Source organism: Lactuca saligna, chromosome 5 (assembly GCF_052625555.1).
Source record: "Lactuca saligna cultivar CGN05327 chromosome 5, ASM5262555v1, whole genome shotgun sequence".
Classification (NCBI taxonomy): domain Eukaryota; kingdom Viridiplantae; phylum Streptophyta; class Magnoliopsida; order Asterales; family Asteraceae; genus Lactuca; species Lactuca saligna.
The window spans coordinates 25267763-25339851 of NC_136421.1; the positions used below are offsets into that span (position 1 = coordinate 25267763).

General features: G+C 37.7%; 1 protein-coding gene and 1 long non-coding RNA gene across 2 annotated transcripts; one reads left to right on the plus strand and one right to left on the minus strand.

Annotated features, from left to right (window-relative positions):
• The first annotated feature begins 35729 nt into the window (after positions 1 to 35729).
• Positions 35730 to 41019, plus strand: LOC144996978 (pantothenate kinase 2-like). Its single transcript, XM_078956791.1, has 22 exons — positions 35730 to 35901; positions 36002 to 36172; positions 36269 to 36291; positions 36402 to 36518; positions 36604 to 36723; positions 36860 to 36954; positions 37034 to 37127; positions 37236 to 37367; positions 37453 to 37565; positions 37655 to 37847; positions 38386 to 38594; positions 38735 to 38779; positions 38861 to 38909; positions 39023 to 39105; positions 39242 to 39358; positions 39477 to 39540; positions 39663 to 39809; positions 39914 to 40054; positions 40159 to 40242; positions 40374 to 40568; positions 40662 to 40733; positions 40846 to 41019. The coding sequence occupies exons 1-22, from the start codon at positions 35742 to 35744 to the stop codon at positions 40933 to 40935; spliced, it is 2514 nt and encodes an 837-aa protein (XP_078812917.1). The 5' UTR covers positions 35730 to 35741; the 3' UTR covers positions 40936 to 41019.
• Positions 41020 to 50537: 9518 nt separating this feature from the next.
• On the minus strand, positions 50538 to 52126 carry LOC145046151 (uncharacterized). The gene is made up of 3 exons (XR_013681972.1): positions 51926 to 52126; positions 51049 to 51242; positions 50538 to 50684 (listed from the first exon to the last, which is right to left on the minus strand). It is a non-coding gene; the product is annotated as an uncharacterized LOC145046151 (long non-coding RNA).
• Positions 52127 to 72089: the final 19963 nt, after the last annotated feature.

The window sequence follows — 72089 nt, forward strand, 5'->3', positions numbered from 1 at the left end:
TTCAAAAATTTCAAGAATCAAGAGCTTTTCAAGGAGGTTTTTCCCACAAACACATCATCTAAGGTAAGTTGATGACTAATCCATGATCTAGCTACTTCATTTCATCAAAAATCTCTTCTAAATCTATTCCAACTTGTGATCATGCACCTTAGAAGTCACTAAACTCGAGATCTACCAAGGAGACTTGCTAGGATCGAAATTTTCTTCTTTTCTCTCTTCAAAACCGAAACTACAACTCAATGTGAGCTTCATACTCCCTATTTTTCGGTTTTACAAGTTTTATGGGGGGGGGGGGGATACAAGCAAATGTGTAGATCTATGTGTATATGTATGCTTTGTGTGATTTCTATGTTTATATTTGTGTTTTTATGTAATTGTGATGTTGGATCTAGTCAAAAAGCCCTTAAAACCGAGAATTGCATCAAGTTATATGATATTAGTATAAATTGTATTAATACATACAAATCATTTCTAGAAAAATAACCAAGTTGGTTAATATGAACTTCTTTGGGCTAAAAAACCCATTTTTGGACTCAAAATGTCAAAAATATAAAACATAAGGGCCCAAAATGGCAAAATAGCAATTCTGATAGTTGAAGTGAGTCAAAACGGTTTCAATAATGTATTTTCTGGAAATACACTCTTTTGAAGGACTAAAATGTAAAATTTTAAGTATAATGGGCCAAAAATGAATTTTTCGGCCCAATAAGGCCCAATATGCGAGACTTTCAAATTTAAAGGGCTGAAAATGTATTTTTCTATAAAACAGGGGACTACTAGTGCTCCAAGTCCATTTCAAGGGTTAAAAACACTTTTCATATTTAAAAAGGACCAAAGATGCAAAAAAAATTCTATTTTGGGCCAAAAGAGTAAAAGTTGCGAAAAATGAGGATTTAACCGAGAAAACTTCATTTTGAGGGACTAAAACTGTTTTCAAATAAATATGAGCTGAAAAATACCATTTTCAACAAGTTTTGATATTAAAATGTCAAGAAAAATGGTCTAAGGACTAAATTGGAAATTCTTTTATTCGAAGGGTTAAAAGTGTAAACTCATAAAAGAAAGGGGCTGCAAACAGAAAAACTACAAAGTTTAAACAATAAATCCGTTGAGATAAAATACTAGCACTGCGACTACCGACAAAACCTAATACAACATCAATACCAAAAATCGTTACTAAACGAATTGATTCGGTCTCGAATCAATAACGAATCCGAAACTACTAACACGACGATATTCAATACACACGTGGAAATTTCGGGAAGTCAATACATACGTGGGATTACCCAGACGTCGATACACCATCTTTGGGCCCAAAAGTGTCAAATCTTGCTTGTTGAGCCTAGCTAGCCCAATGACCTGATCTTTAGGCCCGAATACAACTTACTTACATGATTGGTGGGTCTTAAATAACCTAACTCCGTGTAAAAGGACTTTCAATGGCTTTTTAGGCTATTGGGCCCCAAGGGTCCTTTGGTACGGCTAGTAAAGTCGAGAATTCACAAAAATGCGGGTCGGGCCAAGGGCCCTTCGCATTCACTATAGCCTTGAACGACTTATGGAATTATTGAGATCTTCGTGCCCTCTCTTCTCATCGGTTGTGGGGCTACAAGAAGTCAGGGTGGTTGGATTAAGTGAATAGTACGGACGACGTCTAATGGATCGTTAGTATGGTTGTAAACTAGTCGTTTCTATTAACGTGTGTTTATAACAATTCACAATACACATTTAATTCAATGTCACTAGAATCATTAACTTCACATGTCGCAACGATACAACACCACACAAAAAGCATAATTCAAAGAATTAGGAAAACATCGGGTTTTCCTAGGGTTTTTCAGTTCATACAACTACGAGATGCATACCAAGTACAACAAATTCTTTTTACATTTATAGAAACAAACAAGCATACTTACGGATCTTCACACTTTTTATACGATACTCTTTTCAGAAAATATCGGATTTTCTGGTGGTTTTCAAAACAATACAAAACATTTTATTTCAAACATTACTTATGAACTCACCAACATTTCGTATGTTGACGTTTTTCAAAATACTTGTATTCTCAGGTAACAGGTAAACCGAGGGAAAAATATACTCAGTGATGACTTGCCGTTTGTTTAACTATTATCGAACAATTTACTTTTGGGGATGTAATGTTTGAAACAATGTACTAAGTGTAAACTCTATCAGTTGTACTATCTCAATGTATGGTGATGAATGATGTTATGTTTCATGTATATTCAATGTAATGGTATTCAATTGAGTCACAACAACCCTCGGACGTTTCCGCCGTCTGGTTCGGAGGTGTGACATATTCTTATCTAAACTACTTAGTTGTTTCATAAGTATTTAGATGACTTATTTCACTATACTATATTTGGCGATATATGTCATTTGTATGTTAGAATGTGAGGATTGTTGGAATAGAGTTAAATGAATAGACTAATTCACTAGAATATTATCTAAACAACTAAGTAAGTTACATAAGAGTAAGTGTAACATACTCGGTTTAATGAGGTCCAAATAGTAGTGAGCAGAATCAAGAATATTCAGGTGAATTAGTCTATTCATTAACTAGATTACAGAACGAGAAGTTGAATCACGATGGACCAAAATCTCGAAAGGGAGAGAGAGTTGGAAGACTGACTTTTCTTTTGTGCATACAATGTTACACGTGTGGGAGTCATATGCATTTAATAAAATGTGTCGCGATACATAGAGGTGTGATATGGCTCCCACTTCATAATATTATCATTTCATTTATTTTTTAACGTACTAGATTGATGGTAACCAGCCATTTTGTTGATATTGCAACAAAACTATAAATATAATGATATAATTGAGAAAAAAAAAACACAGTATTAAAATCGCAATTTTAATAAACATAATGACTTTATTGCAATTCAAAAAAAAAATAGTTATCAGGAGAATAGTTAGAACTAATAATTTGATTGATATTGCAACAAAATTGTAAATATAATGATATAGTTGTGAAAAAAAATAATGCGGTATTAAATTTAAAATTTATGATAATATAGTGATTTTTTTTGCAATTTGTCATATAAAATATTAGAAATAACATATTGTTTTCCCGTAGATATTAAATTTTGATAAGATTTTAAACGTTATGTTAGTGAGCTTTTTGTTTTGACAAATGATTTGAACTAATTAACAAATATTAATGTTAATATAAAACTATTTATGTAAATTAAATTAGTAATATTGAAATGTTTTCTAGTGGGCTTTATGTCCACCCCGCCATGGACTTTTCCCTCACCACAGAGTAATATTCAAATGTTTTCGAGTGAGCTTTAGAGAGATAGCTTGCTTTTATTTGGGCTGATATTTTTTTGTTAAGGACCTCCGATTTACTCAACCCATTTTCGTAGAGAGTATGATTAACTAAAACAGAAATTTAATTAAAAAAAAATTAAGCCCACTAATTGGTAAATTGTTCAGTTTTAAAATTAAGCCCACTAATTGGTAAACTGTTCAAGCTTTTGGGTTGGGGGCAAAGACACTGTCACAAGCAATATTTTAAAATCGGTTTGAACCTGCCGGTCGAATCGTTTGGACTGAAAACTGGAGAAGGAAATAGTTCAATTAGTATCGGTTTTATATCTATTTTCAAACAAAAATGAACCAGAAGATTTTTACAAAAATTCAGTTGAACCGGTTAACTTAAATCGGTTGAACCGGTTAAATTAAATAAAAACACACGGAAATAAATCATTTTCGTAACAAATTTTAGTATTTTTTTTTTTCACATTTGTTTAGTTTTCTTTGAATAAAAACACATGGTAATGTTATAAAGTTTTTTAAAATTTTGTATTCATGTAAACTATATTTTGTTTCTATATTATATTTTATTTTATTTTTAATGTTAATGGATTAATGTAAAACTTACGATTATGTATTTTTAATGTATTTAGATTGATTTTCAATATGTATTTATGTATATTTTTAATGTTTAAATTACATGTAATTCACATATGAATTATATGTGATTCACATGTAAATCATATGTAATTCACATATCAATTACATGTGATTCACATGTAAATCATATATGTAAAAATATGAAATATGCATATATGCATATATGCACTTGTAAAAATATGAAATATGCATATATACATAAATCAAATATGAAATATGCATATATACACTTGTAAAAATATGCATAAATGTACCAAAAATATGCATATATGCACCTAAAAAATGCAGTTTTTTTTAAATAGTGTCTATTTTGAAAATTTTGTACTTTTTTTGAAAAAAGTGTGGTTTTTAAAAAAAATTGCAGTTTTTTAAAAAAATGCATTTTTTTAAAAACAAATAAAGGTTTTTTAAAAAAATTGTAGCTTTTTTTTTTTTGAAAAGTTGTAGATTTTTTAAAAAAATAAATGCTATTTTTTTAAAAAGAAAAGTTGTTTTATTTTTTATTTTCGAAAAAATTGCAGTTTTTTTTGAAGAAAAATGCATTGTTTTTTTAAATTGCATTTTTTTTTGAAAAAAGAAGCTTTTGTTGTTTGAAAAAATTACAATTTTCTTTAATATTTTTTATATATTTTTTTAAATTTATGTTATTTTTTAAAACTTTTTATTAATGTTTCCAATAACACACAAAATTAAACATCAAATGAGATTGGTATGATTACGATCATGCCCTTATTGAATTAGTTTTGATCTAACGATCCACTTTTAGTTCTCGGGTTCTTGGGAAACTATGAGTTCTCAACCGATCTCATCCCTATATATATATATATATATATATATATATATATATATATATATATATATATATATATATATATATATATATATATATATAGGCTTAGGTTATATTGTTTTTACTAACTATTGTGTGCCAGAATGCACAGATCTGGACCACCGAACGGAATATAATCAAAAGTCATGATCTGAGGGTCTATGATATTAGAATATAATAGCATATATCATATAATCGCACAAAATGCAGCATAAGGGTATTTTAGTCAATTAACCTATATTAAAAATGAAAATTTTGGATTTTTAGGGATAATTAATTCATTTGTTTTTAAAAATCTGAATATTTTAATTTAATTCAACTTTAAAAATCCGGTTTTATTCTGTCAGAATGATAGAATATTAACCATAAACGAGTACATATATTTTTCTATTTTATTCTGCTAGAATGACAAAATGTCAACCATAAACTAGTAAATATATTTTCAATTTTATTCTGTCAGAATTACAGAATGTCAATCATAAACTATTAAATATATTCTTTAAGAATACACAAAATTGATTCTTGAATTAATAATATACCGTATAATTACATTGTATAATTGTGATTCATTGAATACTAACAACATTCTGAAAGAATAACAAGTGTAATTCTTAAAAAATAACAATATTTTTAAACAATGAGTGTGATCATTCTTTAATTCATTCTTCAAGCCTTTCCCATCAAGTCTTCAAGTCATTTCTATCACAAATTTATTGCCAAATATTTTGTAGTGATACACTTGTAACAACTGCACATTAAACATATAAATAATTAACTACAATTCTATCAAAATAAAACAATAATATTCTTACATAATAAACTATTCTAGCAGAATGGTTTTAAATATTCTTAAAGAATTTGTATTATCAAGAATATACAAAGCGAACAAAAACTTTGAAATATAAATGCATGAAAAGATCATGTGTAAGGTCGAACCTTATAATATGATGATGTTTGAAACTAATTCATCAGCATCAGCGTCAACATCAGTATCAGCGTCAGCATACAAGATGTTCTGTATATAGTCTTACGTAACAGATTTAGTATTTATCTTGTTTCCATAATTGTCTTGTATTAGTTAGTTGTAACATCCCTGATTTGTAGGGATTGTCTATAATAGTTCTATATAATCTTTTGTACGGGTTTGTGAAGGGGTTGTCTTTCAAAAACCCTAATAGCCGCTTTGTGCAAACAATAATCTCTTTGTGAGATTATCATTCTTAGTGAAAGCTCTTTGTGATATTTCGTTGTTCTGTTCTTATTATTAGTCATTGTTTGATAAATCGATTGATCTAAGGTCCTTTCAATTGGTATCAGAGCAGGTTTCTTTTATCAAACAAATGGCTTCTTCCTCTTCTTCTTCAAACTCATCAAATCATCCTTCTGCTAAAATTCCTCCGTTTGATGAAACAAATTTTGCTATGTGGAAAATAAAGGCTCTCTATGCATTAGAGTCGGTAGATGAAGACATGTTGGACATCATCGAAAAGGGTCCATATGTTCCGATGTATCAGCCCCTGAAAAACAACGTTCCTGATGGTGCCATGAAGAAAACACCTAGAGAAAACTGGACGGCAGATGACAAAAGAAAGAATGGTCTAGATGTTCGTGCTCGGGCTGCAATCAGCTATGCTTTGCCATACAATATCTTTGGGCTGGTTCAGAATTGCATCTCAGTAAAAGAGATGATGGATACGCTGACTGTATCTTTTGAAGGCACTGAAGAAGTCAAGGCTACTCAAATAAATGATCTAAACAGAAGGTATGAACACTTTTTTGCAAAGAAAGATGAAACCCTGACTCAAACCTTTAACAGGTTTAATACTCTTGTTAATGATCTGCGGAGACTAGATCAGTTGAAGCATCGAACTGTTCTAGTGCAGAAGTTTTTGGATTCTCTGGGTGCAGGTTGGGAGAATCATGTTGATGTGCTGAAAAATAGTGAGAAGATCAACACTATGGACTTACAAAGTCTCTATGGAAACCTACGATACTATGAGGAATCCAAGCTTCAGAGAAAGGAGCTGATGAAGAATTCTCAGCGTGAGTCATCAGTAGCTTTATTCTCAAACAAAAAGCAAATGTCAGAGTCAGACACTGAAAACCATTCAGACACTGATTCTTCTAAAGTGACACTGATGATCTCGAAAAGGTTGTGGCTAGTGCGGCTTTGATTGTGAAGACTTTTGAGAAATCAGGCCGAAATTTCTCAAAGTTTCAGAAGAAGATGAGTGGGAAATCTTCAAAAAGATCAGACGCTGATAAAAAGCATGGTACTGAAAGGAAAGGGAAAGCTCAGTGCTTTAACTGTGGGAGCACTGATCATTTTGTAAAAGAATGCAAACAAAGAACCCAAAGCTCGGATGAATACTGGAAGCAGAAGTACAACAAGCTGGTTAAGAAACTGAAAGTAGAGAACTTGGAACATAAAGTTCTTGTCGCTGAAGAAGAAAAATGGAAGACTGATGAGGAGTCATCAGATGATGAAGTTAAGTGTATGATGGTCAAGATAGAAGACACTGATGAATGTAAAATCAGCAACAGTTCATTTGATGTTGATATGTCTGATGCAGTGGAAAACTCCAGGAAGCACAACACTGATTCTCCTTCATTGTATCAGGTTCAAAACTTTGTTTCATATTCAATGAATGAAAAAATCAAAATGTTTGAGTATTTGGGTGTTCTTAATTCTAAGAAGAATCAAACCATTAGAGATATGCAAAATCAAATCGATCTTCTTAAAACTGAACTATCCTTAAAAATTAACATTATTGACACTACTCAGGAAAATCTAGTTTATCAAATTCCTCACTATCTACTGAAATTGATAAAGTTAAAGACCTCTTGAACAAAGAACAAACTGTTTTAAAACTTTGGGCTAAATCTCACAAGAATGCTAATTATGTTATTTCTGCTCAAATACCTCATTCATGTGAGAAAATCCTTGGGGGAAATTTCGCTGAAGCTGAAAACGTTTTCAAATCTCAAGACAAAGAATCTGAATTTTATTCCATGAATGAATTAAAAGATAGTTTCAAAAACACATTTGTCAGCAACACCTTTATTAATCAGTGTCTCATTGATGAACACTGTGTTACTGACTCTAATGGTGTTACTGAGTGTAATATTGAAACTACTGGAATTGATCCTACTTCATATCTTGCACATCTTGTGAGACCAACTTCTCTCACTGAAAATATTATTGCATTTCCAATCTCAAATGGAGTGTTTCATGCTGTTCATGAACAACTTAAACAATATCCTGATTGCAGTGTTTCAGTACATAAGTCTAAATATGATACTGATGTCAGCTCCTCACCCATCACTGATTATGGTTCTTCTGACACTAAATTCTTTAGTAATTCAATGTTAAATAAAAGGACTCAATGTTCTCTCGGTGAATCCTTCAAATATAAATGTATCAAATCTAGAAATGTGTTTACCAAGAAAAATTTTGGTACTAGAATTTGCTACAGGTGTGGTGACTCGACTCACAAAATCAGTGAATGCAAGTTTGATAAAACATCATTAAGAGTTGATAACATCAAAGTTAGAAATGAAAAATGGACTCTTAAATTAAATTCTTTAAACTGTCTTCCTAAAGAATGTTATAATATATTATCAAATAACTTTTTGAATGACCCATCTTCCAATGGGTCAGTGTGTTCTAACTAGTTTCTCAGCACTGCAGGGTCAGGAGCATCTTTGGTACTTAGATAGTGGTTGCTCAAGGCATATGACAGGATCCAAGTCTCTCCCGGAAGACTATGTCAAGAAAATTGGTCCTGCAGTAACATACGGAGACAATGGAAAGGGGTTCACTAAAGGATATGGAAATATCAAGTGCAATAACGTGGTATTTCAGAACGTTTCATATGTAAAGGGTCTCAAACACAATCTTATCTCAATCAGCCAATTGTGTGATGCTGATTATGAAGTTCACTTTACAAAGAAGGAAGGAAGAGTTGTTAACACTGACAAGAACATCGTACTTTCAGCAAGTAGAAAAGATGATATATATGTTCTTGACATGTTCTCAAGTGACAAGGCGCTAATGCAATGTTTCTTTACAAAGTCTCAAACCAATCTCAGCTGGATTTGGAACAAAAGGTTCTCTCATTTGAACTTTAAGAATCTATCCAAAATATCCAATCAAGATCTAGTTAGAGGTCTCCCAAAACTCAGCTTTGTCAAAGACAAGATGTGCTCAGCGTGTGAACAAGGAAAACAAAACAAGTCGTCATTCAAACCCAAGTCATGTTCCAGCATATCAGCTCCTCTTCATTTATTACACATGGACTTGTTTGGACCTATTACTGTTCGTTCCCAAGGAGGGAACAAGTATACTCTAGTGGTTGTGGATGAGTTTACTCGATTTACATGGGTGGTTTTCTTGAAGAAGAAAAGTCATGCTGCACAGGAAATCATCTCGCTGATTCGTAAAAATGAGACACTGACTTCTCTCAAAGTTAAGCAGCTGAGGAGTGATCATGGCACTGAGTTCCGGAATTCAACTCTTGAGGAATCTTGTGATTATACAGGCATTGGGCAGAACTTTTCAGCTCCTCGCACACCTCAGCAAAATGGAGTTGCTGAACAAAGAAATCGAACACTGATTGAGGCAGGAAGAACCTTAATGATTCATGTTGGTCTTCCTATGTCGTTTTGGGCTGAAGGTGTTAATACAGCATGCTATACTCAAAATCGATCTCTAATTTACATGATTCACAAGAAGACACCATATGAGATGCTGAAAGGTCGAAAGTCGGATGTATCCTTCTTTCACGTGTTTGGATGCATCTGTTATATTCTTAATCAGCGTGATCCAAGATCAAAATTTGAGCCTAAGGCTGACAAAGGTATTTTTGTTGGGTACTCATCTATTTTAAAAGCTTTTTGTGTTTTTCATGTAAACAGACAGTGCATTGAAGAATCCATTCATGTGAAGTTTGATGAGGAATCATACACTGATGAAAAAATAGCTCATTCTTCCTCTATTTTTCAAGAGCTTCTCTCTTGCCCATATGATGAAGTTTCTCACACTGAAGAAGAAGCTACTATTCCTGATCCTATCGTTCCATATCCAAATTCCTTGAATCAAGATACTGTAGTCAGCTCGACAACTCATTTGTCTGATACTGAAGAAGAAGACTCTCCTGCAACTGATGTTCCCTTCAGCAATAACATTTCAGCATCAAATCCAGTGGAATCAGCTTCTGGACATCGAGATCACCCTGTTGATCAAATTATTGGGAATCTTCATGATGGTGTCAGAACCAGATCTCGTGTATCTAATAATTTTTGCATGTATGTTAATTTCGTTTCAATGATTTACCTTCTTCTCACTCAGTGTCTAATGATTCAGTAAGAAATACCACTCACTGATAAAGACTCGATAGTCTGTGCCGATGGTTAGATAATTAAACTAGTATCTATCACACGCACCAATCACCTTGCTAAACCAACACAAGCAAGTTGTACCTTGAATTGATGACAAACTATCTTTCAGCATGTACCTCTCAGTGATAACAATCTCAGCGCTTCCGCAGTCACTGATTGTAGTTTCCTCTTCGGTACAACAGCTATATTTACCCAACGGCTATTTTTTGATTTGACAGTCTGTCAAGATACGCAGTTATTTTCGATGAAGATAATCATTACCTTTTTTTACCGTTGCATTCCTTATTTAAACCTTTTCACCTTTTCTCCAAACCTTTTTACCTTCCTCCAATCTTCTCTCACTCTTAAAACAAAACAAAAAAAAACCCTAGAATCCTAAACCTCTTCAATGGCGGCATCACTGTTCACCTTCTCCTCCACCTCAAGAAGAGTTGTCCCAGCTCCAAACTCGCCTCCTCTTCCCATATACATCAAATCCACCAACGTAGATTTCAACCCTGATATTCCAGAAGTTCATCGAGGTCTTGGACTTGATGATTTTGTTAATTTCTTAGCTTCCTGCCGACTCCGATACGCAATCAGTGATGTTCCATCAGAGTTCTTTCCTGAACAAGTCTGTGAATTCTACTACCCTGCAACAATTAATGATGAAAACAACGCCATCTCCAGGACTATTAGCCGTGGAAGACACTCAGTCTTCATTACCGCTGACCTCCTCAGTGCTGCGCTCAGGTTACCAATCTTTGAACCATTCTCAGAGCTTCCATCTATTGAACACTGTAGACATCTCTTTGATCAACTGGGATACGATCATTCTAAGGCTGGTACTCGATCAGCTCTCATTCTGCGTCAGTGCATGACTCCAGGATGGAAGTTCTTCACCGATGCTCTGTGTAAGTGTGTGGGTCACAAATCTCGCAGTGGTGATCAACCGAGCACGTATGAACAACAAGTCGTCTGTTCCCTTCTTCTCAACAAACGCCTTGATTATGGGGCTTTCTTCTTTGATCATCTTTTCCAACTTCTTCGTGCAAATGTACGCACTGATCATGTCCCCTTTCCACGCTGTATTGATCTTGTGCTAGATAAATTTTTCGCTGAAGCTTACTATTCACATTATGGGAACCCCATCCAATGCCCTCACATGTCAGTGTGAATGTATCAGGATGATCCATTGGACACCGATATCGGCATCTCTGATCGGATGAGAGAATGGATCGCAAATCCATATATTGTTCCTTCACTCACCGCTGATACTGATGAAGGAGCTGATGATAACAACGAAGATCATGCTGATCAAGAAGCTGAATCACAGAATGGTGGCCATCTATCCCCTCAACTCTCTCAAGGGGAGCCATTATTTCAGGAGGAGCAACCATTCCAGGGGGAGCCACCATCTTAGGGGGAGCAACCATCCCAAGGGGAGCACCCTTCTCCGGGGGAGCAACCTCGCTCACCACACGTTCCAGGTACTTCATTTCTTCGCATATCGGCCTCAGCATTTAATGAGCTTCTGATACTGACTCGGGATATGAGTCAGCGTCTTCTACGAATTGAGGCCGATGTCCAGCAGTTGAAAGGTATTCTCTTGCCAACTCCTTCCCCTGGCCCACAACATGATGATGATAAAAAAGGGGGAGAAACTGATGATGATCAAAACGAGGGAGACACTGAATCTGTTGATCTTGAATCTGCGGACAACACTTTAGTCCAGACTGAGCCACCATAGCCGATGCACGAGTCTGATAGACCACCTGCTGACGAGTCAGACAGACCTGTAGATACTGAACAGATTGCTGAAGATAGTGAGCATGATGATGAGTGTCAGATGCTGGACATGAACTTCATTAATCCCACTATTCCAGCTCAAGGAGAAGCCTCAGAGGATAATGAAGATGAACATGATGATGAATGTCAAATGCTAGATATGAAATTCATTGATCCTATTATGCCAGTCCAAGGAGAAGATTCAGATGTAGCTAGTGAGGATACTCAACCTCTATCTCGCAAGCGCAAGGCAGCAGATACTGAATTGGCTTCTTCACACACTGATACTTCTCTGCCTAGCAAGAAACCTAAGTCCATCATCAGCATATCCAACTTGGCAGCTGAATGGAATATGTCTCCTGATCAAGTTAAGCAAATTCTTGATGAAGCCAATCAAGCTCAGCTTCTAAAGAATATTGCTCAAGCTGATGAATCTCTCATTCAGCATCAACTTCAGGCCAAAGGATCCTTTGAAGCTCAGTTGCAGAAGTTCTTGGAATATCAGTCCAAATCCAAATCTTCCTAGCCTCCTCCCAGTAGCAGCAAGTCAAGGACTGAAAATGTTCTAGACAGGATTGACCGAAAGAGGTTTCAAGATGTTCTTAAACGACGAGGGAGCAGTGATAAGATCATCAAAGTTAAAGCTTCTAAACCTCGTAACGAGAAAATTCGTACATTGCTGATCACTCGTCAAGGTCCTCAACATCCATACACTGAAGTTATCAAGAGGGATGAGCTGATCAGATACGGATATTCTGAATGGATCGAATTGCTCGAATTAGCATCCAAGAAAACTTCAGCTCTTTCTTCAGAACTGACATGTGCTCTCCATCTACTGATCAAGAAAGTTCAGCATCTGGATCTTGTTCCCGTGAAACACTCTCAGCAGCAAGGCCAAAGTTCCTCAGTTCCTAGAATCAGAAGGACCAGGTTTCAAGTTGATAGTGAAGATGTGTTGGTTCTAAATTTTGGTGCTGAAGGAATAAACAACTCTCTTCCTATCGGTGTTGAGCCGTTCAACATAAGTTCATCTCTGTTCCTGAACATGGAATGTTTTATCTCGATAAAAACAGAAGAATGTGCTTTCAACGCACCACAGAAATTCCAAAAGCTCCAACAGCACATCTTGATGCCCTAAGACAAATATGCATGAGTCATCAAGATCTATCTGGAGAGTTTCACATACTGATTGCTATGGAGCTACTAAATAGAAGACAGGAGCTGCTGGATAGTCCTTACTGGCCTGTAAAAATAGAAGCTGAAGCTGAGTATGAAGAATTTTTGTCCAGAGGTGTTCTTGAATAATCGTTGTTTTGAACATCATCATATTGGGGGAGATTGTAAGGTCAAACCTTATAATATGATGATGTTTGAAACTAATTCATCAGCATCAGCGTCAGCATCAGTATCAGCGTCAGCATACAAGATGTTCTGTATATAGTCTTACGTAACAGATTTAGTATTTATCTTGTTTCTATAATTATCCTGTATTAGTTAGTTGTAACATCCCTGATTTGTAGGGATTGTCTATAATAGTTCTATATAATCTTTTGTACGGGTTTGTGAAGGGGTTGTCTTTCAAAAACCCTAATAGTCACTTTGTGCAAACAATAATCTCTTTGTGAGATTATCATTCTTTGTCACACCCCAAAACCAGGAACGGCGGAAATGTTCTGGGGCAGAGGACGTCATGTATAATATCAAAAACAATGTAAAGTAGTAAACAAGCAACAACATCATCCATTGCATTAATAATATAATTATTATACAAATATGTTCTGTCAAATTTTGATAAACACTAAAGCATAAATCAAAATGAAAGATAAGTCTTGAACAAGCTCCATCTTCCTTTCTCCTTGTATCGGTACCTGTCTATGATGAACTGAGGATACAAGTAATTTTGAAAGCGAGTATCAGCTTTGAAGCTGGTGAGATCATAAGTATTTAGTGTCTTAATTTGTATGTAAGAATTTGTAAGTCTATGTATTGTAAGAATTTGTAAGTCTGTGTATTGTAAGAATTTGTAATTGTATATGGATTGTAAGTGTTTGAAAAACCCTAGAATCCCGATGATTCCTTCTAGTATATGAAGGTGTCTTCTACCAAGACCTAACTGTTCTCTGTGTGTGTGTGTCTCTTGTAAGAGGATGTATTTTCCAAAGTATAACTATCATTATCCAAAAATATAGTTTGTACATTAATGTTTAAGTGAGGTTATCACTAAAAATATGTAATGGAAAAATCTATGTAGTACTATGGTGTAGTGCCGAACTACAACCGTACCTATTACCTTAAATCTAGGGTAATACTTCCAAGTACTGTAGTATTTAATATAAATAACTACATCGGTACTCAACTGCCTTATTTGAGGGATAAGGTATAATGTGATGTCTAGATCCCAGACTATACGCTCCCCTATCAAAGGGATTTTGGGACCTACCCACAACCCCTGCCTGATTGCAAGACGTGAGCATCCACATTACCGAATGATCATGTATACTTGATATAACTATCACAATTGCGGTGTGATTCATCAGTATAGTTAGATCCTGAACTGGTTCCGTGCTATAGCACCTAGTGACGTCTATTCTATGTATATGTAAGTGTACTCATGTAAGTGTGATCATGTAATTGTACTCAAGTAGGAGCGATCATGTAATAGTATAGTAGTGTACTGTAATATTCTACGTGTGCTAGCTGAAATGTGTGTTCTCTCTATCTAGCAAGTATAGTAATGTAATCATTCTAGTATAGTTGTATATGTTCTCGTCCTAGTATAGTTGTATATGTAATGTAATGAAAAGTTCTAGAAAGTATTGACTCATGAATGATCTGACTCATTGTATGATATCACGTTCTAGTAATGGTTCTAGTATCTTCCTGAACTACCCATATGGTAGCTTTCTAGTAATCTAAGTGGTACGTGTAGACATGGATGTATACCCTTGCTACCCAAGGGCATAGGATGAACTTGAAGGACCTTTTATGACTATATATGTACACATGATATATAACTAATATTTAAACGACTTTCGGACGAATACCCAATGTCCCACCAGACCACATCTCAAGGCGCGAAAAGGAAATAGGGTGGACAGCCTTCCTAAGTCTTTTAAACATTTCTTATATAACTATACATATAGAGGCATGCAATTTATAATATAAAAGCATAAATAAGTTTTGTAAGACATTTGAAATATAAGTATTATTTTAAGAAAAGATCGACTTGATGTCAATCTATAAAACAATTTGAAGGCATAAGTTTAATAAAACAGTTTAAGTATAAGGAAACATTTGTTTGAAACACAGTTGTAAATAAGTTTGAAAGGAAATGTACGGAGTAAGCTGTACAGTGTAAAAAGGAGTTTAAAACATATAAAATGTTTATAAAAAGTCATTTGAAGGAAACTGTTTGGCAAAACGGCTAATGAGTAGCCAAATCATTTGAATGTTGTATATTAATCACATGTGATTGACGTAATAAGTAATATAATCCTACTTACTAATCACATGTGATTGACATAATAAGTAGCATGATTCTACTTGTATCCCCCCATAAAACATTTAAAAAGAGTTTAAAACATTAGTTAAGGGGTATGAACTCACCTGCAGTAAGTGACTGGAATTGAACGGACTGTTATCGTACAGAAGGATCGGAAAAGTGTTTGGTGTCAAGTGGAGACTTAGACACACACAATGATCCTAATTACATATGAAAACATATGTATATAAATAATTAGTGATTATAACACTAATTATATAAGTAATAACATTTAAGCGCGAGGATAACACTTTTGGTCAAGTGCTAGGAGGCTAAAGGGTTGCAACAAAGGAGTGCAATGCCCCTAATGTGAGTTTAAGGTCAAAAGACCATATTTATTGGAGTTTACGGCCCAAGAGAGTATGCTCTTGGCTGTAAACTCCCAACCAAGGCTTAGGATGGTACTTTCAATTACTACAACCTTAGTGGGAATTGTTTCAAGGCTTATACAAGTGTTTGGGCACCATATTGACTCCTTTGGGGAGTTTACGGCCCAAAGACCCTTTTCCTTTGGAGTTTACGGCCGTAAACTCCCTTGGGAGGGTGATTATGGTGCTTTCAAGTCTCAAACATTTCTAGGAACAAGTCTAGGCTTTAGTACTTGGCTTTAGGAGGGTTTATGGCACCATTTGGTACCATTTCTTGGAGTTTACGGCCACAGAACATCTTGGGCCATAAACTCCCTCACACATGGGGTTATAAATGTTTTAGCTAGTCCATAACTCATCTAGGTACTTGTCCAAATTGTCCCTTGGCCTAAGGAAGTGTTTAGGGTGTCATTTGACCCCTTTAAAGGAGTTTACGGCCCAAGAATTCCTCTTGGCCGTAAACTCTTCAACACTTGTGCTTTCCTTATGTTTTCTAGGTCCTAAATACTTTAGGGTATTTGTCTAACATAAAGTCCAAGCTTTAGGTGCCTTAAAAACACCATTTGAGCATGTTTTAAGGGAGTTTACGGCCATAGAACATTTTGGGCCGTAAACTCCTAACTTTGGGTGTTTCATGGCTGATTTCTTGTACCTAAGACACTCCTATACATGTCCAAGGTAGTTACTAAGCACGGGGGACAATCTAGGCTCGGTTTCGGGAGTTTACCGCTCAAGAACACCTTGGGAAGTAAACTCCTAAATCGGATGATTTAGCTATGTAATCTATGTTATGAACACATTTAAAGCTTTCTAACACTACTAGAAAGAGTTACTCACAATTTGGGATAAAAACCCGAAGATCCGTCAGAGAGAAAATGGCTTTTCTCTAGTTGGAAATGTGAATAATGAATAAATTTGGTTCAGAAAACTATTTATAGTCCTGAAATATTTTGGCAGAAAATATTTCTATTCTCGGAATGGATTCTAATGATTTAGGGTAATGGAATTTAAAGTTTTGCACAAAATCCAAGTGCAACCACTCTCCGAATACCCCTTTTTGGTGTAAAACCCTGAAACTGCCAAACTTATATTCTAAGTCTGAATTCTTACTGTAACTGCTCTACTTCTATTGGATTGAAATGGTTTGATTAGAATGGAAAATTTCAGGTTGTCACATTCTTAGTGAAAGCTCTTTGTGATATTTCGTTGTTCTGTTCTTATTATTAGTCATTGTTTGATAAATCGATTGATCTAAGGTCCTTTCATCATGTAAACACAAAAGGGGACTAAGAAAAAAAACAAATAGAATATATAAACCATCTTCGTAAGGGAACAATCATGTAACGACCCAAAATTTAAGACCAAAAATTTCTTTAATAAATCATTACTTAAAGTAAATTCATCATTCCAAAACATAATATGAGTATAAGTTTTCAAAACACATGTTCGTTATCAAAGAACATTCCCAGGCTGTCTAATCTATGGTGTGTGCCATGCGATCACCCCGAGCTCTCCCCTCCGCTACCGGAAGTACCTAAAACCAAAATGTAACACCCAAAGTTTCAAAGGCCAAGAAAGGAAAGGAAAGCCCTAATTTAAGGGCCGACTCGGCGAGTCCAAGGAGGGACTCGGCGAGTCCGAGCGGGATCCGGGTCGAGGTGTAAGCGACCGACTCGGCGAGTCGGTCAAGGTGACTCGGCGAGTCTGGTCTGTGTGTGGAAAACCCTAAATTCGGGACTTGGAGCCTATATAAATGTCTTAATCTTCTTCCTAGGGTTCCTTACTGCCTCTTTAGCCCTGGGTATCAAACCCTAGCCGTCACATCTCCTAGTTGAGCCTTGGAAGGTGCATTAAAGCTTGGAAAGGGAAGAAGGAACTTGGAGGAGCAAGAAGGAGCTATGGATCTGGGATTGTGAGTTCATTCTAAGCACTTGGAGGTAATAAACTAGTTCCTGGACCCTTTTTGCACCTAGATCTATGTGTGGTTGTTGGGGCTCTTTTGCCATAATGTTATTATTTTGGGTTAGAAGCCAGATCTGGAGTTGCTACTTCAGATCCAAGTGTGTTAAGGCCTGGAGAAGCATAAAGTATCAGCCATTAAGTCGATTTTGAAGCCCCTTGGCCTTACACCCTAGTTTATGGAATATTTTGCCTAGATCTTCTTCTCTACACGTAAAGTTTGCAACTTTATGTGTGGAATAGGCTTGGGAAGGGTGGATCTATAGTTTGGAGTCCATGCATGACTCTAAAATCCTCTGCATGTAAGGAGATCTGAAGGGACTCGGCGAGTCCTTTGAGTGGACTCGGCGAGTAGCATGAAGTTGTGGAGAAACTCGACGAGTGGGATGAACAACTCGTCAAGTCGTATGAAGATTGCCTTGTACTCGGCGAGTCTGTTCTTGGACTCGGCAAGTCAGGTCGCGAAACCCCAAACCCTTCGAGTTGTGACTCGAATCAGTGAGTCGGGTGGAGACTCAGTGAGTTGGACAGGTCTGGACTCAGAAATCGGTAAACTCAGCGAGTCATGGACTGACTCGGCGAGTCGAGTTATGAATGGAAGGAATCTGAAGATTATGAACTCGGCGAGTCAGTATGGTGACTCGGCTAGTAGGGTTGACCTGGAAGGTTGATTTTGACCAGGACTTTGACTTTGGACCAGGGTGGACTTGGCTGTCTTTCGGGGGTCATTTGGACTCAGTGTTGCATTGATATTGGTAGTTCGGGGAGCAAGAGGAGCAGGAGTTCCGTGAGTTGTCAGGCAGCAACTAGTGAGAGCATCAGCAAGTTCAGCCAGTGCAGGTGAGTTTCCCTTTGTGTGAATGGGTCTAAGGCCACAATGTCGGCCCATGTAGTTATGAGTAGAAGACCCGGGGGTTAGCCCTAGGCGCAGTATGCTAGTATTGGTTGCAGGACGAGGTCCAGTAATAGCGGGCGGGTGCCCAAGGAATTGTTTATATATGATAGTTTATACTTGTTGTCTGTGTGATACATGTATGTGCCTGGTAGGGAGGTGAGTGTGGGCGAGGTCCCGTATCTCACCAATAGCAGAGTGTTGATGGGGTTCCATATCTCACTAGTAGCAGATTAGGGGCGAGGCCCGAACTAGAACAGGAGTGAGAGTGGGCTAGGCCCGTACCTCACTACCATTAGGAGCATGGACAGGGTTCCATGACTCATCAGTAGCAGGACATGGGCGAGGCCCAGGATAGGCGAGGCCTTAGGACAGAACTAGTTGCATGTGTTAGTTATGTGTTGTGAAATGTGTATGTGTTATTATTTATTGACGGGCGAGGCCCTGTGACAGGCGAGGCCTAAGTAAAACAGATCTGTATCCGAGTGGGGCTCGAAGCTAGACGGGGCCTGGAGCGGCGGGGCCGTTGTAGTGGGCGAGGCCCGAGGTAGGGGGCGAGGCCCAAGGTAGGGGTCGTGGCCCAGTATGTGCAGTATGTGGTTATGCATGGTATGTGGTAGGGTGGGGAACTCACTAAGCTTCGTGCTTACGGTTTTCAGTTTTGGTTTCAGGTACTTCCGGTAGCGGAGGAAAGAGCTCGAGGTGATCGCATGGCACACACCATAGATTAGACAGCCTGGGAATGTTTACTCTGATAACGAACATGTGTTTTGAAAACTTATACTCATATTATGTTTTGGAATGATGACTTTACTTTAAGTAATGATTTATTAAAGAAATTTTTGGTCTTAAATTTTGGGTCGTTACAAGTTGGTATCAGAGCCTTGGTTTGAGGGATTCGGACATGCTCTCAGGGTGTGTCTGAACTCAAACTGAGGAATTGGTAAGGAAGTTTTCAAAATGAAAAGACAGTTTTGCAAAAAGAGTTTTAAGAAACGAAAAGGTTTTAGAAAAGTAAAAAGAATTCAGAAAGAAAAGAACTTTGAAAAGAGAAAAGAGGTGTGGTGCATGCAATCAACCGAGCTCGAGTAAGTACCCCAAAATACCCATACAAGTTTATGTTTTGATTATCAGTTAATAGAACAGCATGCTAGATTAGGACTAAGGATCTAGGGAGGATGCCTTATGTGCCTGTTATATGTGCTTTTGATCTGCATGATAGTGCTGAATAGTCAGTAGTAGGATAGCCTGATTAGGTTATGCCTGAGTTTATGAGTTGCGTTGTATGATAGTTCAGATTCTTGCTATGTGGATATGATTTCTTGAGTATGTTATGGTTAGATTTTCCCCTTGTCTGAATGTTGCTTGCTTTGTGCATTGTGGGATTCTAAGTGATGAGAGTTAGCCATTAGGTGGATACGTCACGTCACATGTGATCAGGGTTGAATAATCCCAGAGTGTTGGATTTGATCCTATTGTGCAGCTCTTGTTTAAGTCCAACCGTTCTAGGAACAAGTCTTTTACTTGAAGGATTATCTAAGCCTCGTCCCATGTGATGGTATCTAGGTGATGGCTAATTGGCATTGCGAGGAGGCCTTCAGCAGCTGAGGACTGGTTTGAGTTGAGTCAAAGGTTTCCCTAGGGTAAGCCTAGGATGAGGTAGTGCTGGGAGCAATAGAAGTAGAAAAGGGACCTGGTGGAGTCAAAGTAGTTCCTGAGGAAAGTACGGATAGATGTGGAAGGTAGTATGGGCCCATACTACTGAAAGCATAGGATCCGTACTCGATTCGGGAAAGGCTGAGACAAGACCGGGAACCTGGTATTGAGTATGTTTAGTCTCACAGCAGTGAGGAGTATTCTAATAATGGTTATGTTGTATGTTTCAGTATGGTGACATTGCAAGAGGGACCAGCGGGCGGATCAGGCGCCGGAGAGGGATTGGGCTCGGGTTTAGGGGCCGAGTAGCTCGAGGAGCGGATGAGAGAGTTGATATCAGCGAAGGTTACGCGCAGTATTCTAGCTCAGACTCCTGTGATCTTTGGCACGATCAAGGAGGGTATATTGGAGATTTTGGATGAGAGGCTGGGAGCCTTCCGTACTGAGATGATGGCTTTGTTGGGAGCGCGTACCTTGACATTTTGGGAGTTCAGGGCTTGCGGGGCACCAGATTATCATGGGGCTAGGGACCCCATCGCTAGCAGCAGATGGTTGGCTGATGTTGCCAACGCATTCCGTACGAGCCGGTGTCCTGAGGAGGACAAGGTCAGACTCGCTTCCTGTCTTCTGAAGGACAGAGCGAGGGATTGGTGGGAGGAGATGTCACGCTTTGGGTGATGATGCCGCGTTGGACGCGATGACTTGGAGTGATTTCTCAGAGAGGTTTAGAGCGGAGTTTTCGCCGATTATTGAGGTGCAGCAGTTGGCCCGGGAGTTTCAGGATTTGACGCAGACTACTGAGACTGTGGCGGAGATCACCGCCAAGTTTAGAGAGAGAGCCCTTCTTGTTCCGCAGTATGTTGCGGATAAGGAGATGAAGAAGGCACGATATCACGAGATGCTGAGGGATGACATCAGGGAGTTCGTGAGTAGGTCCGGATGTAAGACTCTGGAGGATATGATTTCTTGGGTCAGGGAGAGGGAAATTGATTTGGAACAAATCCGGAAGAGGAAGCCGGATGAGGTTTAGGTAGCCGCGAGTTCGGGCAAAAGGCCCAAGGGAACGGATTCGAGGTCGAGGGATTATCAGGACCGCAGTCGATGCGGAAGGTGTGGCAGGACGCACGGGGGCGCGTGCAGGAGTGGTAGTGGTGGTGAGTTTGGCTATTTCAGGTGCGGTCGGACTGGTCATTTTAGCAGAGATTGTACTGCTACCATCACTCAGGGATCAGACTTGATATGTTTTCACTGCAATCAGCTAGGCCACAAGAAGGCCCAGTGCCCTAGTTTGTTTTCTGCAGGACGGGTGATGACACCCGACCCTGCAACTTTGAGGATTGCAGACGGCCGTCTGGGCCGTGCGGAGGCGCCTACGGTAGGAGGCAGGGCTTTTCAGATGGCTACTTTGGAGATGCGAGCAACACCGGTCATTGCAGGTATGCGACTTCCGTTTTCAGTTCTTTTATTTTGTACATGATTATATTGTTATGGTTCTGCATCATTAGTGGTTGAGCATTTTATTTTCGAGCGGGTTCATTGTGATCGAGTTATATGCCATTTGCATACCTTGGTTATTGGTTAGTAATTAAGGGATGAGTTGTATCGAAGAAGGTTACTTTGAGTGCAGTACCCGTAGCATGCCTTGGTGAGACTCGGTATGTCTTGCTAGTTCGAAGCCGTATAAGTTTTAGAATGGACAGGTTAGATCCTTAACTATGGTAAGCTTGGGATTCCTCAGTGGAGTGACTATGGTAGCAAGGATTGGGATTTCTTCTCATCGATCATTGAGGTGTAAACAGGATCCAGGTGGGGGAGAATCCTCCGAGTGTATAAGGGTAAGGGCACGCGAACCCAGACCGGGTATATGATTTCCGAGAAGGAAAGGGGATAGTTCAGCATTTAGAAGTTCAGGGTTGGGAGTTTGAGAACTTCCCATCAGTGCGTGCGTGTGAAGGGTAATGGTGGGTATGTGGTTCGGATTCAGGTTAAAGGGTCACATGTAGAACTCGTGTGAGTCGGAATGGAGATCTTGTGGTCAAATAGAAGGAGATGTTTTCGTGTTAGCAGTCAGTAGTGGAAAGTGATGTAAGACTATGGGGCGGCTGTAGCATTCACTAGCAGTCAGTGGTGGAAGTGTTGTCAGACTATGGGGCAGCCGTAGCATTTCGTAGTAGCTTCGTTGGCGGAGTCGGGGCGAGGCCCTTATCTCCTAGCATTCAGACAGGAATCGGGAATGGGGAATGGATGATAATGGTATGGAGTTGCCTGTATAGCCTTTGAGAGATGAGACCTCGGAAGAGACCGTGCTAGGTTATAGTCGAGTGAGACCCGTGGGCGAGGCCCGTATGAGGACAGCAGTATAGGTGAGACCTGGGAGTAGGGTTGCTCAGCAGTATGGTTGGGTGAGACCCGTGGGCGAGGCCCGTGAGTTTTAGTAGCACAGGTGGGACCTGGTAAGGATCTAGGTGTCTAGATAAGGAGATCGGGGATCCCAGGGAATTTGTAGTGCCAGCATGGTAGAATAGATTGAGCAGTATAGGTGGCGGAAGTATCTTCGAATGTCGCTGGGAGCGACTAGTGGTTGTGCTGGGACAATAATCGGTGAGGGTCGGTAATCCAGTTGTTGATAGGTTGGTAGGGACCAGGATGATCTCAGTTCATTCGGAAGCCAGATAAGAATAGCAGGATTTCTAGTCAGTAGCAGTGCGGGGATGCAGAGTATGGTGGAATTCAGTTAGTCGATCGTGGGGTGCTCGACACCAAATGATAGCATGATGAATGCCCAGAGGGTACTGGCAATGATGACCCATACTGGGAGTGAAGGGAGTAATAGATTGGGTGAGGAAAGGGTCTTCACAGTGGCAGAAGGGATAGATGGTTATGGAGCGTTGCCTTGGGAAGGTAGGGAAACCACGCAAGGTAAGAAGGGGTGAACCCCTATATTGCGGTACTCGGAGATTACCAGAAAGATTGTCGGTTGAGTAAGTTGTGTTTCCAGAATGTTCAGGGTCAGGATGCGTCCGAAGTTATTGTCTGTAAGGTTTGGCGTGCGTCTGAATCGTTAAACGGAAGGCCAGCAAAGTTAGGCAGCTGGTGCTAGAATGGATGGTGGGGCTTTGGCGGCTGATCGCCGGCAGTAGAGTATAGTAAACTTCGAGGACGAAGTTTAGTTTAAGTGGGGGAGAGTTGTAACACCCAAAGTTTCTAAGGCCAAGAAAGGAAAGGAAAGCCCTAATTTAAGGGCCGACTCGGCGAGTCCAAGGAGGGACTCGGCGAGTCCGAGCGGGATCCGGGTCGAGGTGTAAGCGACCGACTCGGCGAGTCGGTCAAGGTGACTCGGCGAGTCTGGTCTGTGCGTGGAAAACCCTAAATTCGGGACTTGGAGCCTATATAAATGTCTTAATCTGCTTCCTAGGGTTCCTTACTGCCTCTTTAGCCCTGGGTATCAAACCCTAGCCGTCACATCTCCTAGTTGAGCCTTGGAAGGTGCATTAAAGCTTGGAAAAAGGAAGAAGGAACTTGGAGGAGCAAGAAGGAGCTATAGATCTGGGATTGTGAGTTCATTCTGAGCACTTGGAGGTAATAAACTAGTTCCTGGACCCTTTTTGCACCTAGATCTATGTGTGGTTGTTGGGGCTCTTTTGCCATAATGTTATTATTTTGGGTTAGAAGTCGGATCTGGAGTTGCTACTTCAGATCCAAGTGTGTTAAGGCCTGGAGAAGCATAAAGTATCAGCCATTAAGTCGATTTTGAAGCCCCTTGGCCTTACACCCTAGTTTATGGCATATTTTGCCTAGATCTCCTTCTCTACACGTAAAGTTTGCAACTTTACTTGTGGAATAGGCTTGGGAAGGGTGGATCTATAGTTTGGAGTCCATGCATGACTCTAAAATCCTCTGCATGTAAGGAGATCTGAAGGGACTCGGCGCGTCCTTTGAGTGGACTCGGCGAATAGCATGAAGTTGTGGAGAAACTCGACGAGTGGGATGAACAACTCATCGAGTCGTATGAAGATTGCCTTGTACTCGGCGAGTCTGTTCTTGGACTCGGTGAGTCAGGTCGCGAAACCCCAAACCCTTCGAGTTGTGACTCGAATCAGTGAGTCGGGTGGAGACTCAATGAGTTGGACAGGTCTGGACTCAGAAATCGGTAGACTCGGCGAGTCGAGTTATGAATGGAAGGAATCTGAAGATTATGAACTCGGCGAGTCAGTATGGTGACTCGGCGAGTAGGGTTGACCTGGAAGGTTGATTTTGACCAGGACTTTGACTTTGGACCAGGGTGGACTTGGCTGTCTTTCGGGGGTCATTTGGACTCAGTGTTGCATTGATATTGGTAGTTCGGGGAGCAAGAGGAGCAGGAGTTCCGTGAGTTGTCAGGCAGCAACTAGTGAGAGCATCAGCAAGTTCAGCCAGTGCAGGTGAGTTTCCCTTTGTGTGAATGGGTCTAAGGCCACAATGTCGGCCCATGTAGTTATGAGTAGAAGACCCGGGGGTTAGCCCTAGGCGCAGTATGCTAGTATTGGTTGCAGGACGAGGTCCAGTAATAGCGGGCGGGTGCCCAAGGAATTGTTTATATATGATAGTTTATACTTGTTGTCTGTGTGATACATGTATGTGCCTGGTAGGGAGGTGAGTGTGGGCGAGGTCCCGTATCTCACCAATAGCAGAGTGTTGATGGGGTTCCATATCTCACTAGTTTCAGATTAGGGGCGAGGCCCGAACTAGAACAGGAGTGAGAGTGGGCTAGGCTCGTACCTCACTACCATTAGGAGCATGGACAGGGTTCCATGACTCATCAGTAGCAGGACATGGGCGAGGCCCAGGATAGGCGAGGCCTTAGGACAGAACTAGTTGCATGTGTCAGTTATGTGTTGTGAAATGTGTATGTGTTATTATTTGTTGACGGGCGAGGCCCTGTGATAGGCGAGGCCTAAGTAAAACAGATCTGTATCCGAGTGGGGCTCGAAGCCAAACGGGGCCTGGAGCGGCGGGGCCGTTGTAGCGGGCGAGGCCCGAGGTAGGGGGCGAGGCCCAAGGTAGGGGTCGTGGCCCAGTATGTGCAGTATGTGGTTATGCATGGTATGTGGTAGGGTGGGGAACTCACTAAGCTTCGTGCTTACGGTTTTCAGTTTTGGTTTCAGGTACTTCCGGTAGCGGAGGAAAGAGCTCGAGGTGATCGCATGGCACACACCATAGATTAGACAGCCTGGGAATGTTTACTCTGATAACGAACATGTGTTTTGAAAACTTATACTCATATTATGTTTTGGAATGATGACTTTACTTTAAGTAATGATTTATTAAAGAAATTTTTGGTCTTAAATTATGGGTCGTTACAAGTTGGTATCAGAGCCTTGGTTTGAGGGATTCGGACATGCTCTCAGGGTGTGTCTGAACTCAAACTGAGGAATTGGTAAGGAAGTTTTCAAAATGAAAAGACAGTTTTGCAAAAAGAGTTTTAAGAAACGAAAAGGTTTTAGAAAAGTAAAAAGAATTCAGAAAGAAAAGAACTTTGAAAAGAGAAAAGAGGTGTGGTGCATGCAATCAACCGAGCTCGAGTAAGTACCCCAAAATACCCATACAAGTTTATGTTTTGATTATCAGTTAATAGAACAGCATGCTAGATTAGGACTAAGGATCTAGGGAGGATGCCTTATGTGCCTGTTATATGTGCTTTTGATCTGCATGATAGTGCTGAATAGTCAGTAGTAGGATAGCCTGATTAGGTTATGCCTGAGTTTATGAGTTGCGTTGTATGATAGTTCAGATTCTTGCTATGTGGATATGATTTCTTGAGTATGTTATGGTTAGATTTTCCCCTTGTCTGAATGTTGCTTGCTTTGTGCATTGTGGGATTCTAAGTGATGAGAGTTAGCCATTAGGTGGATACGTCACGTCACATGTGATCAGGGTTGAATAATCCCAGAGTGTTGGATTTGATCCTATTGTGCAGCTCTTGTTTGAGTCCAACCGTTCTAGGAACAAGTCTTTTACTTGAAGGATTATCTAAGCCTCGTCCCATGTGATGGTATCTAGGTGATGGCTAATTGGCATTGCGAGGAGGCCTTCAGCAGCTGAGGACTGGTTTGAGTTGAGTCAAAGGTTTCCCTAGGGTAAGCCTAGGATGAGGTAGTGCTGGGAGCAATAGAAGTAGAAAAGGGACCTGGTGGAGTCAAAGTAGTTCCTGAGGAAAGTACGGATAGATGTGGAAGGTAGTATGGGCCCATACTACTGAAAGCATAGGATCCGTACTCGATTCGGGAAAGGCTGAGACAAGACCGGGAACCTGGTATTGAGTATGTTTAGTCTCACAGCAGTGAGGAGTATTCTAATAATGGTTATGTTGTATGTTTCAGTATGGTGACATTGCAAGAGGGACCAGCGGGCGGATCAGGCGCCGGAGAGGGATTGGGCTCGGGTTTAGGGGCCGAGTAGCTCGAGGAGCGGATGAGAGAGTTGATATCAGCGAAGGTTACGCGTAGTATTCTAGCTCAGACTCCTGTGATCTTTGGCACGATCAAGGAGGGTATATTGGAGATTTTGGATGAGAGGCTGGGAGCCTTCCGTACTGAGATGATGGCTTTGTTGGGAGCGCGTACCTTGACATTTTGGGAGTTCAGGGCTTGCGGGGCACCAGATTATCATGGGGCTAGGGACCCCATCGCTAGCAGCAGATGGTTGGCTGATGTTGCCAACGCATTCCGTACGAGCCGGTGTCCTGAGGAGGACAAGGTCAGACTCGCTTCCTGTCTTCTGAAGGACAGAGCGAGGGATTGGTGGGAGGAGATGTCACGCTTTGGGTGATGATGCCGCGTTGGACGCGATGACTTGGAGTGATTTCTCAGAGAGGTTTAGAGCGGAGTTTTCGCCGATTATTGAGGTGCAGCAGTTGGCCCGGGAGTTTCAGGATTTGACGCAGACTACTGAGACTGTGGCGGAGATCACCGCCAAGTTTAGAGAGAGAGCCCTTCTTGTTCCGCAGTATGTTGCGGATAAGGAGATGAAGAAGGCACGATATCACGAGATGCTGAGGGATGACATCAGGGAGTTCGTGAGTAGGTCCGGATGTAAGACTCTGGAGGATATGATTTCTTGGGTCAGGGAGAGGGAAATTGATTTGGAACAAATCCGGAAGAGGAAGCCGGATGAGGTTTAGGTAGCCGCGAGTTCGGGCAAAAGGCCCAAGGGAACGGATTCGAGGTCGAGGGATTATCAGGACCGCAGTCGATGCGGAAGGTGTGGCAGGACGCACGGGGGCGCGTGCAGGAGTGGTAGTGGTGGTGAGTTTGGCTATTTCAGGTGCGGTCGGACTGGTCATTTTAGCAGAGATTGTACTGCTACCATCACTCAGGGATCAGACTTGATATGTTTTCACTGCAATCAGCTAGGCCACAAGAAGGCCCAGTGCCCTAGTTTGTTTTCTGCAGGACGGGTGATGACACCCGACCCTGCAACTTTGAGGATTGCAGACGGCCGTCTGGGCCGTGCGGAGGCGCCTACGGTAGGAGGCAGGGCTTTTCAGATGGCTACTTTGGAGATGCGAGCAACACCGGACATTGCAGGTATGCGACTTCCATTTTCAGTTCTTTTATTTTGTACATGATTATATTGTTATGGTTCTGCATCATTAGTGGTTGAGCATTTTATTTTCGAGCGGGTTCATTGTGATCGAGTTATATGCCATTTGCATACCTTGGTTATTGGTTAGTAATTAAGGGATGAGTTGTATCGAAGAAGGTTACTTTGAGTGCAGTACCCGTAGCATGACTTGGTGAGACTCGGTATGTCTTGCTAGTTCGAAGCCGTATAAGTTTTAGAATGGACAGGTTAGATCCTTAACTATGGTAAGCTTGGGATTCCTCAGTGGAGTGACTATGGTAGCAAGGATTGGGATTTCTTCTCATCGATCATTGAGGTGTAAACAGGATCCAGGTGGGGGAGAATCCTCCGAGTGTATAAGGGTAAGGGCACGCGAACCCAGACCGGGTATATGATTTCCGAGAAGGAAAGGGGATAGTTCAACGTTTAGAAGTTCAGGGTTGGGAGTTTGAGAACTTCCCATCAGTGCGTGCGTGTGAAGGGTAATGGTGGGTATGTGGTTCGGATTCAGGTTAAAGGGTCACATGTAGAACTCGTGTGAGTCGGAATGGAGATCTTGTGGTCAAATAGAAGGAGATGTTTTCGTGTTAGCAGTCAGTAGTGGAAAGTGATGTAAGACTATGGGGCGGCTGTAGCATTCACTAGCAGTCAGTGGTGGAAGTGTTGTCAGACTATGGGGAAGCCGTAGCATTTCGTAGTAGCTTCGTTGGCGGAGTCGGGGCGAGGCCCTTATCTCCTAGCATTCAGACAGGAATCGGGAATGGGGAATGGATGATAATGGTATGGAGTTGCCTGTATAGCCTTTGAGAGATGAGACCTCGGAAGAGACCGTGCTAGGTTATAGTCGAGTGAGACCCGTGGGCGAGGCCCGTATGAGGACAGCAGTATAGGTGAGACCTGGGAGTAGGGTTGCTCAGCAGTATGGTTGGGTGAGACCCGTGGGCGAGGCCCGTGAGTTTTAGTAGCACAGGTGGGACCTGGTAAGGATCTAGGTGTCTAGATAAGGAGATCGGGGATCCCAGGGAATTTGTAGTGCCAGCATGGTAGAATAGATTGAGCAGTATAGGTGGCGGAAGTATCTTCGAATGTCGCTGGGAGCGACTAGTGGTTGTGCTGGGACAATAATCGGTGAGGGTCGGTAATCCAGTTGTTGATAGGTTGGTAGGGACCAGGATGATCTCAGTTCATTCGGAAGCCAGATAAGAATAGCAGGATTTCTAGTCAGTAGCAGTGCGGGGATGCAGAGTATGGTGGAATTCAGTTAGTCGATCGTGGGGTGCTCGACACCAAATGATAGCATGATGAATTCCCAGAGGGTACTGGCAATGATGACCCATACTGGGAGTGAAGGGAGTAATAGATTGGGTGAGGAAAGGGTCTTCACAGTGGCAGAAGGGATAGATGGTTATGGAGCGTTGCCTTGGGAAGGCAGGGAAACCACGCAAGGTAAGAAGGGGTGAACCCCTATGTTGCGGTACTCGGAGATTACCAGAAAGATTGTCGGTTGAGTAAGTTGTGTTTCCAGAATGTTCAGGGTCAGGATGCATCCGAAGTTATTGTCTGTAAGGTTTGGCGTGCGTCTGAATCGTTAAACGGAAGGCCAGCAAAGTTAGGCAGCTGGTGCTAGAATGGATGGTGGGGCTTTGGCGGCTGATCGCCGGCAGTAGAGTATAGTAAACTTCGAGGACGAAGTTTAGTTTAAGTGGGGGAGAGTTGTAACACCCAAAGTTTCTAAGGCCAAGAAAGGAAAGGAAAGCCCTAATTTAAGGGCCGACTCGGCGAGTCCAAGGAGGGACTCGGCGAGTCCGAGCGGGATCCGGGTCGAGGTGTAAGCGACCGACTCGGCGAGTCGGTCAAGGTGACTCGGCGAGTCTGGTCTGTGCGTGGAAAACCCTAAATTCGGGACTTGGAGCCTATATAAATGTCTTAATCTGCTTCCTAGGGTTCCTTACTGCCTCTTTAGCCCTGGGTATCAAACCCTAGCCGTCACATCTCCTAGTTGAGCCTTGGAAGGTGCATTAAAGCTTGGAAAAGGAAGAAGGAACTTGGAGGAGCAAGAAGGAGCTATAGATCTGGGATTGTGAGTTCATTCTGAGCACTTGGAGGTAATAAACTAGTTCCTGGACCCTTTTTGCACCTAGATCTATGTGTGGTTGTTGGGGCTCTTTTGCCATAATGTTATTATTTTGGGTTAGAAGTCGGATCTGGAGTTGCTACTTCAGATCCAAGTGTGTTAAGGCCTGGAGAAGCATAAAGTATCAGCCATTAAGTCGATTTTGAAGCCCCTTGGCCTTACACCCTAGTTTATGGCATATTTTGCCTAGATCTCCTTCTCTACACGTAAAGTTTGCAACTTTACTTGTGGAATAGGCTTGGGAAGGGTGGATCTATAGTTTGGAGTCCATGCATGACTCTAAAATCCTCTGCATGTAAGGAGATCTGAAGGGACTCGGCGCGTCCTTTGAGTGGACTCGGCGAATAGCATGAAGTTGTGGAGAAACTCGACGAGTGGGATGAACAACTCATCGAGTCGTATGAAGATTGCCTTGTACTCGGCGAGTCTGTTCTTGGACTCGGTGAGTCAGGTCGCGAAACCCCAAACCCTTTGAGTTGTGACTCGAATCAGTGAGTCGGGTGGAGACTCAATGAGTTGGACAGGTCTGGACTCAGAAATCGGTAGACTCGGCGAGTCGAGTTATGAATGGAAGGAATCTGAAGATTATGAACTCGGCGAGTCAGTATGGTGACTCGGCGAGTAGGGTTGACCTGGAAGGTTGATTTTGACCAGGACTTTGACTTTGGACCAGGGTGGACTTGGCTGTCTTTCGGGGGTCATTTGGACTCAGTGTTGCATTGATATTGGTAGTTCGGGGAGCAAGAGGAGCAGGAGTTCCGTGAGTTGTCAGGCAGCAACTAGTGAGAGCATCAGCAAGTTCAGCCAGTGCAGGTGAGTTTCCCTTTGTGTGAATGGGTCTAAGGCCACAATGCCGGCCCATGTAGTTATGAGTAGAAGACCCGGGGGTTAGCCCTAGGCGCAGTATGCTAGTATTGGTTGCAGGACGAGGTCCAGTAATAGCGGGCGGGTGCCCAAGGAATTGTTTATATATGATAGTTTATACTTGTTGTCTGTGTGATACATGTATGTGCCTGGTAGGGAGGTGAGTGTGGGTGAGGTCCCGTATCTCACCAATAGCAGAGTGTTGATGGGGTTCCATATCTCACTAGTAGCAGATTAGGGGCGAGGCCCGAACTAGAACAGGAGTGAGAGTGGGCTAGGCCCGTACCTCACTACCATTAGGAGCATGGACAGGGTTCCATGACTCATCAGTAGCAGGACATGGGCGAGGCCCAGGATAGGCGAGGCCTTAGGACAGAACTAGTTGCATGTGTTAGTTATGTGTTGTGAAATGTGTATGTGTTATTATTTGTTGACGGGCGAGGCCCTGTGACAGGCGAGGCCTAAGTAAAACAGATCTGTATCCGAGTGGGGCTCGAAGCTAGACGAGGCCTGGAGCGGCGGGGCCGTTGTAGCGGGCGAGGCTCGAGGTAGGGGGCGAGGCCCAAGGTAGGGGTCGTGGCCCAGTATGTGCAGTATGTGGTTATGCATGGTATGTGGTAGGGTGGGGAACTCACTAAGCTTCGTGCTTACAGTTTTCAGTTTTGGTTTCAGGTACTTCTGGTAGCGGAGGAAAGAGCTCGGGGTGATCGCATGGCACACACCATAGATTAGACAACCTGGGAATGTTTACTCTGATAACGAACATGTGTTTTGAAAACTTATACTCATATTATGTTTTGGAATGATGACTTTACTTTAAGTAATGATTTATTAAAGAAATTTTTGGTCTTAAATTTTGGGTCGTTACACAAAACTGAAAACCGTAAGCACGAAGCTTAGTGTGTTCCCCACCCTACCACATACCATGCCATAATTACATACTGCACATACTGGGCCATGCCCGCTATCTTGGGCCTTGCCCCCTACCTCGGTCCTCGCCCGCTACAACGGCCCCGCCTAGCTTCGAGCCCCCCTCGGATGCAGATCTGTTTTACTTAGGCCTCGCCTATCACAGGGCCTCGCCCACCAAATAATAACGCATAAACATTTCACAACACATAACTAAACGCATGCAACTGGTTTTGTCCTACGGCCTCGCATATCTTGGGCCTCGCCCATGACCTGCTACTGATGAGTCATGGAACCCCGTCCACACTCCGCTATTGGTGAGATACGGGACCTCGACCACACTCACCTCCCTACCAGGCACATACATGTATCACACAGACAACAAGTATAAACTATCATATAAACAATCCTTCGGCACCGCCCGCTATTACTGGACCTCGTCCTGAACATCATACTAGCATACTGTGCCTAGGGCTAACCCCCGGGTCTTCTACTTGTAACTACATGGGTCGGCATTGTGGCCTTAGACCCATTCACACAAAAGGGAGACTCACCTGTACCGGTTGAACTTGTTGATGATCTCAATGGCTGCTACCCGACAACTCACTGAACTCCTGCTCCCTTTGCTCCCCGAACTACCAATATCAAAGCAACACTGAGTTTAACTGACCCCCGAAAGACAACCAAGTCAACCCTGGTCAAAGTCAACCTTCCAGGTCAACCTTACTCGCCGAGTTCAAAATGTTCAGATTCCTTCCATTCGCGTCTCGACTCGTCGAGTCAGTCCATGACTCGCCGAGTCTACCGATTTCTGAGTCCTAACCTGTCCAACTCACTGAGTCTCCACCCGACTCACTGATTTGAGTCTCAACTCGAAGGGTTTGGGGGTTTTGCGACCTGACTCGCCGAGTCCAAGAACAGACTCGCCGAGTACAAGGCAATCTTCATATGACTCGACGAGTTGTTCATCCCACTCGTCGATTTTCTCCACAACTTCATGCTACTCGCCGAGTCCACTCAAAGGAATCGCTGAGTCCCTTCAGTTCTCCTTACATGCAGAGGACTTTTGAGTCATGCATGGACTCCAAACTGTAGATCTACCCTTCCCAAGCCTATTCCTCACGTAAAGTTGCAAACTTTACGTGTAGAGAAGGAGATCTAGGCAAAATATGCCATAAACTAGGCTTTAAGGCCAAGGGGCTTCAAAATCGACTCAAGGGCTGATACTTTTTGCTTCTCCAGGCCCTAACACACTTGGATTTGAAGTAGCAACTCCAGATCCGGCTTCTAACCCATAAGGGTCTAATCATGGCTTAAAAAGCCCAAAACTCACAACCAAAAATAGATCCGAGGGAGGAAATGACTTAATACCTTCAATACCTTAGAAAGACTCCACAAACTCCAGATTTGAAGCCAATTCTTGAAGCTTCACTGATTCCCTTTCCTCTTCTTCCTTCAAATCACCCAAAAATGGCTTGGAAGCTTGGATGCACAACAATGGAGGCTTAGGCTTCATTTTCTGAACGAGGGATGCTATAAGGAACCCTAATGGAGAGAATAAGAAGCTTAAATAGTGCCCAAAGTCCTGAATTTAGCATTTTCCTCGCACAGACTAGACTCGCCGAGTCCACTTGGCCGACTCGCCGAGTTGGCCACTTACACCTTGACCCGGATCCCGCTCGGACTCGCCGAGTCCCTCCTTGAACTCGCCGAGTCGACCCTTAAAATTAGGGCTTTCTTTCCTTTCTTGGCCTTTAAAACTTTGGGTGTTACAAATCAGTAGGAAGAAGACCCTCCAAGGGTAAAAAGGTCCAAATAGATAGTATCTATCCCACCTAGTGTAAAAAACCACCTTCGTTTGCATCTTTGTTTACATCTAACTTTATATTTTAACATACAAATAGCATCAAAGTTCAGATTTCGTCATCTAATATCATATTTCAGTAAAGTAATATCATTAAAAAAAAACTGATTTTTGCATCTAGTTTCATGTTTCAGCAAACACAACGTTTTAGCAAACAAAGAATATATAATTTTATATTCCAGAAAACACAACATATGATTTCATATGTTACCTCATATCAGAAAGAAGAAAGAAAAAGAAAACAACAGATTAATGAAAAGAAAAAGGGAAGAAGAATAAGCTTACCAGTTTGATTTTGACATCAGAGTTGTGGTGGTATTACGGCAACAAGACCAATTTTCTTACCAAATTCCAGCAGATAACATAAGATATCGACAGACAAGTACAAATTCCGCCATATCTTCAGCAATTTTAGCAAGGGATTGAAACAATTGGACATCAATACCGAATGTCATAGGGGGAAGAGAACAAAAAAGAAAAACAGAAAAGAAGAAGCTACCTGGTCGTGGTCGTCATCACCGGGAACTAAACTATCGACGTTGCTGGTAAGGAGCTACTCGTCATCGATGTCGTGGACGTCGACGTTAACTGATGGTAGTCCGAAAAGAAGGTTGTGGTCGCGAGATGATGGTTTGGTTTGGGTATCGGCAATGGAGGGGAAGGAAGGAAGACGAAATTGTGTGATGCTACAAGTAGTGGGGCTATGGAAGATGATGGGTAGTTGAAGAATAAGGTGGAGGAACGACTTTGATGGTTCGATTTCTCCAGCGAGACAACAGAGAATGAAGAAAATTGACGACGACAATTGTTGGGTTTTTTCTATAGGTTTTGACTTTGATATCCCATATTTAAAGGGATAATAAACATATTAATTATCTACCATAATTAAATATGTAAAGATTACTATAATATCGTTAAATGATTTATTAAATAATTTATTATTTCCTCAATTCTCATTGGTGCATACATGCAAACAACAGTTGCTAGAAACATTTGAACCTATATATATATATATATATATATATATATATATATATATATATATATATATATGGGCTTAGGGAATATGTGGCTGTAATGTACCTAAGCTTATATATAGAACCCTCCAAACAATGTAGTTTTGATCCATTTATATCCAAACTAATCATGATATCTCTTTTAATATTCTTCATTAATCATGTGACTTACTAAATCGATCAAATTTATATTCTTTTTCTTCATTGTGTTTAAGAACTTAAAGCATTAAAAGTCGTGACCATTTCATCAACCCTACTAAATTCTAAATGAAAACTAATAGAATAAAAGATAAAAGAAGAACATGTCATAACTCAATCAAGCTTTTCACAAAATCATTGGATATATTTTTTTTCAATTGAAATACAAAACACTTGAGTTACATTCATTAAAAACTATTGGTTTTTTATTTTCTTTATAAACTCAATAATCATTTGCAATAAAATATATATAATTGATCTTTTTCATACCATAATTGAACTTAATTCAATGGTATTCTATTAAAACAAAACTAAGATAAAATGAAATTGGATTTGTTTTATTTAAAACTACGTTGTTTAAAAGGTTCTATACCTAAGTTTAGGTACATAACAACCACATATTCACTTTTCCATATATATATATATATATATATATATATATATATATATATATATATATATATATATATATATATATATATTCAATCAAATTTGGCTTCATACACTTAATAGGCACGATGGAATTCTGCACCTTTCTTCCCGCATACTATGTTAGAAAGTATATATATTAGTGATTGTGTGATTGTTGTTCTCGTTTTAAAGATAATCAATTATATATTTTTTCTTCTGTTTATTAAGTCAACAAATGCGCAACCCAATTTAGACTTTGACCGGAGCAGATCATTGAATTCAGTGATGGGTGTTGTTAGAAGGGACGAAAAAGATATTGGGGATGCTGAAAATTATAGCGAAGAAACAAAAAAAAGGATCAAAAAGGTGTCTTAGAGAGTGAAGAACAGATGATGTCGCCGGTTGGAACTTCAATTCAGCGATCAAGTAGTCGCCCTCTGCTTGATCTTAGTGGTGCAGCCATTCATGGGAATTTTGAAGAAAAAGATCCCACGATTCTGTTACCTAATCAATCTGATGATATTTCATATTTGTCACTGGATATTGGAGGTGAATTTGTTACTCTAAATGGGAATCTCTATCGCAATTTGGTCATAATTTGAAAAAAAAATGATGATAATGTTGTTCGTTTTTTCATAATTTGCACCAGGCTCTCTCATTAAGCTAATTTATTTTTCAAGACACGAGGAGTTTTTAGTCAATAACAAGAGAAACAAGTCTTCCCCAATTCTTGGAGGGAGGCTCCATTTCATAAAGTTTGAAACAAACAAAATCAACGAGTGTTTAGAATTCATCCGATCCAAGCAGCTTCACATAGGAGGTGCAATACAACTCTTTTTTGTATCATCCTAAAGTTTCTGATAAATTTTCATATAAACTTTTATTTATACGAACTTGTTTCTATCATGTATGACAGATGGCGATAATGCAGTAATCAAGGTATTCAATACACCTCATTATTCATTGATATTCAAAAAAATGTTAATTTTTTTTTTTAAAAAAAAAGGATGGTTTTTGTATCTCTATTGATTTGTTAAAATGGTTGAAAGGTTACTGGTGGTGGGGCCTACAAGTTTGCGGATTTATTTAAAGAAAAACTTGGGGTTAGCATTGAAAAAGAAGACGAGATAGATTGCCTTGTAACTGGTGCAAATTTTTCGCTAAAGGTGCTTCAAAAAAATTTATATGTAAAAAAAACTTGAGTATTTTGGTTTATATGACATATAAATTAAATGACCTATTTTTTTTAAGGAAATTCGCCATGAAGCCTTCACTCATAGGGAAGGTCATAAGGAGTTTGTGCAGATAGACCATAATGAGTTGTATCCATATCTTCTTGTTAACATTGGATCTAGTGTTAGCATGATGAAGGTGATAGATACTTCTTTATTTCTTTTTAGTTTATACTCCTATTCCAAATAAATGCAATAGGAAAAAACATTCTTTTTTGAATTTCCCAAAATAAATGAGTAGGAATTAATAAATATTCAAATTTTGAATGATACAGGTTGATGGTGACAGGAAGTTTCAACGGGTTAATGGGACAAATGTAGGTGGTGGGACATATTGGGGTTTAGGAAAACTATTAACAAAGTGCAATAGGTGATTATTTCTCTAACATTTGCTAAATTATCTTTCATTTCCATTTTCACCACTCTAAATCTAACAACAAATGTTATAGTTTTGATGAACTTTTGGAGTTAAGTCAAAGAGGCGACAGTAGATCTATAGACATGCTAGTTGGTGACATCTATGGTGGCTTGGACTACTCAAAGGTTAATTCTGAATAAAGAAAATGAAAATTCTGAATGTTAATTGGTGTAAACAAATGTCATTATTTTTTGTGACATGAGTAGATTAATTTTAATATGTTATTATTGCAGATTGGACTCTCTGCAGCAACAATTGCTTCTAGTTTTGGCAAGGTGATTGCAGAGGACAAAGATATTGAAGATTATAGAGCTGAAGACATTTCTCTATCTCTCTTGCATATGATTTCTTATAATATTGGCCAGGTATTTTAACGAAAATAATTTCATCAATAAAGACAAATAAAAGAATCTTGTGAACTCTATTTCTTATTTGAATTCTAATATACAGATATCTTATTTAACTGCGTTACAACTTGGGATTAAGAGGATATTTTTTGGAGGATATTTTATAAGGGGTCATGCTTATACCATGGACACAATTTCATTTGCAATCCAATTCTGGTACATAACAAAAACAAAACCTAATCGATCTTTTCATTACCACTGAACTTTTTTTTTTTAAAAAAAAAATTTTAAGTTATATTTTTTAGGTCAAAAGGAGGGGCAGAAGCTATGTTTTTGCATCATGAAGGGTTTTTGGGAGCTTTAGGTGCATTTATGAGCAACAATAAGCATGGATTGGATCACTTAATGGTTCATCAATTAGTTGAAAGATTTCCAATGGGTGCTCCATATACTGGAGGAAAGATCCATGGTCCTGCACTCGGTAACTTGAGTGAGAAGGCAAGTGTATCATCTATGTTAAATTACGTAACTACCCCTAGTTTTAATCAACTAGTTGTTTAATTATCTTATTTCGATTCGATTCTCTAACTTGTTTTCATGAAAATACATCAAGTGGAATAAGATTCAAAGGAGAGGATTGTCCTTTGGAATCAATTATGTACATGACCCACTAACAAAAAGAAAGAAAGTACTCAATACTTCTCTAAAAAAAGAACATATGCTTAAAAATCACATTAATAAAATATAAATACGTGTCTCAAAAAATAACAAGTGAATTATTGATGGATGAGATGTAATATTATCTATAGTTCTATACAACCCATGTTCATGTGGTAATGTTTGTTTTGGATTTTATGTGCCAAATCATGTGAAATTCATCATCACATATTCTCAGCGACATGATATGTTGTATATTTGAACTATTTCCGAATGGATTCCAATATGTTTTTTTAGGTCATTTTGTCACTTATTGGTGGTATATTTATGTTAATGTTGTTTGTGTGTATTCACAACCTTTTAATATGTGTATGCACAGATATCTTGGATGGAAAAATTTGTACAAAAGGGAACTCAAATCACTAATCCTGTTCCCATGGCTTCTCCAAGAACAACTGGTTTAGGTGGATTTGAGGCTCCTTCATCAAAAGGAGATATCTTACGCTATGATGAAAGTAATTTAAATGTTGGTGTTCTTCATTTAGTTCCTTCATTAGAAGTTTTCCCCTTGTTATCTAACCCAAAAAGGTACACAAATTACTCTTTATATAAAAATTTAATCAGTAATATATAATATAAACTCCTATTGGGAAAAGATGGATGACTCTTTCTTACTCCTTTTTTCTTTTTTTCCCCTCATTAAGTTTATACATTTTGGTTGTTTTCAGCTATGAACCTAACACTATTGACCTTGCGGACCCCAATGAACTTGAGTAAGTTTTAAATAGTTAGTTATTTTATTTTCCTCAATATGAGAATTATTCTTTTTTATGTTGTATGTCTTGTTAATGTAGATATTGGTTCACTGTGTTGTCTGAACATTTACCAGATCTTGTTGACAAGGTAAACCATCATTTTTCAGATTAGTGGTGTTTTAAAAATAATATTAATAACATTTGTATATGTGGTTATTAATATCTTGAATTAACATTTTAATATTGATATTGAATATGCAGGCAGTGGCTAGTGAAGGTGGAACAGATGATGCTAGAAGAAGAGGCGATGCATTTTCTCGTGCATTCTCTACTCACTTGGCAAGGTAAAAAAAATTTAACTTTTTTTTTATTGAAAATTGAAAAAGAATCACATTTTAGAGAATTACATAAAGAAATGCTGCAATGAAACTGGTTATTGAAGATAAATGTGAAATTAACTAATTATCATGATTCATGTAGATTGATGGAGGAGCCTGCTGCATATGGTAAATTAGGGCTAGCAAATCTTTTGGAGTTGAGGGAAGAATGCTTGAGAGATTTTAATTTTTTTGATGCATATCGTACTATAAAACAGAGGTATGAAGCTTTGATTTTGGTTTTTAAATGAAAAAAAAGATATGTTGTGTTTATTTTATTTGATCTTATATTATATACCTTCCTTTTTCTTTCCCCTCAATTATTTTGATTGTGTTAGGGAAAACGAGGCATCACTTGCTGTTTTGCCTGACCTTCTCTTGGAGCTTGATAGTATGAATGAGGTAAAATCCCAACAAATCTTTTACACGGAATATTTTCTAAAAAGTGTTTTTTTTCTAGTAAAATTTTTAAGTATATCCTAAAATTTCAATAGTTGAAAATGAATAGTTTAATTTCATTTCAGGAAACAAGACTGCTTACGTTAATTGAAGGCGTTCTTGCTGCAAACATATTTGATTGGGGATCAAGTGCTTGTGTTGATCTTTATCACAAAGGCACGATTATTGAAATCTATAGAATGAGTCGCAAAAAGATGCGAAGACCTTGGCGCGTAAGTGCCTTTTTTATATTACATTATCTCAATGTAAAGAAAAAAATAAAACATGTGGAAAAAATTTTCTAAACAAATTATTTATTATAATGCATTTGTTTCAGGTGGATGATTTTGATGCCTTTAAGGAAAGAATGGGTTTTAGAGCCCATAAACGAGCATTGCTCTTTGTTGACAACTCTGGTGCTGATGTCATACTCGGAATGCTTCCCCTTGCTCGAGAATTGCTACGCCGTGGAACTCAAGTAAGCCATTGACTATTAATAACAGTCAGTGACAGTTGATAGTAGACAGTAGATAGTAGATAGTAGACAGTTGACAGTACTGAATGTGGCATGTGTTTTTGTAGGTTGTGTTGGTTGCAAACTCCCTTCCAGCACTAAATGATGTCACTGCGATGGAACTTTCGAAAATTGTAGCCGAGGCTACCAAGGTATGCCAACATTATAACATTTGTGGGGCCCGATATTAGATGTGCATTTTGAAAGTGATTATTGCAACGTGAAAAATAACAAATAGAATCAAATAATCACAAATTTAGGCAATAATTATTGTAATTTACAGCATTGTGACATTCTTCGAGGAGCGGCTGAAGCTGGTGGATTACTTGTTGATGCAATGAATAATATTCTAGAAGGTTCTAGACAAAAGCTTCCTTCAACTCCTTTAATGGTTGTTGGAAATGGATGTGGGAGTCCATGCATTGACTTAAGACAGGTCAGCTCTGACCTGGCTGCTGTTGCTAAAGATGCTGACTTGGTATTCTTCTTTCTTATTATTAATTTTATTTTAGTTATTATTGTTGCAACTCAGTTGAAAAACAACTCGTTTTTTTTTTAATATTTCATATAGGTCATTTTGGAAGGCATGGGACGAGCTTTGCATACCAATTATAATGCTCGATTCAAATGTGATACTCTAAAGGTACAAAAAAAAAAAAAAAAAAGATTATTTATGATTTTATCTGGTAAAATAATTGGATTTTATTAGAGTGATTATATGATTATGATTGCGTGGATGAATGAATGTTTTGTAGCTTGCAATGGTGAAGAATCAACGGTTGGCAGAGAAGTTGATCAAAGGGAACATATATGATTGTGTCTGCAGATATGAGCCACTAAGATAAAAACATGTATTTTTCTTGTAACTGAAAGGTCTTGATCTTATTTGATTATAAACTTAAATAAATTGTCTTCAAATGTTTTTCAAAGTATGTTCTCTAAAATAGGAATTACCCAGTGTTGATATTTTTACAACATTGGTAATCTTTAGCTTTTATATTAAAGATTATTATCATTGGTAGTCTTTGGGTTTTTTTTTATACAGAATGTTGCCAGTGTTAATATTTTAGTGAAAATACATACAACGGTTTCAAGTTAATGCAGTTATATTTTTTCTCTATCTATTAAAAAAAAAAATTGGTAAGCATTTTTGTTATCGAGTATTCAAAGATATTGATTTTATGATATTAGTACCAAAAGTAAACTACAAAACTAGAGAATTTCCACCTGTTAATAAGTTAATTTGAGTTGTATTTGAATTTTTATTGTTAATGACAGAGTGAAGTAAATAATTAACTAAGTATATATGATGGAGTCAAATTTCAAACGGGTAGACAATGTTAAATGAGTTGATTTTTATAAAGTGTAATCTTAAAATATACAATCCTAGAAATTGCTTTGTAAAAGTATTACACGTTTAATGTAATAATACCATTTTTGTTAGCATATTATGATTGTCTTTCTATAACAAAGTTCTAAATAAGTAAGATCGAGTCACAAGATTTACAAGTCATAACAAAGACATTACATTTTTTAAGGAGCGACTTACTTTTTATATTTAATTTATAATTATATGTATAAATATATTGGTTTTCTACTATTATCCAACATTTTATATATATATATATATATATATATATATATATATATATATATATATATATATATATATATATATATATATATATATATATATATATATATATATATATATATTGGATATCTCCAGAAAAATTCCGATATTTTGGGCAAATTTTTAATAAAGTCCTAAATTTTATTTTTTGAATAAAAAAGTCCTGATTTTTCACATTTTGAATAGAAAAGCCCATAAAATCAGGACTTTTTTATTTTTTGAATAAAAAAGTCCTGATTTTTCACATTTTGAAAAAATCAGGACTTTTTTATTCAAAAAATAAAATTAATGATTTTATTAAAAATTTTCCTAAAATATCGGGACTTTTCTGGATATATATATATATATATATATATATATATATATATATATATATATATATATATATATATATATATATATATATATATATATGGTTACGTTTATGTGAGACGGCCTAATTTTGTTAGACCGTGAGACGCATTTATTTTATTTTTTTAGTTAATTCAAGTTTCAAAAATAATATTTAAAAAAAGAATTTTTGAATTTTTCCATTTATTTTGCATTTTAAAATTATTTTTTAGAATATGTACATTGTAATATTCTATTAGAATATTTCATGTATTTTTCAAAAAAAAAAAACGGGATTATTTTTAATTTTTTTAAAAAAAATTTAGTTAATTCAAGTTTCGAAAATAATATTTAAAAAAAGAATTTTTATATTTTTCCATTTATTTTGCATTTTAAAATTATTTTTTAGAATATATATACATTGTAATATTCTATTAGAATATTTTACGTATTTTAAAAAAAAATGAGATTCTTTTTTATTTTGTTTAGTTAATTCAAGTTTCGAAAATAATATTTAAAAAAAGAATTTTTGGATTTTTCCACTTATTTTGCATTTTAAAATTATTTTTAGATTTAGTATTACGGTCTCACAAAATTAGAATGGTCTCAAATGAACCTAAACCTATATATATATATGACTTAAGGGAGTGTTTCTTATGGCGTGACTTCGGATATTAGCCTTGGAACACTAACGTGATATGACGAGCTTTATAAAACATTGCTTTGTATCCACTTTAAGAATTAAAGTGTTTTAAACGTGTTGCATGCTTGTTTAACATGTGCATTTTAACACATCTAACAAAAAATCATTCTTGGACTATTGTTCTAACATCCTTCAATCGTCCAATAAAATATGATGAATGAGTTTATTAAAAAAATTATTGGTTAAATTGATAATATATGCCATATAATATTCTTTCTCGTATTCTTTTACTTCCTTCTTGTAACTCATAAACAAGTAAATTGATTTCTCATCCATTTTTATTCAGTTTCAAATAGATACAATGGTGAACAAGATACGAACTTCCCAGATGGAAATCGAATCTTTATAGGATTTGATGATCATGTCATATTATTGTAGTGCCTTATCATAAATTGATTCGCCAAAAGTCCAAAAGACTCTTAGGATTGAGAAGATTCAAGAAGCGAATCAAAATGATTTAGGGTGTTCTATTGTGGAGAGAATGTAAAACACGTATGCCTCTCCTTACAATCTAATTGCATGTATAACATACATCTCTTAAGAAAATCCACATTACGGTCACTATGCATTTTTGATTACAATTAAATCAATCAATAAATTTAAGGCATAATTTATGTGGTCTAATTAGTCATTTGGAAAACCTTTGATATATGTAATAACTATATACTACAAACTTATTTCATGACACAAATAGTCTCTCTCTCTCTCTCTCTCTATATATATATATATATATATATATATATATATATATATATATATATATATATATATATATATATATATATATATATATATATTGCTTCGAACATTTTTCCATTTGGCATTGAGATCATTTATGTATGATTTCTAATACTAAAGTAAATAACAACAAAATGATCTGCAACCATAAGTCAAGAACAAAATTATCATGTCACTAATTGCAAGCAAACGCAAATCCATAAGAACATACCACAAATGAAAGTTATATGCATCAAAATGGTATAAACTCACCTTGCTTGTATATAATGTTGCTCCAAAAAGTATGAACTTTGCCATTCTCAAACCATGGTAATCTCAACAGTAATTTCAAAATGCGTGAAAATGCACTTCCACTTTGATCAATCTTCCAATTTTACCCTTTTATATCCAACTAAGTTCCAAACCGTGACATTCTCCTCGAAATAATTATCATTCAAACCATCACACCTTATTTGTGATGCCTCTCGAGTATTTTAGATTCTCCAGAAATAACAACATACTTTTAATGATTGTTCCTTACCATTTGTACGTTGTTATTCAAACCTGTCTCTCATTCCTCACGATTAAAATATGAGAATATGAATATTAATCTTTAGGAAAAATACACCTAAGAATTTTAACTAAGAATTTGATTTCACCTAATGATTTTTCAACAAATGCATTGTAACACCCAAAAATTTACGCCAAATTTAAACTTTTAATACTAACAAAAGAGTCAAATAGTAATTGTTTTTACAAAAAACTTCCAATTCGTTTATCAACAGAATGTACCAAAATAGACCATGAGGATGAAGAGCGGTACGGTCACACCTTTGCCTTCCCTCGCTCTCCTGAAGTACCTAAAACAATAAACTAAAAACTGTAAGCTCGGGGCTTAGTGAGCTACCCCCAAAATACCAACACCATACTAACAGAAACCATAGCCATAACGATCAATAAAACAACTTGCATACTGGGCCATCGGCCGGACTAGTCCGCCCTACTGGGCCTACAGTCTATCTGACTTTATCCCGAGCCTTCGGCATGACTAGTCCGCCGCGTGGGCCTACAGTCTCCCCGGGCTGCTCAGAGGGTGTATTGGCCTTCAGCACAATGTAGGACTTCCTCAACCCAACCAACAAGCAACTAACCATGTACGCATACTATCATATACTGACATATACACATAGCAAACATATCTATCTCATTAACCATCAATGATAGAGTTTCACTCGTAACTAGAGTATCAACCTAACAGGCCACTAATATACCAATCCTTACGGATCATAAAAGTATAACATACTATCTATCCTGATTCCGATCTAACAGATCAGAATCATATGTAGCATACCATAATAACCGATCTAACCGATCTCTAGTATAACAACCATCCTAAACAGGATGAATTCTAACAAAGCAATAACATAACACCCATCCTAAACCAGGATGAAATCTAGCATGGTAATAACAAAGCAAACATCCTAAACCAGGATGTAAATCATAGAGGGCCGACCATGGTGCCGTAGACCCTATCGATATAGTGAGGATAATTCACCACGCAGATGTCGATTGAAATGCAAACTCCAACTATCGGATCACTTGACATCAGCACCACCACCTATAACCATGGCACAATATACTCATAAGTTATTACTCTTATGAGACACCCCATAACCTCTTAGTTTCCCGATCAAGGTCAGAGTCCTCAGTCAAGGTCAACAATCCATGTTGACCTCAACTCACCGAGTGCACTCGGCCACTCACCGAGTTCGTGGAGCACATTCCAACTCCCCGAGTTATCGGAGTGACTCGTCGAGTCCTTTCGAATCCCGATCAATCCTTAAGGGCCACCCGTCGAGTTTCCTCCTTGTAACTCGACAGGTACACCCGCATGCCTATCCAAGGGAAAATCCATCCGACTCACCGAGTTGTTCTTCAACTCGTCGAGTTTTATGGTGATTTTCATCGGACTCGCCGAGTTGTTCATCCAACTCGCTGAGTTCAATGACCATCTTCATGTGACTCGCCGAGTCATCATTGAGACTCGCCGATTCCATCCAATCCTCTTTCCATACAGACTTGTTTTGAGCCATGTAGCGACTCCAAATCACAGATCCAAGCTTCTAGAGCATACTTACCACGTAAAGTTGCAAGCTTTACGTGCATGCATGGTTATAAAGGCTCCAAATGTCTATTTTAAGTTCTTAATGGAGCTTCTAGTCCAAGAGGGACTCCAACCACAACCAATACAACAACTTTATGACTCTAGCATCCTAGGAGGGTCCAGATCTGAAGTTACAACTTCAGATCTAGCCCATAGCTAAACATCCCAGCTTGAAAGTCCATAAAAAGCCCTAGAATCAACCAAAGGGAAGAAAAGGAAGTAAGAATGGTACTTTGATACCTTCAAACGATGCTAGCTGAGGCAAAACCTGCTTCCTACTCATTTCTTGCTTCAATTTCCTTTGCACTCTTAGCTTCCTTCCTCCAAGATCCTCTTTTCCAAGCTTCAAACCCACACCAAGGCACACACACACGAATTAGGGTTTCAAGGGTTCTCAAAGACTGTAAGGAGTCCCAAAGGAGGCTGAGGCTTCTTTAAATAGGGTTGCAAACCCTGGGATTTAGGGTTTCATCTGCCAGCTCCTACTCGCTGAGTCCCAATAGTGGACTCGCCGAGTAGGTCACTAACCACGCGTTCTCACCCCGCTGCTACTCGACGAGTAGAGCTTTATCCAGAAATTCTTAATTAATTATACCTGAGGATCGGGGTGTTACATGCATCCAATGCCCTTTGGAGTATATACATAAATCATAAACACTAAGGTGCTGTTTGTTTTTTGAAAAAAACCTCTTCAAACCTCTTACTGCTGCGCAGCGCAGCACATGCGCAACACTTTTCATATTGCAGCTGTTTGTTTTTTAGAAGTCTTCTGAGTCAAAAACCTCTGCGCAGGCTCTGTTTGGCGCAGCACTTGTACTGCCTCTTCTAACCTCTTCCAACATCCTCTTCTTCTTTTTTTATTGCTGAAATTTTGATTATATGTTATTAAAATTTTATTTCACATTTTTTTTTCGTTTATTCTTATTGAATTTATTTTTCATTTTTTTATATTCAATAATGATAATTTCTTGATGAAATATCATTATTTTTTACTAAAATATCTTTATTTTTTGTTAAAATATCATTCTTTTTTACTGAAATATCATTAACTTTTACCGAAATGTTATACATTATTAAATTTTATGTATTAAAAAGTTATTTTCGGTTTATAAAATTAATTTATTTTAATTTTTTAATATCTGCAGCAGTATGCAGATGTTAAAAAAACAAACATGCTTCTTATTATAGTCTGCAGCCGTTTGGTCCACCTCTTCTACTGCAGAGGGTTGCAGAGGTGGTCCGCAGATTTCATGAATTTTTGCTTCAGAAAATCAAACAGCACCTAAGTGAAGTTGATATAAGCATCTAAGAGTTTATTAAATATGTATATAGCTAGTAGTTTTGTAAAGATATTCATGATGTATATTAAAGTTTAAGCACAGCGCCAAGAGTCTATTAACGACGGATATGGTTGCAAGAACTTTATAACTCCAAGTTTTATAGAAAAATTAACATAAGTTATAATTTTATACAAGGCGTCTTGTGATTGAAGGAAATATGAAGTTGATGATTAACGGTTAACAAAATGTGTTTCACGATTAAAAAGTAAGTTGCATTCTAAAAATAGTGTTTTTGAAAACTTTTATGCATATGAATGATTTTTCTGAAAAACTTTTAGAGATACAATGATTTATTATAATAAATATCAAATAATATAAATAACTAAAAGAGGTAGGGGAAAATGTCACTATAGCACCATAAAGTTAAGGTTTTTTTTTTCCCGATTTGGTCACTATTTTTTTTTTTGGAATAGTAGACCACTAAACTCCTTTTTTACCTATCAATTACACCTTAAAAGGTTAACCGGTTACAATGCCTACGTTTCAATAATGTATTCTTTTATGGAGAAATTACTCATACGTCAGATATTCCAAGTCGAAATAAATAAGTCCAACACTTATACCTCACCCTCTTCACAAGTCGACTTCATTCTTTACTACTCGAAAAAAACGATTGCCAGCTAGGGTTTTGGAACCATTTTTGTGAGTGAGCAGAAGAATCAAATAACTAGCTGCAATGGCACAAGCAGGCCCTAATGGACTATTTGTGATTGTGGAACTCAACTATCAAGGGGTATTTACTCGTAATCCCTTCTCTTACACTGGTGGTGTGAAAACCATGTTCAATAATGTTGATTTTTTTTGTTATTACTTACTTTGAGTGTTTGACGTTCATTGAACATTTCATGCATGAAGAGTATAAAAAAAATTTACTACTATGAACCAGGTCTTTCCCTGATGAATGAGATTAATCCCATTTGAGATGATGTGGAATATGTTGCTTTTATTTTTAATTCTTATGCAACAGATGATATAATTTTTGTTTATATGGATTATATTGGGGTGTGAGTAGATGAGTGGTTTGATGATGATGACAATCCAAATGATGAACATGAGTCTTGTATTGATGGTGAAAATAAAGATAACATAAATGACCTTAGGAATATGGATGTGGAATTTAATAAGGATGCAATGATTATGAATATGACATCAAATGATCCTTTCTTGAGTAAGTTGTGTGTTGATGAGGATGAGGATAAAAACATTGTAGATGATGATGGGAGATAAATTAAATCTAACATGCACACTCATTCCATTTTTAATGAGTTATTACGTTGGAAAAAACAAAAACCCATTCTTAGAATGAGATTTAAGGATGCATGGCAAGTAAAATCAATGTTGTGGAAATATGATATGGCTAATGATATCAACTATGTTTTGACAAAAATGATAGAAAAACGCTTTTGGTGAGGTATAGTAAGGATGCTTGCCTATTTTGATTATGGACTTCTTGGATGAGTGATGAAGAGAGTTTCCAAATCAAGTCACTAAAATTTATCATAATTGTGCTAGGAACTTCAAGTTAGGATCATTGGTGACATATGCATGGATTAGGAGTCACTTTACCAAAGAAATTGTACATAGTCACAAATTGAGAGTGAGAAAATTGAGGTTACAGTTAATAACCAAGTTTAGTATCCATGTTAGCATAGGCCAATGCAGGAGGGCAAAAAAGTATGTATTGAAGCTTATTGAAGGTAGTCTTGTGGAGCAATATGCAGAACTATGGTCATATGGGCAAGAGATATTGAGGAAAAATCCATGATCAACTGTGAAGCTAGAGATGGATAATGATCTATATGGACATAACCGTTTTATCAATTTCTATGTATGTTTTCAAGGAGTGAAACAAGGTTGGATTGAAGGTTGTAGAAAGATAAGAGGTCTTGATGAGTGTTTTTTGAAAGGGAATTGTAAGGGGGAATTGTTTGGTGTAGTTGAGAGGGATACAAATGACAAGATATATCCTATTGCTTGGGCTATGGTTTGTGTGGAGAATAAGAATAACTGGAAGTGGTTTTTGGATCTTATTATTGATAACCTTAACTTAAACTTAGGAAATGGATACAATTTAATGCCAGATTAACACAAGGTGAGCACATTATGTAGTAATGTATTTCTATTTGTAGTATGAAGTTGGTACTAAAGTTTTTATTATTATTATAGGGTTTGATTGAGGTTGTAAAGAAGTTGATGCCATTTGTAGAGCGTATACATTGTGCTAGACATATTTTCCAGAATTTACAGAAGAGATACACTGGAGCCATCTACAACACACTTGTTTTTGGAGAACATCTAAAACCACAACCGGGAATGCATTTAAAGTTTTCATGAAGGAAATTGAGACTTTAAACGCCAGTGTACATAAATATCTCATGGACAAAGATCCACTACAAATAAAATGACATTTAGTGGCACAGAAAAAGTGCCACTAAAAACCGAAAAAGTACCACTAAAAACCCCCATGGTAATCAGCGGCACAAAAAAAAGTGCCACTAAAAGCGCTGCCATTAAAGACCTTTAGTGGCACTTTTTGGTTGTGTCGCTGCAGCCTAAATTAGTTTTAGTGTCACTTTTCAATTATGCCACTCTAAGCTATCAATTGCACGCTATAGCATTTTGCGGAGGTCAAGAACCCCTATTTTCAAATTACCTTTTTCATTTCACGGTACTGCTATTAGCCGTGCTATTCACCGCTATTTATCGCTATTGCGGCGCTACGGGTGCTATTCCATTTTCGTTCATATTTTAGGCCATTTGGTTACTTTGTTAATGAAAAGCTACTTTTAATGATCTCACTATACTTTCATTTTAAAAAGCCCGAACAACTAACATAATTAAAAAGCATGCATAACAACTATGTCTACCGACAACTCTATTTCTCATCTCTTTCTATACTCACGAAGACTTGAGCTGCTATGGTTGGACTCCATTAATGCTTTTTGTAAATCGATCCACACCTATGACGCTATGACTTAGGACTTAACTCCTTAAATCAACCACGACCTACTAATACGATATTGAACCAGTACAATGCAATTAAACCCTATTTGACATTTTAACACTACCTAGTTTCTATATTACTATAATAGAATATATGTTATGTTTTTATATGACGTTTTAGATTTGATAATACTAATTCTATATACACTTATAGCATTCATACTCAAATATATAAATCCTATATAAATATAATATAAAATTATAAATAATAAGTAATAGTAAAAAAACCACTATAGCACTGTTATACCACCGCGATAACCGCGATCTCAAATAGTGGCATATGACCGTTATTGAAATTTTGACCGCGATAACTGCATAGATGCCACTAAAGCATTTGGAGGTTTTAGTGGCACTATTTTTATGCCACTATTTAAATGCAAAAATTATTAATATTTTCATATTTTTAATGACATTTTTTAACAAAAAAGATTATATTTATAAATTAAATATGTTGTTTTAAATTTAAATGAAATATAAAACAATAAGACAATTAAGAAAATAAATGTAAAACATAACATCTTTACATTGATTCAAACTTTTACAATAACAATAATCTCAATAACTAAACACATAAATGTCTTAAAAATAAGTCTAAATTATGCTACTACTCAAAACATGATGCTGCTAGCTTCAATATCAGTCTCGCTAGGAAAATCAAACGGATTGCGAGATTTTGTATTAAGTCCATGTGATTGTGCTCCATCCTGAACCAATCAAATATAAAAAAAAATAATGGTAATTAATAATAATAATAATAATAATGATAATAATAATGTGTTTATAAATAAATTAAACCATCTTACTAGGGAGTTGATTTGATGCATTCATGTACAGTTTGACTAAGGTTGCATTATAGAAAGTTATAGGATGCTTAGTGATTTAAATAAAATGCAAACATCAAACAATTTAGAGGAATTTGATACATTTTCAGGTCCATACTCCATACAATCTGAAAAATAAAAGCAACCATCTCGATCTGGAAAAGAGTATTTTTAACACATGGACAAATAAAAATATATAAGTCCATCATTATATGAAAAGATATGCATAACAATGATTTGGACATACAAGATTCTTTTGGAAACATAAGTTGGTAGATAATAGATTGACCCATGTCTACAAATGCATCATCATCTTGGCATCCAAACATAGATAATGCTTTTGACATGGAAGACTGCTTTATAGCAACTGGTTTTCCGGATCCGGTACGAAATGTGAAGGGGTGCCACCTATTTTTGAATTTTCCTCTTGGTTTACCAATCCTGTTTCATAAAAATTAACATTCCATCAATTAATACTAAAATTTCATTTACATGTGTTCTTCAAAGAAAAAAAATAACGATTATAGAAAACAACCATCAGCTCTCATTGTCATTTGTTATAGCTGTATGCGGATTCAGATTGGCATACAGAGCTTCAATTATATGCAAACAAAAACAGCAACACATAACATCATGCCATCAATGAAAATAAGAAGTCATTGACCTATACCGAAACAAAATCTCAATCATAAATTACACAAAACCTTTTGAGATAGAAAAATAGATGCCATATATCATAAGATAAACATCCATTTCCTCCCAATCAGAAATTCATAGAAAAATTGGGTTGGTAGCCTTGAGTTCAAATGCACGGTAAAGAAGAAATTGAGAACCTTATATCAATTATAAAAAAAACTACTGGACATTAATCCAAACACTTAATAAAAACGACATATCAATTGTCCAACTATCATGAAGGGAAATAGCCACCAAAACGAACCATGTTTTGGGGTTTGAGTGACGATAGTTAATTTTTTTTAGAACCGAAGGTAAGCACGTTTCGCAGATGGCTAAAATGAGAAAATCAAATGATTATCATTCCTTGAAATCGGTAAATCAAATGATTTAGGAAGAGGATAAGAACTAACATTCGCAGATGGTGAGTTGTGAAAGCGACGACATACCAGATTGCTTGGAAGATGAACAATTTCATTCGTGGATAAGAGACGTGTGGACCGGGCGCAATATAAGCAGTTCCAAGGGGGCAGCAATGACGAGGTTACAAAGACAAAGCGGCAACGATTTGGAGTTTGGAGTCAGGATGACAGAAACCACGATTAGGGATTAGGGGAAGGGTGGGAGATGTTCGGACTTGGGAGAGTCAAAGTTAATATAAGGGTAAGGGTGAAATTGAAATTGAGATTTTTTTTTCTCTTAATCTCTTATACATATGTAGAAATCTGGGGGGGGGGGGGGGGGGGTTCGATGGAATAGAATGTAGGCGGGATGTATAATTTTGGGGGGAAATATTTTCCCTCTTTCAACAAAAGAGGAGGGTTTCCTAAATCAATTCTTTTTTTTTTCTAGTTTTTAGACGGTTTAAAATTATAATTATGAAATCAAGGTTTTTTTTTATCAAGTTGTTATAATGATTGAATTTCTTTTTATATTTTATTAAAATTAAATTAAATATGATATATGATATATAAAAAATGTTAAGTGAATTTTTTTATAAAATTAATAATTATGAAAATAATGTCATCAATGATTAATGTCACTTAAAATAAGCTATTAGTGTCATAAGCTATAAAGTGCCACTATATCTTAAAACATTTAGTGGCACCAAAGCAAAGTGCTACTAAAAGTATGTTATAGTGGCACAAAAGCAAAATGCCACTAAAACTTTATGCCACTAAATGTAATTTTACTTGTAGTGTTCCAAGACTTAGTCAAGAGCTTTCTTTCAACCGGACAGGTGTTGTTGTGTTGTTAAAAATAGCTTCTTTGAGAGTTTTAATGCTCTAATTATGGATGTCAAGAAAAAGTTTATTATCACCATGTGTAACACTCATAAAAATCATGAAAATTTTTAAATTTTTAAAACCAACTAATTTCACAATTGTTTACAAACATAGTTTTCAAAACATGTTCAACACCAGTCTCCCAAAATCATAAGTCAAAACATGAGGATGTGTACGACCACGCCTTCGCCTTCCCGCGATCATCTGAAGTACCTAAAACATAACCTAAAATTGTAAGCCAAAACTTAGTGAGATCTCCCAAAATACCAACACATAACATAAGCATAAATACAGACAACATACATACAGAGCCTTCAGCCCGACGGGAACGCCCCACCGGCCTACAATCCATCTGGTATGCTCACAGAACCTTCAGCATGACTGCTACGCCTCATCGGGCCTTTAGCCTATCTGGAATGTTCTTTGGGCCTTTGGCCTGCCCGGTACGCCCTTTAAGCCTACAGTCTATTTGGGATGCCCTAGGTCTCTTGGCAATCAACCCAACCATTGGTCCGCATCAACCCAACCACATATAAACCATGTCGATATATATATATATATATATATATATATATATATAACAAATTGGCATACATACAACCAGTCAACAGGCAATCAGACAGATCTTACAGATCACTAAGAATAGCATCATCCTATCTATCAGGATACAGATCTAACAGATCACTACAACATACCAACATGCGATAAACTAGGATAACAATCCAATGGCCCAACCTTGGTGCCTTTGACCCAAAAGTACAGTGAGGGAAACTCACCTCACAAGTTGAACAGATGTTGTTGAGGTCCCGAATCCTAATCTCAACTCTCTAACCGACACCTAATCCCACCAATGACCAATTCTATCAAAATCCCAAAATACCCAAAATGCCTTCAAGGTCAAAGTCAAGTGGTCAAACCCACTAAGTCAACTGAGTCAACCCAACCGAGTCAACTCATCCAGGCTGACCCAGTACGAGTATGCGGGGCATACTCCGGAGGTACACTGAGCATACATGAGGCCTTGTAGGTTGATCACCATCGGGGTGGTTGATCGAGTACGCGGGGTGTACCATCGCATCCTTCAAAACTCAATAAGTGCTTAATGACTTAAGCACTTACATCCATATTTCAGATCCAAGGCTCAAATACACTCTAGAGTCATAAAGTTTCTAACTTTATAACTTTACTTGCCCATTAAGTGTTTAACTCAAGGTCTTAATGTATTAAGACCTTCTACAAGATGCATGGAGCAAAACTAACCATCGAGACTTCATTTTTGTGACTTAGGACCCCTCCTAGGGTTTGAAAGGACAACTCAAATCGTCAAGAACATATCATGCTCAAGATAAGACATTTGTAACCAAAAAGTAACACTAAAATACCCATTTCTAGATCTACATGAATGAAAGATCAAGTTGCAAGCTTTATACCTTTGAAGTGCTTCACTCTACAAAGATGATATTGGCTTCCTTCCTTCTTCTTCTAAGCACACAAAAACAATCTTTTAGTCTAGAAATGGCTTCTCAAATAGAACTAGGGATTCAAACACGAATGAGAAGTTGGAGGCTGATAAGGTGAAGGAAAAGGAGGCGATAAGGATGCTTAAATACCAGCCAAACCCTAAAAATTAAGGTTTTCTCATTTAGCAAGTATGCCCAGCGTACACTGATGTACGCCGAACATACTAGGGCGCACCCTAGTATGCTCAACATACATCATGTATGCATGGCGTACTCTGAAGCTTTAATTACCAAAATGTCATTAAGGCTCTTTGCATACATTCTTGAACTTTGGGACCAAATGCAATATAAATGAATTAAAGGGTTGAAATATGAAGTACCTTAGCATTGGGATGTTACACCATGATAGAGGTGTTAAGACTGTACATGATGGATAGATTGTAAAATATGAGTTTGAAAGGACAACAATGAGGAAATTATATTTGTACAGAGATTAGAGATAAGGTGAATTTACTTAAAACTCATCATACCTACTGGATTAACCAATTTGAGGTGAGGGGAGCATCAGAGGCATATGAGGTGGATCTGGAAAGGAAAACAAGCCCCTGTAAGTTGTGGAAATTAAATGGATGTGTTCATTTTGCAGCTTCTATATCTTATTTTAACAAGGATGTAAAAGCTTATGTGGACAAGTTTTATATCACTGTCACATATAGAAAATGCTACAATTATAGTATTGCAGCCATGAATGGGAGTGATATGTTTCTAGAGACAAAGTACACACCACCATTTTCTCCTATTAGTAGAAGGATATCTGGTATGCCTGCTACTAAAAGGAAGATAGCTAGTACAGAAAATCAACCAAGAAACAAAGTCTCTACGGCTGGAAAGAGAGTGAAGTGAGTATTTGCAAGGAGATATGTCATAACAAGGCAACTTTTCCATATGGGAAGACCCAAAAATTAATGTGTGAAGAGAAAGAGAAAAAAAGGAGTTTATGTCAACCAAGATGCAAGACATGTAATACCATATGATATCTTTCAAATGTAGTTACATATGATATACCTTTAACGTTTTTTTTTCATGACATTTAGGTCAATGACAATGAAGGTTATTCACAGGAAGAGGTTCTACTCACACCAATTGGGGTAGAAACTACTCAAATTGATGAGCAAGCTACACCAAATGAGGAGTATGTTGGTGTATAAATTACTCCACCTAGAGCTGATGAGGGTGTGCCTAATGTCCAAGTTCAAGAGGAGCCTAGAGTAAAACCCATTTTTGAAAATTTGAAAAGGATAAGGAGAAAAAATCAGAGAGAATCATAAAGTTGAAATTGGACTAGAAAGTTGGTGGTGATGATGATCTAGGAAATTCTAAGGGAAAAGCTCTTATAATTAATTAGTGTAGTTTGGATTGTTAGTTGGATTTATGTTTGTTTATTAGGATGATGGTAGAATTGTTGTTTGGATTTTTGTTTGAATTTATGCTTGTTATGCAGAAATGATGGTAAAAGGGTTGTTTAGTCAGTTTGAAAGTATGTTACCTATTTATGTTTAAAGGGTAATTTGGTCTTTATGAAATTAGGTTACCTATCTATTTCATTCAATTATAACGATGGTAAAAATGTTGTTTGGTCTTTATGAAAGTAGCTTGTTTATTTATGTTTGTTTATTAGAATGATAGTAGGTTGCCTAACATGCAAGTTGTTGGATAATATTTTGCATTGTAATAGTGTTAATTGATGGGTTTTGAGCATTCTAACACTCCTATGGTGTACATGCAACCCTATAAACCTTGGATCTATGTTTTCTCTATTATACATGCAAATATTCAATATTCCAAGGTTTCATCCTAAATAGCATAATATGAAGCAACTATACTACAACAATCTAGTAAAATGACATACCTTTTGATGTTGTATCTTGATTCCATGGAACTTAAGAGCCTAGTGCCTCAAGTATGACACCTCAAATGGTTCACACAACACCGCCAACAACTTGGAATAACTTGAGAGAGAAGTTCTTATGCTCAAATTGGCTATCCCTCACATGTGAAACCCTTAGTCTGATTTCTTGAGCCATGGTGTCCTTATATATTGTGGCTATTAGGGTTACACCATGTAACTCATGTCTTTCCATATTCTTCATGCTCCATGGGTTAAAACCTCCATGGAGTATCCATGGGTTACTCCATGGGTTCAGCCCAACATAAAGAACTATGGATCATAAGCCAACATATATAAGAATGAATGATTTACACAATCAATCCCCATATATTTAATTAGTCTCCTTTTGATCACAAAATTAATTCCAAATTAATTCTTGATCAATACTAATTAAATAATATGATTTCATATTAATATATTAGAACTTATAATATATTAACAAATCATAAATATCCTTTTCTCCCAAAAGTCTATCCAAATTGTTCTGATGCCATGCAACCCAAATGGACCATGCCAAATCGGGTCAAGTACATACCAATTATAGTTATGGACTTAGACACTAATCCAACAGTCTTCTACTTGGATAATTCTAAAACTATTATTGCGTATGACTCTGCAACCCGACTAGCAATCGTAGCTCTTAAAACCGTTGTCGAACTCTGATCTAGTCAATGACTTGTCCATTAGATAAGGGATCATATATTTCTCCATTCTAGATATCATATGGACTGAGACATGGATTTTAATCATTCTCTCTGTCCATTTGTTGTGCCCAATTTTCGGTTTATGACGATCGACTAATTGAACAAATCAAATCAGTCCAGGCTTGGCCAAGCACTTAGGGGTGTCATCACTAAATCATCGAGGGGCCCATAGATATCGCTTTTATCCATTTAAGGGTAAAAGGAATGGATAAACTTTGACTCATATGCTTGTTCTACTACTTGTTGAATCATACACAAAGGCACGTTTTATAACATCAAGTTACCAATGCGTTTTCGTACAATCAATGTATAACCAACTCATGGTCAACAACTCATATCTCTAGGTTTGAAGAATATAAGATATTATTGACTCATGATCACTCGTGATAAAATCCATGAAGTGAGTCAAATGAGCGTGGGTTTAATCCAATACTCAGAACTTATGAGCACTCATGAATGTTGTAGCATTCTTTGCTATGTCTAACATCTTAGAGATCCACAAGCCATATTCATGATAGTCTTGCCTTAATACCTACTTCCAACGTATTATCGACTGTGGATGGTTTGAATAACTTAGTTATTCGGGAAGAATGACCTAGTTATTCTGGAAGTCAAAACATGCAAAGTGAAACACAAGAATAATCAAATCGAATATGGCCTCAAGCACCTTTGAGAGTAAATAGAACACCTTTTATTTAAACACCATATTGATTACTCATTATTCATTGTATAATGTTTCAAATAATCAACTTTATACTTGAATCTGAAACAATTGTCATGCCATGCTCCAAGCATGCACACTATGTTTGTCCAAATAATAGTTACGCCATACACAAAGTATGAACACTATGTTTGTCTATGATCCTTACTTTGTGGAATATATCAATTGAACATAATCCCAATGATTCTCATTTCACAATCCCAAATCCTCATCGTAAATGTAAGAATTCCAAATTCCTACCATTTACCGAAATATGTTAGATTCTAAACTTATATGCATTGATCCTCTTGTAATGACTATGCACAAAGTCACGAAGACTAGTCCACAGACATTACAGAGTATTCTAATGGAGATCATTCCATGGAAACGAAGTCTCAAATTCAAAGTATAATGCTTTGAACATCTTTCTTGCATTAAGTTTCCTAATATTACACAGATCTAATGAATAACTTCCACCCATGGGAACATTTCCACATTCCCATTTTGACTATCACTTATGAACAAGAGTTGTCTCTTTTTAGAATATGTCAGTATGCTCCTCTCCAAAAATTTACACCATGCTTCCAACTGTACCTGAGCAACCAATCTTTAGTAAACCTTAGATTGTTCTCGACAATTGCTTAATCACTTTAGTCATATCTAGTTCTAGTACTTTTTCCCTCTTAATGCCATAGGTATTTGGAAAATTTAGAACAAATGAATATTATATGTAATGCCTGTGTTTCTGGGCCTGTCATTAATGATGATATAATAGTCTAGGTTAACCTTTGTAACCCATTTTGAAATAATAGAAGTGTATTATTTGAGTATTATGTGTTTTGTGCATAATTGCTTAATTATGTGGTTTGATTAATTAAGAATAAAATAAGCGTCAAAATTTAAGTATAAAATAAACTTGATATCTTTGGATAATGTTGTAGTAGTTGAAACAAGGTTTCCGAAGATATAAAGAATGTTGAAATCCGAGTTATAACGAAGAAGTTATGACCTGTCGAAGTTTCGCGACAGAACCGGCAACGTTGAATGACGTAAAAAGTGAAATTTACGTTAGAGCGATATTTAGCCTTAGTGATCTAAACGAGAATCGAAGATCTCGTTGTTGGTATCGAAGCGATAAAAAGTTAGGCGAGAACGGACGTCAAACGAAGAAGTTATGAATTTATAACGAAATTTTATATCCCGGCCTATTAAAAATAAATAATATAAATAAAGTCAAAATTAGTCAATCGAGTCTAAACGAAAGTTGTAGAGCATAGTCTCACCTTTGCGTGGATATAAAGAACATCGAAAACAGAGTTCGTATGAAGAAGATATGAATTTCCGAAGTTTATTAAATAATTTGTATTTAAATTTAATCTTTAATTCTGGGATTATCCGAGGACGAGTCATCAGACTCATCCGAAGTACGCCCCGCGTACTCGTGCACGCCCCGCGTACACCGAGGTATGTCGACACTCACACTCGAGGACTTCGGATACGTAAGCAATGACGTTTCGGAGCAGTACGCCCCGCGTACTCCGGGGCTCCAGCCTCCTATAAATAGGATGCGAGGTTGCCGAGTTCCTTTGCTATTTTTCTCTCTTCTCTCTCCCATTTTACCTCAGTTTGCGTACCATAAGTACCCCGAAGCCCCGGTAATATTCCCGAGCCCCGAAGCAAGTTTCGAAGCCCCGAAGATCCCGAGAAGTGCGATTTCCGAGCCGAAGCTCTGTCCGCGAGAAGTTCGATTTTTGTAGAGATCTTCCAGATCTGCTGAGGATTACTACTTCTACAAGCCATAGTGTTGTCCGATCATCTTCTGATCAAGTGAGTGTGTAGTTACTTTCTTCTAACGCATAATTATGAAGTATTTTATACGAAATACGTGTTATGTGTATAATTTTTTTGTTATGTACGTGAATGTATATTCACTCTCTTCAATCTCATAGATCTGATTTGTTTTCTATAAAATACGTGTTATGTGGGTATGCCTCATCTGTTATGTGAAATATGTATTGAATGAAAATGCTATACTGGTTTTAAACTATGTATACAAATATATATTTTTATCTACTAATATGTTGGGTAGAACATGGGTAGATAGTTGGTGTGTAATAAATAGATGAGAGGCCTCGATGTTGTTGTTGTTGACCTAGTTGTTCAGCGGAGTATGGATAACGACCACATACTCCTTCTAGACAGACTCGTGGAACGCTAGCAAGTTCATAACCTGTAGGTGTTGTGAACGATGTGTTCACTGGTGTACTCTATCCCCCTCATGGTTGCCTTTAGGATATCTATTGTTGAGGAAACCCCTTAGCAGTAATGTCCGTCCCGATGATAATCCTAGATTAGGTCTCTGGAGATAGATGTTGTTTTAGGGACGTAAAGTGAGGATAACGGGAATGGGTAATCGGGATAGTGATTGGTTGGTGAAATTAAATATAATTTATGTATTGTGGGTTGAAAACCCTATATGCTCACCAGGCTCCCAAGCCTGACCCACTCAGTTTTATTTGTATTACAGGAAGTGGCGCAAGGGCGTAAGATGGATGAATCATCGAGTTGTTTTGTTTACAAGTCTGTATATGTATATATTTGTTGAATGAGTTGTAATGTTATCGTTTATGCTTTATGGTCTGTATCGGAACATGACACCTCGAGTTTTAAATATATAATGAAAATGCATCTCTTGATGAAATGCTTTGATAAATATTATTTTATCATGTTTTGTTTTGGGAACAAATTCCGCAACACTTTTAAATCAAAAGGATTTACTCTGAAATTATTTTAAAAAGCATAAATGAAATCGGTCTTTTCTGGCCGTGATTTTGGGGATGTCACATTATAGCACATGCAATCGATCCTATATCTGAAGCATATGGAACACGATTCATGATGTCTCACATAAAGACATGATACTAGACTAGTCTTTTGCTATAATATTTCTATTTCTATTTGCCATGTTCTCATAATTCAAAGTATGAAAAGGGATGCCGTAATCACAATCGAATTTTAGAACGCAAATAATGTTCCCATATATAGAATTTCCTTATGTTGAACCATTCCAACATAACATTCATATATATACTTGAGTAAATTTGATTAAAATCTCACGATCTAAGCTTTTAAATTTGAAATGAAGTATAATTTCCTCTCCCTTAATTATAGCAAAACAACTTTTTCCCAATTGAAACTTTTGTTTTCTATAATCAACATTGCTAACTTGCAAAACTTATTATAATTATCATGCTCCCACTAACATGATTATTATTAGCATAACAATTATGCTCCCACTAGCTTTGACATGTACTCAGAAATCAGTTGGACTTCTAGAAATCAATACTTTATTGACTTTCTTACCAAAGTTCAGATTTCTGATATGAGATGCTTTGATAAAACTTTATCAAAATCATACACCTTTCCTAAGATAGAACACATGTGTGTCTAAACAATTTTAGAACCATGAAAAGGGATGTTGTAATCATAGTCACATTTGTTTAGACCTTTGTAATTTCTCACAAGTCCATGTTAGTGTGTCGGTTAACCACAGACGCCCCACTACCGACTTTGAGAATGCAAATATCACAATTGCTATCTACTTAAAATCTACTTAGTGAAAGCGTTTCCTCACCATCATTTTCATGAATCAGAGAGAAACCTTATGACACTTAGATTTTATGGTGTATGTGTTCCTATCCATGTGAATTTGTCAAAATTATAATCACAAGTCAAGGTTAGTGACAAATCCAAACTCATATGGAGTGAACTTGTGCAGTCTTAACTTCTTGCCACATGGCAGCACAAAAGTTGTTATGCAACCAATTGAGAACTCTTATAACTCATATGCAAAGCCAACTTTAACTGGAATGGGCATAGAAATAGGAATATGTCAACATGATAGGTTATAAAACTCAAGTCGTGTGCTAGTGATAAACTGCAAGTTTTATTCTTGATTAGATCTTGAAATTCTTTCAGAATCTTTAAGAATCTCGTTGTCCTATTGACATATAAGACTCTCTTGCCAAGACCCATTTCTTGAAAAAAAAATTCAAGAGATAGTGTGGATTCTTATCAAGATAAACACTTCACACAATTAGCCTTAGTTGATCTTTGTTTTATCCAAAACATCACAACTTACCAATTTCAAATGTACAAGAGTAGAACACATTTTACTCTTACATTTGACAAGTGTTATAAACCTTCTTTAAGATATGTTACTCAAGTTACAATGTTGGAGTATGACTCTAAGACTTGTTTTGGAACGAAGTATGACTCATCTTCTTGATTTAACTACTTCAACAATTCATGACTCCTCTTCTTAGCCATAAGAATGCACTAAGATGTCCTTAGAGGATGAATTGTGATATGGTCTCACAATCATTAAGATGATCATAAAACATGATACTAAAGTACTCTCCCATCTTTTCAGATTTGAGAAACTTTTTATCTTTCTGCCAAATTTGATTCTTCTCATTCATTCTGCCATACATCGAAACTTTTCCAATGTTTCAGAATTATACTTAAACTTGTAAGTATAACCATGTTTACTAAACTTTAGTAAAACATGACGAATAGTCTTATTCGATCTTTGTGGTGGACTTTGACCAGTGCACGAGAATGTGTACTCGATCCCTTAGTCCTTCACTTGACTCACATATACATGTGAACAAGCAATTAGTCTTAATTTTTCAAAGATGAAAATTCTCATTCATCATACGATACAACTTGTATGATTCCAAGTTTCTGTCCAATTGAAACTTGGGTGATGAGAATCTTTCATTATTTGGTAAATTTAGACATTACCACAAATGAAAGAATCAAATTCATGTTTCCATTATTGCTAGAAACATACAAACATCAATTTTTCATAGAAGCCATTGCAAGGAGACATAATAAAATAAAACAAAACTTCATTTATTTATAAAATGCGGGAAAAACTTTTTCCTTACAATGCAACTTTAAATGAAAACTATGTTATTACATTTTTTCTAGCAATCTATCATAACTCCTAAGTAGTAGCTCAAAAATCTGATCTTCGAACCATGCGATTGAAATCCATCTTCGCGATCAGATTCAACATACTCTTCCTTTAAGTTTCCTTCCCTTTTCTTGGTCCAGTCAAACATTAAAATGTATCCGAGTCACATTTTGTATTAAGAATCATCAATAAGGAACTTAACAGAGTTAAATAGTGGACTTACCTGAAGCAGAGCCAAACTTTTTGACTTGACCTTCTCTCAGATCTTTCAGGTAGTTAGGGCAGCTTCTTAACCAATGCCCCTTCCTTTGGCAATAGAAACATATGGACCCTTTGGTAATGGTACATTGGACTATCTCAGTATTAGCCTTTCTCTTTACCATTTGGTCAACCGAGTTGACTATGGTCGATCCCTTTCCATTGGGAATAAAAAGCTTTTTCTGGATATCCAATGTTACCATTGTCAAAGTCCATGGTAGTTTGGGAAGTTGATCTTCTAATCAAATTTGCTTTACCAGTGCTCCAAATCATTATTGATTCAGCAGCACCAAGAAAATAAATAAGATCATTAACGGTCATGTCATAGTCTGTTTCATAGTAGTCCCAAACGAAACTCACTATGTGACTTAGAAAGTGATTGAACAACCAACTTTCTCAAGACTTTGACACCCAACTCTCCCGACTTGTCAATATGTGACTTCATCTCCAAGATGTGATCACACATAGACCTTGCTTGCCAATAGGGGTTGAGTGACCTTTAACTATTCAACAACTTGTGAGTTAAGGAGAATAATAGGAGGAGGTAAAGGAAGAGAAGTATGATTTCCATGAGATTTGGGAAGATCATAGTTGTCTGAACCAGACATTTACAATGGGAGAATTTCAAGTTAGATGATTTAAGTCCTTAATATAACACTCAATATTAAATTTTAAGGCTAGGATCCAACACAATATTTTATAACTTGGAAGAGGGATGCCATAATCCAAGCTATAAAATATTTGATGGTAGGTGAATGACGATTCACCAATTTCCACAATGAAAAACGAAATAATTTATTAGGTTCTAATTGGATTTGAAACTCCTAGATATTTTGAGATTCATTGAACTTTTCAATGGCATGTTTTAATCTCGATTGTGCCCTCTCAAGTTTTGTGATTGGGATGCCAAGGATCACAAAACAAGGTATGAATAACCATGCAAATATACTTGGTACCCTTAATATTTATCACTTAATCGATGTGCTGGTTAACCATACGCGCTCCACCGATCCTATGATAAACATTAAGTTACCCTTTACCTACCTTGTTAAATCCAAGTTAGTGTGTCAATTAACCACACACGCTCCACTACCTACTTAAGCAAAGTGCAAAGTGTAATTTCATGGATTAGCACCAAATTCACATTTTCCTAAATTAACTAAGATTGGAAATTTATAAAAGGTTTAGTTACTTTATATTTATCATTATACTTATAATGAAGGGAGAATTAGAGTCCTTGTCCTACCCGTTCGGCTAACGACCCTCCACCAGTTAAGAAAATGGTAGGTGAGAGTGGACACACATTAAACTGAATTTTCATAGGCAGTAACCTTAGACTCCCCTTATAGATCGGCTTCGTGAATGATGCCTAATAACGGTAAGACTAACTTTGTTCTTATATATATATATATATATATATATATATATATATATATATATATATATATATATATATATAATTTACTTATAATACTATAAAGTATAAGGGTTGAATTTTGACTTTTAAAATTCTAAGGGTTTAACTTGGAATTAAAGTATTCCGAGGGGAAACTTTACAAATTCCAAAACTTGAGGACAAGTGTAACACCTCAATTCTGGTATGATATTTATATTCTATTTATTGTTATTTTTCTTCAAGTTTTAAGGGGGGACTCAACGAGTCGGTAGCTGGACTTATCGAGAAGGGTCGCGATTTCGAGCACGTTTAAGTTGGCGACTCGACGAGTCCATATTCCAAACTCGGCGAGTCCACCAGTCTGGATGAAACCCTAATTTCAAGGGTTTTCACCCTATTTAAACAACTTTTGGGGCCTCAAGTCAGCCCCCATCACCCTTCAGAGCATCATTCTCGAAACCCTAGAGCCCTCTTTGCATTTTGTGTGATTTTGGTGTGTTATTTGAAGATTTTGAGAGATAAAGGAAGGTAGATCAAGAAGAGAAGAAGGAGATCCTAGATCCTTGAGGAATTTCAGAAGCAAGTAAGGTATATCTTGGCCCTTTTCTATTTCTAAGCTTAAATCTCCTTTTTGAAGCCATTAAAGCCATTCTTAAACCATTTCTTAGCTTAATAGTAGCATAAAGGACTCATGGAGTTGATTAGCCTTCGGATCTAGCTAGATTTGAACTCCATAAGCTTAGATCTAACACCTTTATGGATCCATTTTACATGATAGCTCTAGATCTACTATTATAGTGTGCTTTGAACCTTAAAACCTTCATTTGATGTTATTTACACATAAAGTAGGAAACTTTACGTGTAAATCAAGTCCCATGAACCCAGATCTATTAATGGTATGGAATGGTTTCAAGCAGAATCGAGTATATAATGTTTGCCTGCATGCGAATCGGCAAGTCGTTCTTCTGACTCGGCGAGTCGAGTCGCGAGTCCCCTGTGTTTCCTTTTTCGAGTTATGTCGAGTGGAACCAGTGAGTGAGAGGTCGACTCGGTGAGCTAGGAGGTTAGACTCATTCGTGGAAGAACTCGACGAGTCAATGCCCTGACTCGGCGAGTTCAAGGCCATCTTCATACTTCAAGAACAGACTCAACGAGTTGTTCATACAACTCTGCGAGTCACAGCTAGAATGATCATCTGATGAAGGAGAACTCGATGAGTTGTTCACACAACTCGGCGAATCGGATGCAGATAGTCGGAGTGTTAGTAGCGAAGAGGAACTCGCCGAGTTTGCGCCAAAACTCGACGAGTAGTAGCGAGTGGAATCAAGAAAGTAAGAGTAAGGACTCGACGAGTTGGCTGTTGGATAAGGTGTCTAAGTCCATAACTATTTCTGGTATGTACTTGACCCGACCCGACATGGTCCATTTGGGTTGCATGGCACCATGCAATTGGATAGACTAAATGAGAGAAATAACACTTGGAGATTATTAATATACTATAAGTTCTAATATATTAATAATATTATTTGATTAGTTTGATCAAGAGTTAATTTAGAATTAATTAAGTGATCAAAAGATAACTAATTAAATATATGGGTTGATTATGTAAATCATCCATATCTTGTATAGTGGGCTAAGAGGCTCCATGGATTATCAAGTTGGGTTCCACCCATAGGATGCTCCATGGGAGTTACAAACCCATGGGTCATGGAAATGAAGAGTCATGACACATTAGGGTTTACATGGTGTAACCCTAGATGTGTCAACACTATATAAGAATCCTATTCTCCACCAAAATCAACTACACATATGAAACAAGAGGGCTAGGCCGATTTCAAGAAGTGTGTATTCTCTCAAAAGTCTTTCCAAGAGCATTTGGTGTTGTGTGAAGCATTTGAGGCATCACACTTGGGGTGCTAGGCTCACAAGGTTTCAAGGAACATAAGCAACAACAAGGTAACTTATTCTATCTTTCATTCAAGTTAAAAATTGTTCCCCATGTATGCTAGATAGGAATATAGCCTTGGAATTCAACTTTGCATGATAATTAGACAAACATAGATACAAGGTCATTAGGGTTGCATGTACACTTAGGAAGTGTTAGAATTCTCAAAACCCATCATTGGCGACCCAACTCGACGAGTCAGGTCAACTGAATGTTGACTTTGACAGTTAGGTTGACTTGGACCAGGGGTAGGAGAGTCATTTTACCCTCAGTATTATTATTATCAGTATTTGATTGATGGTGCTCATGGATATTGTAGCCGGGGTGAAACTGGAGGCGCAGCAGACAGATTCTGGAGCAGTCCTTTCAGCAGCTAGGCTAAGAGGTGAGTTTCATTCTAGTAGGAATGGGTCTAAGGCCACAATGCCGACCCGTTTAGTTAGTAGCAGTTTCCGGACATCGGTCCGATGCAGTTGTTAGTGTGTTTGATGCCTTCGTGGCTCAGATAGGATTTATGTGTTATGTGTTCTGGGCTACGACCTGACGTAGTATGCAGTATATGAGTTTATGATGATGTGTGTTATGCTAGTTGATATGTGTTTATGCTATGCTATGATCAGTTAGTTCCGGACTTCGGTCCGATGCAGTCAGTTCCGGACTTCGGTCCGATGCAGTTAGTTCCGGACATTGGTCCGATGCAGGGGACAAGGTCCCAGTCAGTTCCGGACTACGGTCCGCTGCAGTGGGCAAGGCCCAGTACGTGTTTATATGTTATTGTATGGTATGTGGTACTTTGGGGGAGCTCACTAAGCTTCGTGCTTACAGTTTCAGTTTTGGTTTTAGGTACTTCCGCAAGTAAGGGGAAGAGCTTGGGATGATGGCATCGCACACACCACAGCTTCAGTCTTTATCCTGAGAGTTTGTTTTGATTTGTAGTTTGATTTGATACAGTTGTTTCACGGCATTTTATTATGAGTTGAGATATTTGATGTATGGTTTTCATGATATGACAATCAGTATATGATTTTTATTAATATTTAAACAAAAAAAAAATTGGGTCGTATTTTGGGATGTTACAACAAGTTTTAAACTATTCAAAACTTTTAGATTTTTATAACTTATGAGTTTAGTTAAAGTTTTAAAACTTTAATGAAGAGACTCTTGAACATCCATAACTGAGGATAAGTTATGGAGTTCAAAAAACAAAAAGAATCTTCAATTGTGTAACCTATGCATTTTAATGAATCTTTAAAAGAAATGACTTTTGGTAATCCATAACTTGAGGACAAATTATGGACTCCATTAAATACATTTAGATCAAGAATTAACTTACAACCAATTTGCAAATAATTCCTATGATCTACCAAAACTCATAAGTGTATGAACAATTATATCAACAATTTCAAGAATTACATAAACACACATAAACTTGAAATTTTGATATTAACATTGAAATTGGTTTACCATAATCATTACCACATAAAAACAGGTTTTATAGGTCCAAAACAGTTTAAAGTAATGATTCTAGACCAATTCCAACTTTAAAACTCGAAGATATGTTGTTAGGGGGTCCAACTCATTGAGTGCATGAACCAAATCGACGATTTGGATGAATTTAGGCATGGAGTCGTCGAGTCCCTTAATGGACTCAGTGAGTCAGCTGTCCAGACATCATACAAACTTCGATTTTCAGCAATTTGCATCAAGTATAAATGAAAACAAGCCTAGGCTCTGATACCACTAATGGGTTTTGAGAATTCTAACACTCCTATGGTGTACATGCAACCTTATAAACCTTGGATATATGTTTTCTCTATTATACATGAAAATGTTCAATATTCCAAGGTTTCATCCTAACTAGTATAATATGAAGCAACTATACTGCAAAAATCTAGTAGAATGACATACATTTTGATGTTCTAACTCTCCTAGATCTTTTGAGATACATTGAACTTTTCAATGGCATGTCTAAATCTCGATTGTGCCCTTCAAGTTTATGATTGGGATGCTGAGGATCACAAAACAAGGTGTGAATAACCATGCAAATTAACTTGGTATCCTTAATTTTATCACCTAATCTATGTGCCGGTTAACCACACGTGCTCCACCAATCTATGATAAACATTAAGTTACCCTTTGCCACTCTTACTAGTCCATGTTAGTGTGCCGATTAATCACACACACTCCACTAACGACTTGGTAAGGTACAAAGTGTAATTTCATGGGTTAGCACCAAATTCACATTTTCCTAAAGTAACTAAGATTGTGAATTTATAAAAGGTTTAGTTATTTTATATTTATCATTATACTTTTAATGAGAATTATAGTCCTTGTCCTACCCGTTCGGCTAACGACCCTCCACCACTCAAGGAAGCGGTGGGTGAGAGTGGAGACCCATTAAGCTGCCATTTTATAGGTAACAACCTTATACCCCCCTTATATATTGGCTTCGTGAATGAGCCTACTAATGGTAAGACCGACTTGATCTTATATATATATATATATATATATATATATATATATATATATATATATATATATATATAGTTTAAGGGTTGAATTTAAAGTTTTTTAAAATTTTAGGGATTGGAATTAAAGTATTAATGTGTGTGAGGCTTTAAAAATTCCAAAACTTGAGGGAAAGTTTTGAAACTATTCAAAACCTTTCAACTTCATAACATATGAGTTTAATGGTTCTTGAAAATGAGACTCTTCATTTTTATAACCTATGACTTTTAATGATCCATTTGAAAGAAAACTTTTGGAATTCCATAACTTGAGGACAAGTTATGGAGTCCATTAAAATCATCAAGAACAACAATTCAACTAACAAGAATGTTCAAGTTCTATATTAAACTTATATGATTAAGGTAATTCAAATCAAACAAATTCCATGTAATTTAGATTAATCATATAAACTAAACCAAAGTATGAAATTTTGACAATCACCTTTCAATTGGACAAGCAAGAACATTACCCTCTTGAAAAACAGGTTTCTAGGTTCAAAAACAGTTTAGGGTAATGATCATCATCCAATAGCAAGCAAAAACCTGAAATTCTGCACATAGGTGCATCACCACGTCGTGGTAAAGACTGCCACGTCGTGGTGAGCAGTCAAATGCAAAAATGGCAGAATTTCAACTTTGGAAAAACATGTAGCATCAAGTATAATTGAAAAGAAACCTAGGCTCTGATACCACTGAAGGGTTTTGAGCATTCTAACACTCCTATGGTGTGCATGCAACCCTAGAAACATTGGATATATGTTTTCTCTATTATACATGCAAACTTTCTTTTTCTAAGGTTTCATCCTAACTAGCATGTGATTGGGGTTACATGTAATATAAAAATTAGTAGGGTGACATACCTTTTCTTGTGGTTGATTGCTTGGAGCTTTAAGAACCTAGCACCAATAATCTGAATGCCTCAAGTGGAATCACAAATCACCAAAACAACTTGGAAGACTTTTAGAGAATATGATGCACTCTTAAAATCGGCCCACCCTTGTTATCTCACACACTAGTACCATTTCAAGTGCCAAAAATCTCTTTATATAGTATGGTGGATTATGGTTACATCCATGTAAACCCTAATACCCATGGCCTTTCATTTCCATAGGATCCATGGGTTAAAAGTTCCATGAACTATCCATGGACTTCTATGCAAACTTACCTCATCCTAAATGAACATTGGCCCATTCTATATATATATATATAAAAGAGTCCAAATGGTCCATGTCGGGTCGGGTCAAGTACATACCAAATATAGTTATGGACTTAAACACCTTATCCAATAGCTATATGGTTCATCGTGGATCGATCGACCAAGAGTGCCCATTTCTTGGCTATACGGGAGAGTTCATCGGCTGAAAAGTTGGCCCACATGTATCTTCGCGAGATTGTTGCTCGCCATGGGGTTCTGGTCTCCATTGTGTCCAACCGAGATGTGCGATTTACCTCCCGTTTCTGGCAAAAGTTCCACGAGGAACATGGCACGCGTTTTCACTTTAGCATAACATTTCATCCGCAGACCGACAGTCAGAGGGAGCGAACCATTCAGACCCTCAAGGACATGTTGAGGGCGTGTGTCATCGACTTCGGTGGGAGTTGGGATTCCTACCTACCCCTTGTAGAGTTCTCCTATAACAACAACTATCATTCTAGCATTAGCGCCCCACCTTTCGAGTTGTTGTATGGTCGGAGATGTCGCACCTTGGTTTGTTGGGGTGAGGTTGGACATAGGGTGATGGGGAGGATGGAGGTAGTCTTGCAGACTACCGAAAATATTCAGCAGATCAGGCAGCGGCTGCAGACCGCTCAAAGTCGGCAGAAAAGTTACGCCGACAGGCGCCGATCTGAGTTAGAGTTCCAGGTTGGTGACATAGTACTCCTAAAGGTCTCGCCCTGGAAGGGTGTGATCCGCTTCAGGAATAGGGGAAATTAGATCCCCGATACATTGGTCCGTTCAGGATCGTTGCCAGGGTTGGCAAGGTGGCATACAGGTTAGAGCTACCGGATGAGCTTAGTCGGATCCACAACACCTTTCACGTTTTCGCAATTGCGAAAGTGCATTATGGATCAGGAGGCGGTGGTATCATTGGATGACATTCAGGTTGATGAGCACCTGAATTATGTTGAGAGGCCCGTGGCCATTCTGGAAAGGAAGGTGAAGATTCTGCGGAACAAAGAGATAATTTTAGTAAAGGTATAGTGGGAGTATCGACGAGGTCTGAGTGAACGTGGGAGCCGGAGACAAAGATACGGGAGCACTACCATGAGTTGTTCACTGCAGGAGACTTCGAGGACGAAGTCTAGTTCAAGTGGGGGAGAATTATAATGCCCCGATTTCTCAGGTATTGATTTTTGGTTATAAATTTTTCATGATTTCAAGGTCTACTCGACGAGTTGGTTGCCCTAAATCGTCGAGTAGCAGTGGGTTGGTCCACGTGTTTAAGTGACCTACTCACCGAGTCCACAAACGGACTTGATGAGTAGGAGCTGGAGGATGAAACCCTAATTTTCGGGGTTTTGCACCCTATTTAAAGGATCATTGGCCTCCTCAGCCTCCCCTTACAGCCTCTTGATACTCCATAAATCCTAATTCATGTAAGTGTGCTCCATTCATGTGTTTAAGCTTTGGAAGAGGATTTTTGGTGAGAAAAGCTTGGAGATCAAGTGACTAGGAGCAAGGAATGTGTGGGAATCATAGATCTACCTTAGTTGGCATCCTTTGGAAGGTATTAAGCCATTATCTTGACCTCATTTCATTCTTGAACTCATTTGGGTGGATTTTAGGGATTTTCTAGCATATTAGGAAGCCTTTCTTGTGTTTGAGCTAAGATCTAAAGTTGCAACTTCAGATCCGAACTCTCTTGGGTCTCTAAGACCATAAAGCTTCCAGCTTCTACAAGATTGAGCCTTTCCTAAGGTGTAAAACTCCATTGTAAGCTTGGATTTGTCATTTAGAGTCTCTAAAGCCTTGCATGCACTTAAAGTTTGCAACTTTACGTGATAAACATGCCTTGGGATTTTGGATCTACAATATGGAACCTTAACATGGCTTAAAAAGCATCTGTTTGGATGAGGGACTGAAGGGACTCGGCGAGTTGCATGGTCAACTCGGCGAGTCCGATGAAGATTGTCGTGGACTCGATGAGTCAGTAGAGTGACTCAGTGAGTCAGCTAAGGTTTTCCCAACCTTTAGATACGTGTGAACTTGGTGAGTTGCAAGGGAAACTTGACGAGTTGGCCAAGGAGTTCACGACCACAACATTAGGAACTCAACGAGTCATTCAGGTGACTCGGCGAGTTGATGAGTTATGCAAGGAACTCGGCGAGTGGTTGGTTGTACTCGACGAGTTCAGGTCAACATGGATTGTTGACCTTGACAGTTGACTTTGACTTTGACCAAGGGTTGACTATTTGACTTCTGGGGC

What these genes read in the sequence shown, in the direction of transcription:
- LOC144996978 (XM_078956791.1), top strand. Translation starts at nt 35,742, where the DNA reads ATGATGTCGCCGGTTGGAACTTCAATTCAGCGATCAAGTAGTCGCCCT. An exon ending in CTATTAACAAAGTGCAATAG is followed by an intron (nt 36,955 to 37,033) that starts GTGATTATTTCT and finishes CAAATGTTATAG; the next exon opens with TTTTGATGAACTTTTGGAGT. An exon ending in TTCTCTACTCACTTGGCAAG is followed by an intron (nt 39,106 to 39,241) that starts GTAAAAAAAATT and finishes TGATTCATGTAG; the next exon opens with ATTGATGGAGGAGCCTGCTG.